The 72089-nt window shown below is 37.5% G+C and overlaps 6 protein-coding genes across 8 annotated transcripts; 5 read left to right on the top strand and 1 right to left on the bottom strand.

Moving 5' to 3' along the window:
- Nucleotides 1–3839: 3839 nt before the first annotated feature.
- On the bottom strand, nucleotides 3840–9575 carry LOC116211217 (crooked neck-like protein 1). Of its 3 annotated transcripts, none has more exons than XM_031545490.1 (8): nucleotides 9434–9575; nucleotides 7905–9093; nucleotides 7739–7804; nucleotides 5703–5847; nucleotides 5370–5588; nucleotides 4582–4777; nucleotides 4269–4464; nucleotides 3840–4189 (listed from the first exon to the last, which is right to left on the bottom strand). In XM_031545490.1, the coding sequence occupies exons 2-8, from the start codon at nucleotides 9050–9052 to the stop codon at nucleotides 4075–4077; spliced, it is 2085 nt and encodes a 694-aa protein (XP_031401350.1). In that variant the 5' UTR covers nucleotides 9053–9093; nucleotides 9434–9575; the 3' UTR covers nucleotides 3840–4074. The 3 variants fall into 3 exon arrangements, with proteins under 3 accessions (XP_031401350.1, XP_031401349.1, XP_031401348.1); XM_031545489.1 differs by having other exon boundaries at nucleotides 7905–9138; nucleotides 9434–9566; XM_031545488.1 differs by having other exon boundaries at nucleotides 7905–9501.
- A 29465-nt stretch (nucleotides 9576–39040) lies between these two features.
- On the top strand, nucleotides 39041–41487 carry LOC116210059 (probable pectinesterase/pectinesterase inhibitor 7). Its single transcript, XM_031543861.1, has 2 exons — nucleotides 39041–40139; nucleotides 40571–41487. The coding sequence occupies exons 1-2, from the start codon at nucleotides 39113–39115 to the stop codon at nucleotides 41263–41265; spliced, it is 1722 nt and encodes a 573-aa protein (XP_031399721.1). The 5' UTR covers nucleotides 39041–39112; the 3' UTR covers nucleotides 41266–41487.
- A 3806-nt stretch (nucleotides 41488–45293) lies between these two features.
- Nucleotides 45294–46325, top strand: LOC116210270 (pectinesterase inhibitor). Its single transcript, XM_031544120.1, has one exon. The coding sequence runs from the start codon at nucleotides 45522–45524 to the stop codon at nucleotides 46098–46100; it is 579 nt and encodes a 192-aa protein (XP_031399980.1). The 5' UTR covers nucleotides 45294–45521; the 3' UTR covers nucleotides 46101–46325.
- Nucleotides 46326–47417: 1092 nt separating this feature from the next.
- Nucleotides 47418–50284, top strand: LOC116210871 (exocyst complex component SEC15B). Its single transcript, XM_031544983.1, has one exon. The coding sequence runs from the start codon at nucleotides 47639–47641 to the stop codon at nucleotides 50051–50053; it is 2415 nt and encodes an 804-aa protein (XP_031400843.1). The 5' UTR covers nucleotides 47418–47638; the 3' UTR covers nucleotides 50054–50284.
- A 1214-nt stretch (nucleotides 50285–51498) lies between these two features.
- Nucleotides 51499–52231, top strand: LOC116210872 (uncharacterized protein At5g01610-like). The gene has a single exon (XM_031544984.1). The coding sequence runs from the start codon at nucleotides 51553–51555 to the stop codon at nucleotides 52066–52068; it is 516 nt and encodes a 171-aa protein (XP_031400844.1). The 5' UTR covers nucleotides 51499–51552; the 3' UTR covers nucleotides 52069–52231.
- A 13409-nt stretch (nucleotides 52232–65640) lies between these two features.
- Nucleotides 65641–66555, top strand: LOC116209831 (uncharacterized protein At5g01610-like). Its single transcript, XM_031543551.1, has 2 exons — nucleotides 65641–66071; nucleotides 66173–66555. Exons 1-2 carry the CDS (start codon nucleotides 65739–65741, stop codon nucleotides 66356–66358), a joined length of 519 nt encoding a protein of 172 aa, XP_031399411.1. The 5' UTR covers nucleotides 65641–65738; the 3' UTR covers nucleotides 66359–66555.
- Nucleotides 66556–72089: the final 5534 nt, after the last annotated feature.

Raw genomic sequence — 72089 nt, 5'->3', positions numbered from 1 at the left:
ATTGTTCGTCGTGCTCTAGGTTCTTCATTACAATTAAATAAGGGCAAATTACAAAAAAAAAACCCAAATTTTGTAAAAAGTCTCAGTTTTGTCCTAAATTTTGTTTTGTAACAAAAAAAACCATAAGTTTTCTAAAATGTCTCAAAAATGACCTCCATTATAACTTCCGTCAATTTTTGTTGCTAATGGTGGGTCCCTTTAACAGTCCACGTAGGTCACACGTAGGCAAAAATTGACGGAAGTTATAACGGATGTCATTTTTGAGACATTTTAGAAAACTTATGGTTTTTTCTGTCACAAAATAAAATTTAGGACAAAATTGGGACATTTTACAAAATTTGGGTTTTTTTTTTGTAATTTACCCATTAAATAATGATCGTGTTGGACCGATTTGTTCTGCATGTCAACAAGGCAAATTAATAAACTGTTCTTTTCCTCCTACTATGCATAAGAGCAATTTTTTATTTGAACTTGTTCACATTGATATTTGGGCAATCCATTCGCATACTAGGAATGTCTACTATATTCATTTTCTCGATGATTATAGTAAATTTTACTGGTTTTATGTCATGAAAGCTCGATTTGAAGTCTCACAAATCTTTCGTGCCTTTTGTCTTCAAGTTGAAAATCTTAATGGACATAACATCAAGTATTTTCAGTCGAATGGTGCCAAAGAATTCCTATCCACTGCCTTTTCAAGTTGTATTGCAAAGTAGTGAAATTTTTCATCGTATTTCGTGCCCTCATATTCCTCAGCACAATTACTCAATTGAACGTAAACATCGTCACATAGTAGATATGAGCATTTCTCTTCTTTCTCATTTTTCTCTTCTTTTCGAGTACTGGGACTATGCCTTTGAAACAGCTGTCTATTAGATCAACATGTTGCCCACCAAGTCCTTACAGTTCAAATCTTCTTATGAAATTATGTTTGGTCACCTGCCTAACTATGGTCATCTAGGGGTATTTGGATGTCTTTGCTTTTCATACTTGCGTCCTTACAATCGTCACAAGTTGAACCTCGCTCCCAACCATGTGTCTTTCTTGGCTATCCCTCACATTAACAGGGATATCGGTGCCTCAATCCTATCAGTGGTCACATCTTCATATCTCCTCAAGTTGTTTTTTTATAAGCGCTCTTTCCCGTTCAGAACTGGCGCACCTATCTCAGTGAAACTTGGAAGGTCATCCTTGAGCTTTGCTTCTGCTACTAGTATGTTCCCCTCCGATATCAGTAATACCTTTCCTGTACCTTCTGAGACCACACACATTTTTATTCCACCTGATGTCTTGAATAGCCTCCCATCCACATCTACTACCCTGATAGATGTTGCAACTAAGGTCATTGACCAGTCCGCAGTTGAGGATGCTTCGGCTACTACTGATCCAGATGAGACTGACCAGGCTCCTCTTGTTCCATTTACTTCTCAGAACACACACATAATTGTGACAAGGGCTAAGGATGGATTTCTTCCTCCTCCAGCCATCCTACAGCCTTTTTTGTCTCTATTACTTTACAAGAATCAGGTTCCTTTGCTCAGGCTCGCAAACATTCTAAATGGCGAGCTACCATGCATGAGGAGTATCAAGCATTGCTCCAGAATAAAACTTGGGATCTAGTTCCACCGTATTTCAGAAAGAATATTGTTGGCTGCAAGTGGGTATATCAGAGTAAACAGAAGGCAGATCGAACAATTGACCGCTACAAGGCTCGCTTGGTAGCTAAAGGCTTTAATCAGCGAGAGGGTGTCGATTACGAAGAGACTTTCAGCCCAATCATCAAACTTGTCACCATCCGAACTATCCTTTCCATTGCCATCTCCCTGCAGTGGCCCATCAGACAACTCGATGTGAAGAATGCATTTATTAATGGCCATCTTTCCGAAGAAGTTTACATGTCTCAACCTTCGGGATTCATTGATCATTCTCGACCTAATCATGTATGTCGCCTCCGACGTTCTCTATGTGGCCTCAAGCAAGCACCTCGTGCATGGTTTTAGCGTCTGAGCACTTTCCTTTTTCAACTTGGATTCCATGACTCAAAGGCCGATTCTTCCCTCTTCATACTCCGGCATTCAACCTATGTTATGTTTATCCTGGTTTATGTTGATGAAATAATCTTGACTGGGACTCATAAAATAATCATAATGCTATATCTGGATATGTATATAGCATCTTATCTTTTGATATTTTATTATCGTAATATGTATATATCTTACTAAGTGATCATATCTTACTATTCTTTTAGTTATTTCAATGAATTAACTAATTCGTGAAACTGAACATACATAAATGACTTATATAAATATATATATATGTATGTATTATTAGAGTTTGATAAGACATAACATGTAAAGTCATAATCTTTATGTAGTGATTTTCTTATTAAATTGAATAAATCAAAGATATATTATCCCAAAAAAATAAATCGAGATATTGAATCTTTAATTGTCAAATCTATTGATGTATGTTGAAGATATGTCTCGAATACCGGTATCGAAATTGGACGAAAAAGGAAAGGGTGAGATATTAGATTCTCCTGCGATTATATTTCTTATTTTGTAAGAATTTCGTTGTATTTCTTAGATTTTTAAATAAGAAAATTATCTCTTGGAATACTAGAGATAATTTTAGAAAATCTATAGAATATTTCAAAGGGAGAAATATCATAAGACTATATTAGGATATATTTGAGTTATCAGGAAGGTATTGTATCTATTTAAAATCATGGCTAATCTTTTTGGGAGCTCTCGGGTTTACTCTCTTGAAGTCTTTAGGTTCATAGAGTGGTTTACTCTCTTTGAGTCTTTAGGGTTCATAGAGTGAGAGAGTTATGAGAGTTGAGAAGATTGTGAGGCTCTTCTCATGTTTGAGTTTTGTAATGGGGGCTGAAAAACATGAATGTGATCTTCTTGAAGTTGTAATCTCTGATTTATTGATATAGTGGAATCTCTGGCTTTGTCTGTGGATATTTTCCCCAATTCGAGTTTTATCACGTATATCCCAGTGTTCATTGTTCTTACTTCTCACTCTAAATTCCTCGAATTCGACATCGGTCACAACAATGTACGCCCTCTAATTAGCTTTGAAGAACTCAAGTTTTGGGAATAAATGCACATACTCACATAAAATATATTTCTATTTAATTAATTAAGGAGAAAAGAAAAGAGAAAAAATTCAATATGGGAGCAATGGCATAATCGATCTCTTGCCTCAATGCGTGCGAGTGGGGTGTGCTGGGAAGGTCTAAAATGCAACCACTTTAAAAGTGACTGCATCATACATGTAAGTAAATTACTTAAAAGAATAGTGAAGTAATTAAACTTTGAGTAAATTACAAGTCCTTCAAGTGAATTACACTTATTTTGATAAATCAGCTAGGGTAAATTACCAACATTTAAAATAAATTTTTCGAATATCTATAAATTTTTTACTTACGATGTTTAGTAATTTATAAGGGTTTTAAATAAACTTTACTTAAACTTTTATAAAATACTTTGAGTGCACTGTTCCAGCACTTTTTAGTGATCCACCTTAGAATCTCCCCGGGGTGTGCTACCAGGGGAGCTAATCGTCTTATTGACAAAATTTAGCTGACTTATGGTATATTTTGCACAGAAAGATATATGAATCTGAGCTTGACAACTGTCCCACTTAACAATAGATTTAGTTTTACTCGCGGATGGATATGGATGCAATATCTCAGCAACTTATAACTAACTACAAGCAATTATTTCCCAACAATTTTATTCAACTCCTATTTTTATTTTCATTTTTTATGAACAGCACTCCAAAACCATGCTTTAAACGAAACTAAGCAGAACGTGAAACACTAGTTGTTTTGACTAAATATGACTTGAAATGTGGATTCTAATGGGGGTCTTTAAGACAAATCCGGAAATTCCGAAAACCGATAATAGGCTGATCATAAATTTACCCTCACTCATCTCAACTCCATTCAACCCTGTCCAGTTAGTGGCGTTCCTAAACTGAACTAAAGGAGGATGTAGAACTAAACATTCCAAATCGGTATCCACAATTTTACACTTATATATAATCAAATCTATCAACAAATTAATCCTCATCGGAACCAATCTTCTGCTTCTTCCACTTATAAGCTGCTTCCAAAATTTTCATGGTCGGGGCTTGGGTTTCCTCAGGGAACAGATAATCAAAATACTCCTCGTACCTGCAAGTTAAATCCATTGTTAGAACAAAGCCCAAAGGAAAAGCAAAACGAAAATTTTAGCTCAGGAACCGAGACATACCCTGCTGGACCATCCTCAGTCATTAGCTGCCTCTTCTTCTTGAGTTTCTTCGGAAGCTTAGATTGGACTAAACTGACGTTCCCAAGCTCCCCGAAGCTGTTCTCCAAGTTCAGCCATTCCTCTAGAAGCATCGCCCTTTCCTCCTTCAGCTCGGGAGCTGAATTTCTAAAGTAACTGACAGCTCTATCGAATACTCCTGTTGCATTCAGCATCGAAGCTTAGTCAACGTTCCAGCTCTTACGAATATAAGATTTGATGAACATGATGAATGATAAAGATGAGAGAGTAAAAGAAAAGTTTAGGATATACTCACTTCTTGCCCGCTCTATGCACTGCGGCTTCATGTCCCGTTGTTCTAACTCTGAAGAAGTGGAATCATCCATAGCAGAAGCCTCGAACTTCGCGTAACTGATCCAGACCTTCAAATGCTTTGTGCGATCTAAGAGCCTCTCGTAGAGCTCTCTTGTTCTCTGGAATTCACCCTCTGATATCTCAAAGTCAATATATGCCTGTTTTCAGATACAAGACAGAAACCCAGAGTCAATTTTGGCATCAACTTAATGCCCTTTTTTTTTTTTGTCAGAAAGGGAAAAATCATTCAATAGAAATACGTGCCAATGGGGCTACTCGTCCCCAACAGGTCATACAATGATGTATTGTCCATCCCTTCAGTAGGTCAACTAAAATACACAAAAATAAACACACGAGTCCCTAGCATAACAAGCAAGAAAATCAGCTGCTCCCTTAGCTTCACGATAAATATGACAAGCACTAAATATAGCAATTCCCTAGTATCAACTTAATGTTACCCATACTCCATAAATTCTTTTCCAACCAAGAGGGTACACAGTGCACACCCATTGTACAATGGGGAAACAATATTTACAAAAGAGCAGAATCCAAACACAAGGGACCTTCAGGAATCAGTACACTTTCCACATCATTCCAACCTGAAATTTTGACAATCGAGTGCGACCCTAAATTTCAAAATGGTATCAATCCTATTAAAGATTCTATAGGTAAGAGAATTGAATATAGCACCCAAAAATTCACAGCAACAAATCCAGCCATATTTCATTAAGTTTGGATGAAGAATCATACCTTCCACAGAACTTCTGGCATGTCTAGAGCTGACTGTGATATGGCAAGCTCGAAGATAGCTCGAGCTCGTTCAGTTTCAGAAAGTGATCTTTCTAACTCTGCATACTTACTCCAAGCGTAGCAATTCTCAGGGGACCACTCTAAATATTTCTCGTACAGCTTCCGGCATCGATCCATGTTCCCCAGTTGGAGCTCAATCTCGATGTACTTTTTGAAAATCTATATCATCAATTAAAAAAAATAAGAAAGGTTATCTTCATTATAAAAAATTTATCTTGCTTTGATCTACCATTAAATCTAACATGTATGGTACTAGCTCCAATCATAACATACCTTGTCTTTGGGAGCCCTTCCAATTGCATTCCCCAAGATTTTCCGTGCACCCTCCAGATTAAGTTGCCGTATTTCAAACTGAGCAGCCAAGAGCCATATCTTTGCAAACGAGAACTTCTCATGGGGAATAAGCTTAAGACACTCCCTGCAATAGTTAATGTCAAGTGACTCTTTAGAACCAATAACTATCAGTTTGTGATATTAAATTTAAAGGCCCATCCATCATCACATGCATGTTAGGTTCCCTTTAATGGATAAAGTAGATTCAAAAGATATATGAGACCCAAAAACACATTGAAGAAATATTGGAACATTTTGATCTATATCAGGCCCCAGGAGAAAAACTATCAAAACGAGCAAATGCTAAGGCCTGACAAGTCCACGTCACAACCCATGCCCAGACTACAGCCTCTACAAAGAGAATGTTGTCTAGTACCATAAGCAGGAGCAGTTGTGGGTATCGAATGTTGCAAGGACTCTCATTTGCATGTTAAAGGGCAGTTTCTGCTATAGCACTAGCAATCCAAGTCTGTTAACCCCAACAGTGACTTCAGCAAGCAACCTTATTCATAAAAGCAAAACAATTGATGCTGTCTCCTTTCAGCTGCCACTTTAGAGAGAGAGAACCTAATTTCAGGAGAGGCAATGCCAATTTCTGGGTTCTTAGAAAATTACTTTCTAAAATGTATAGAGAGAATATAGTAATACTAAACTCTTCATAAAGGGAAATTGTAATAATAGTACTAAGCTCGGATAACAGTTTAGTAATCCCCCTTAAAAGACTCTCTCTCTGCATATAGAGAGGCCCTTTCCCATTCGCACAGAAGATTCCTAATAACCAAAAATAAAAAGTTGCAATATTTAAACTACTTTTCTTCGCCAAAATTGACCAAGCATCAGAATGCTTCTCAAGCAAATTTCTGGGAGGCTAGGTTATCAATAGCATCAACAATCCAAAAAGTCGTGTATCGAGGACTATGGCTAGTTATTGTGCAATTACGTGCTCCTGAGTGACCAAGAAAACAAAATGGCGTGCCTCCCATTCGTACACATCAACGACGAAGGCACATGAATAGCATAGCTCATCTTTCTCAGATATGACGTACTTTTCCAAACATTTTCCAAAACAAATAGAAATTGATATACAGTTTTCCTTATGTTACCGAAAAGCAGAAGCTAAGTCCCCCTAGCATACTTTCTTTAATCAGAAAACTATCCCGCAAATGTTATCACTTCCTTCAACAGAATTACTACACTCCATCTACAATATAAAGATTAGATGTAAAATTTTATATGGACACCTTTAGTACAATTTCACATCCAAAAAGAATCCAATCTCTCAGACCAGAAATATCTGTTCAGACTTAAATGATAAAAAAAAAGGTTAGTCGAGGGGGCATGTGACCATGGAAAGCGAAAACAATTATATGTATATAAATCTACTGTATCAGGATCTGGGTATGAATCAAAGGCCTGGCTCAGGGAAAGACTTCTTTCCCTCTACTGTAGAAAGAATGATGGGTTGCTTGCAGTGGAAATGGAATATCCTATGCAGTTAGCTTTCCTCGGGTGTAATTCAATCTTTTGTTCCCATTGATCTAAGAGCTGGTTGAAAGGTCTTCCTTGGGGAAACAGGACCAGTAACAATAAGGTACCAGCTTAACTAAAACTTATTCTTATTCTCTGGTTGTTAAGGCCTTTATTTACTGCTGGTCTAGCTAGCTGCTCTATCTCTTCAAGCCGATAGCTTTTGTGTGAATAAAATGTCAAAGCTTGAAAACTGAACTTGCCGTAGTTTGCCAACACAACCAGTAAAAACATAACAATAACAGCCTATAATCATAGAATCTTCTTCCTTGCTGCATTATCAAAATCTTACTGAAAACATAGTCCCTCGCATAATGGGGCATATTTCATTGTTTTTGAGCTTTTTCCTACTTTTGACCTAAGCTAATGATTTGCAGTGAATTTCCACGAAAAAGAAACCCCCATGTATCAACTCAATGTCTAAATTCTGTCAATGAAAGGAAACATACCGATACACGTCGCGTGTACGCACCATATCCTGAGCATCAAGCTCTTCATACAACGCATAGTTAATCCTTCATCATAACAAGAACACAACACCAGTAAGCAAATTAACCAAGTAGTCAGAAATTGCACCTACTAAAAAACAAATTCTCAAACACGCGACAAGCCTACCATAAGTAAATATATCTCTGCCAGTAACGCTTCTCCTCAGCTGGTGGCACATTAGTGATTGCTCGCTCATAAACCTCCCGCGTCCTTGCCTTGTTACCCACACTCTCCTCCAAGCGGATATAATCAAACCACGAGTCGTAGTTCAAAGGGTTTTTCCTAACCTCATCCTCATACTGGAACCTCCTCTTCCCAACAATCGCATCCTCGATCCCCTCCCTATCGCCATATTGCTTTTCAAAGGCAACAAATTTTCTGTACAGGTCCTCAGCCCGCCCCTTAGGGATGTGGTCAAGGGCGAACTTGTAAATGCACCTTGCCCGCTCAGTCTCCTTGCACCGCTCCTCAAATTCAGCAAAGGCCACAAACAGGATCTCGGCCTCCTCATCATCAGCAAGCTTCTGCACTGCCTGCTCGTATACGGCCCTCGCTCTGGCCACCTCACCGTTCTTCATCTCAAACTTGGCAAACTTGATCCATGCGCTAACTCTCGGGTGGCAAAGGACAAATCTCTCATAAATTCCCCTAGCCCGATCAATTTCATTGTAACGGAGCTCAAATTTAATGTAGGAGAGCCACCCCTGCTGGTCAGGGGTCCAGCTCATCCATCGCTCGAATATCTGCCTCGCTCCGGCAATGTTCCCAAGCATCTCCTCCATGTGGATATACTTGTACCAGAGCTGGTCTATACGAGGGAGGAGAGAGACAGCACGGTCCCATACGTTCCTCGCATGGTTGATGAACTTGTTCTTCATCTCCATCTCCGCATACTTAAGCCATAGAGTGTGGTTCCGGTAATCAACCTCCAAGGCACGTTCCCACACCGAACGGGCCCTGTTAAAGTCCTTCTGCGACTCTTCCCACTGCGCGTATTTCACCCACACGCCAATGTTCCATCGGACTCGGCGGATGAGATCCTCGTATTCCTTGCGCTTCCTCAGGCGGTAGTCTGCGAGCTCGGTGGAATCGGTAATCTTCTGCTTCGGGGGCCGGATCTCGGCCTCCTGCCGCTCCCGGGCCTCACGCAGGATCTGCTCCGCGGTGATTTGGATAGGTGCAGGGGTCTTGTTCTTGACCCTCGTTGGACGCGGGAGCTTCACCTCCGTGTCCTTCCGGGTCAGGTACCCCAGGGTTGGGTCCGACTCCGCCATTATCAAACTGCGTAAGCTCTGCTAAAATCTCTTCTGCCAAGCTGAATTGAAACAGACGGCAGCAGACAATCGAAAATCAATCCACTCTGCAATTTGGGCAAGAAATCAACGAATTACAAAACCCTCATCCTCAAGCTCAACCTTGAGCTCTGGCGCTCACTCTCTCTTCCTGTCGCTCTCTGTCTCTTCCACCCCTCTCTCTCTCTGTTTTTGTTTCTGGTCGAAGGCACAAAACTCCCGAAATGCCACACAAAAATCAATTAAATAAAACCTAATCCTTCAAAGAACCGTTCACCCTCAATCCAACTCAAAACCAACGGACTCCCTCCATCTTCCTCCTCTCCAAGCCGAATCCTTAACACCCACCAACTCGATTCTTACCTTCAATTGCCGTTTGAGCTCTCTATCTCGTTCTCTGCCTCTCCCTCAGCCGAAACAGAACAGAGGAGACTTCAACCCTAGCTGCTTTAGAAGGGAAGGTTGGGCTGGCAATATTTCACGCGACACGATACACGACACGGATACGATACGAAGTTAAACGGATTTGGATTGGACATTTTTTATAATCGGTCTAAACGGATCCAACCCGTTTAAACACGATTAATAAGCGTGTCTTATCGAGTTGAACCTGTGTAACTCGATTAAACCTGTTTATTTAAATATGTTTAATCGTGTTACTATAATCATGTAACCCGTTAACTCGTTTATGTATTGGAATTTACCAAAATATCCTCATGTAATCTTAACTTCCTAAGTCCCTAACCTAATTTCTTTTCTTTCTTTCATCCAATCCAACACATGTCGTGTTAACGTATAAACATGCCGTGTTAACGTGTTCGGAAAAACGAGTTAATCGGATAAATATGTCGTGGTAATGTATCCGGGTAACTGAGTTGATCGGATAAACAAGTTGTGTTAACGTGTCCCGATAACGTTTATAATCGTGTCGTATATACGTTTACCTATTATGACACGTTTAATTAACGGGTTTAAACGTGTCTAAACGGGTTGACACGGATATAAACGTGTCGTGTATGGGTTTCCAAAACCTAACCCGTTTAATAATCGTGTCGTGTACTGGTTATGACTTTGATGACACGAACCTGTTTAGACACGACACGTATAAACACGACACGACACGAATTGCCACCCCTAGTTACAGCAACGAAGAAGACCATTAATACTGCAACCCAAAAGTGCTGGAAATAGAATATCAATGCACATGTAAGGATAAAAAAAATGGATATTTACCTAAAATGATCCATAATTTATCCGTTTTGTCAAATCTATCATATACTTTTTTTTATCAAATTTATCTCATGGTTTACTTTTTGCATCAAATCTATTACGGCGTTATCTTTTCCGTCGACATCTAACGGCCGTGCTGACGTGGCGGCCGTTAGATGTCGACGGAAAAGATAACTTTGGGATAAATTTGATACAAAAAGTAAACCATAGAATAGATTTGACAAAAAAAATATATGATAGATTTGACAAAATGAATAAACCATGTACCATTTTAGGTAAATACCCCTTAATATTGCAACCCAAAAGTGCTGGAAATAAAATATCAATGCACATGTAAGGATAAAAAGAAAAATGATCACATAAATTCATCAATAGGCCAAGTCCATTAAATACATTACATGTCTGATTTGGTCAAGTGAATCAGCTGGGCAAATCCATTACTTGATGTTGAAAATCCAATATAAGTCTAATGGCAGATATATTTTTCTCAATAATCATAATATATATTACTGCAAAACTAATAGAAAACTTCATTCAAAGCAAGAAATGGAACTTTGCAACTACAAGGCTTCTCATACCAGTACACCTAACATAATCATGAACCCATGGTTTCTTCCTTTCTTGATGACCCTGAATCTGAAAATCTCATTAAAAAATAAACCCAAACGAAACATAAACAAATCATTGATTTTTCAGTAAAAAAATAAAAAAATCAATAATAAGCAAACAAGCAGCAGAGCTCTACAACTCTTACCAAGAGATATTCCATTCCATGGACCTGTTGATGTTCCCAAGAGCTAATCTCTCTCCTGATTAACCACAAATCTATACGCTTGCAGACTACTTTTACACTACCAAACTGCTGAGGTCATAATGGTCTCACTCAAACTTCCCCAATAATAGAATCATCAAAGAAATTTTCATGCTATTGCATAATTTTCCATATGCGTAAAGCAAAGCAGTCAAATTACACGAAGGAACTGAAACTACGAACAAAAGAGAGCTATGTCTACCCAAAAAATGAGCTAGCAGTTGATTCCATAAATCGATAGAAAGGAGACAGACAGAAACTCTTGATTCCACAAATCAGTTAAACTGCAAGTATTCAACATAGCATTAGCATCCAGCTTGGCATCAAAACTGCAAAACCCACCTTTGAGATTGGAGGAAATAAAAACAAGGAGCAAAGCAGAGCAGAAAAGGGGAGCGCGGCGGGGCAGGGTCTGTAGAGCAGGGATACCCGAGGTCGAGGGCTCAACGGTCGAGGGCTCGAGGGTCGCGGTCGCGAGGCCGAGCCCAGGTCGAGGACCGAGCTGACGTCGCTTCGTCTGAGACTCTGAGGTCGGAGAGAGGGCTCGAGTCGAGGGTCGCGAGGCCGAGGTCGCAGGGTCGAGCCGGGGTCGAGGTCGAGCAGAACGGTGGAAGGATTCAGGACCGTGGACGGTGGAGTGGGGGAGGCTTCATCTGACTGAGGTGGGATGGGCTTGTATTTGGACTGGGCTGAAAGTGCAAAGAAGAAATATTTTGTAAAAGCGATTAACCGGTTAATCGAATCGTAAAAACCAGCTCCATTTGACCCGGTTCGGAGGCCTTCAAGTAGTTTGGTTCGGACCAATATTCCCATAACCGAACCGAACTAAACTAATTTTTCAGGTTAGAAACTGTTCGGTTTCTCGAAATTGAACCGCACCCATCCCAAAACCCACTGGCGCTTCCTTCCAGTTCCCGCTTCTTTCTTCCTCCTCCTTCTGCCTCAGTAGAAGCCAACAATTGCTGGATCTTCAACTTCTCCTCCTTCTCGATCTTCGACTTCTCCATCATCTCGACATCTCTTGCATCTTAAGTAATCTATGACCCGGGACCCTAAACTTGCACGCTGCTCTAAAGACAGAAAAATCGCACCTTAAAGGCTCTAACTGGAGGGGGTTTTCGAGTTACTTACGGCGAGGACCTGCTAGCCCTTGATCCCGACGAGGCTCCAGAGCGTATCTGACAGCGAGCTCAAGACCGAGACAACGATCCACCTCTCGGACATGAAATTGGCCTACGGGGATGTCGTGCCGACGATCTGGTCGACCTTCAACTTCTCCATGTCCCCCTTGAAGAAGAACAAGAATAGAAGCGGTCGTCGGAGGGGTCGGAGGGACGGTGGGACTCGGCGTCGCCGTCGACAAGGTTCAGAGCACTGAGTAGCAGCAGCTAGGGCTTGCTTTGCTCCCCTTATTCTCTATTGAGTCTGTCTCACAGGGTTCGAAACTGAAGAAACAGGCTAAGAGGGGTGAGCTAGAGCTACTAAGCCGTCATGAAAGGAAGGGGTAGGGTTGGGGTAAATTTTTTTAAAATTTTATTAAAACGGTTCGGTTTAGTTAACTGAAGTTAAACGAATTGGAGCCACCAGACTGGACAACTATTCGACCTATTTATGTCGATAAGAACCAGATCGAAAGTCCTTGTGGTTCAGTTTCGTTCGGTTCGATTTGACGGTCGGTTTGATTCGTCAGGTCGACATTATTTTGCACAGCCCTAGGGTCCTTCGACCTTCATTCTGCCGGCCGGAGTGTCATTTGAGTTGACTTTGAGAAGGAAGACCAACCAGATCAAACCGAACCGGAATCGAACCAAACTGGATTTGTCCGGTTCTGTTTCGATTTGGTTGCCCTGCTCTCTGGTTTCGTTTTTGGTTTATGAAATAGAGGTACGAGAAACTTTTAAGTAATAGTAGTAATTTTTTAAATAAGCTGCTTCACAAAATTTTAAATTTTAATTTAGTGAAGTGTTGTATTTGAATAAAAAAAATAAAAGCTCGTATCAGCCATAAACTTAGAAAATTATTGATTATTACTTTTGGATTACCGATACTAATTATAATTTTTTATTCTAATTCTACTCTAATTGTAATACCTATGTAACTTCTGAGTATAATATTCTTTATCATATATATTTTTGGAACTTTATAATTAATTATATATTATATATGTTTATCCATATATTCAAATTAATTTATAATTTAGTGTCTCTATTAGTTCGCATCATCAAATGCAACAATTCTCCTTTACTTAGACACAATATGGGTATCTGATGGTGGTTATTTTGCTCAAATTTGTGTTAAAATATTATCAAAATTAACAAATTGCAATTGAAAGATTTTATGTTATGATATAATAGTAATTTGGGAACTCAAATAATGAACCAAATGTAAAACTGAGAAAAAAATTTATGATTGATTCTTATACCAAGTGATATCTTTATAAATATTTGTATCTTCAATTTGCATCAAAAATATTTTTATTAGTAAATTGTACCTTTTATAAAACTCATATGAATGATTTTCATGTTATAAAATTTATAAAAATAGAGTTGTTTTCATATTTTAAATCATAAAAGACAAAATATTAGAACATAGAACACAATACGTCTTCATTAATATATTATTAATGTTATATAGGGCAAACGACACAAAAAAAACCTAAATTTTATAAAACGTCTCAGTTTTGTCCTAAATTTTGTTTTGTAACAAAAAAAATCACATGTTTTGAGAATCTTCTCAGATTTGACCTCCCGTTACCATTCTGTTAAGTTTACCGTCTATTTGCCCACGTGGACTTTACGGGAGCCACAAAGTTTACACATCACCTGATAAATCATATAGTTTTTTCATTACGTACCAAATTTATGATGAAATTGAGACTTTTTTGAAGATTTGAATTTTTTTATTTAACCTATATTATTTGTTTATTAATTTATGTCTGAAGTTAACAGTTCACGTATGCAAAATTAACAGAATTTATAACGGATGTCATTTTTTAGACAATTTAGAAAACTTATGGTTTGTTTTGTTACAAAATAAAATTTATGACAAAATTGATACGTTTTACAAAATTTAGGTTTTTTTTTGTGTAATTTGCCCTATATATTTATACATATACTTAATTGCTGCAATTATGATATAAGAGCTAAAAGCTTATTTACAAAATTTATTGAAAATATTTTTTAGTTATTATCATGATAGAAAAGTTATAAGATCCTTCGTTTGAAGCATTTTCTTGAAAATAAAAATAAAATTGATTGAATATTTAATATGTAATAAATGTATCGATTCTCTCTTACTGCATGTATATAGATTTGAGCCAAATCTATAGATAACATATAATTGCCAAAGCAATCAATAATGTCCGCCATGTGTGCAGAATATTGAAATTGAGGCCTCTCCTTAAACCACTTCATAAGATTTCTTATTTAATGCATTTTCATTATTATTATTTTAAAAAAGAGAATAGAAGAGCCCATTTTCACATATATATGCCATATATAGATTATTGATACATTATCATCATCATCATCATTTTTATCATTATTATCATTATTATTGTCATTATATAAAAAATGAGAAGATAAGCTCACATCTATGTATAATATATAATTGCCGAAGCAATCACCATTATTTGCCATGTGTGCAAAATATTGAAATGGAGGCATCTCCTTAAACCACTCCCTAGGATTCCTTATTTAATGCATTTCATACTTCTTTTTCTTATTATTATTATTATTATTATTATTAGGGAAAATAGCCTCATATACCACAATTTTTACCTTATTTTCACTTCCTAGCACGTTTTTAAAAGTTATCAAGATCTAGCACGAATTACCATTTTATTCTCGGATCTAGTAAACCATTAAACTCCGTTTAAAAACCGTTAAACACTGTTAGACGGAGTTTAATGGTGTGCTAGATCCGGGAATAAAATGGTGATTCGTGCTAGATCGTGACAACTTTTAAAAACGCACTGGGAAGTGAAAATAATGTAAAAATTGTGCTACATATGGTTATTTTCCCTTAAAAAATATTTACCACTTTTTTCGGTATACTGATTTTGATAGTTTTTGTAAATCGTACGATCTCAAAACGAGGTGAAACTTTTACCCCATGTTCCTGATGTTATTATAAAGCTCCACACAAATTTTCAGATTTTTCTAGACTGTGAAACTTTAGATAAAAAATATTTACCTCTTTTTTTGGTGATGTGATTTAGATAGCTTTTGTGAATCGTCCGATCTCAAAACGAGGTGAAACTTTTAATCCACGTTCCTAATATTATTATAAAGCTCCACACAAAATTTTAAATTTTTCTGGGCGGTGGATCTTCAAATAAAAAATAATTACCATTCTTTTTGTGCTCTGATTTTGATAGTTTTTGTAAACTATACGATCTCAAAATGAGATGAAATTTTTTCCCCATGTTCTTAACATTATTATAAAGCTCCTCACAAAATTTCAGATTTTTCTGGGCAGTGAATTTTCAGATAAAATATATTTACCCATCTTTTTGATGTTTCAATTTTGGTAGTTTTTGTGAATCGTCCCACCTCAAAACGAGATAAAATTTTTACCCCATGTTCTTGATGTTATTATAAAGCTCCACACAAATTTTTAGATTTTTTTGGATGGTGAATCTTCAGATAAAAAATATTTACCTCTTTTTTCGGTGTTGTGATTTAGATAGCTTTTGTGAATCGTCCGATCTCAAAATGAGGTGAAACATTTACACCATGTTCCTGATATTATTATAAAGCTCTGTACAAAATTTCAAATTTTTTTGGACGGTGCATCTTCAAATAAAAAATAATTACCATTATTTTCGATACTCTGATTTTGATAGTTTTTGTGAACCGTTCAATATCAAAACGAGATGAAACTTTTTCCCCATGTTCCTAACATTATTATAAAGCTCCACATAGATTTTTAGATTTTTCTAGGTGGTGAATCTTCAGATAAAAAATATTTACCCATTTTTTCAGTATTCTGATTTTGATAGTTTTTGTAAACCGTCCGATCTCAAAAATAGCTTAAACTTTTAACCCATGTTCCTAATATTATTATAAAGCTCCACACTAATTTTTAGATTTTTCTGGGCGATAAATCTTCAAATAAAAAAAATGAGAAAATAGCCTCATATAGCACAGTTTTTACCTTATTTTCACTTCATAGCGCGTTTTTAAAAGTTGTCATGATCTAGCACGAATCACCATTTTATTCCCGGATCTAGCACACCGTTAAACTCTGTCTAACAGCGTTTAATGGTTTTTAGACGGAGTTTAATGGTGTGCTAGATCTGGAAATAAAATTTAAAAACGTGCTAAGAAGTGAAAATAAGGTAAAACTGTGCTATATGTGACTCTTTTCCCTTATTATTATTTGAAAAAAGAGAAAAGAAGAGCCCATTTTCACATACGTATATTATATATAGATTATAGTTATATTATTATTATTATTATTATTATCATCATCATCATCATCATCATCATCATTATTGTGATTATATAAGAAATGAGAAGACGAGTTGACATCAATATATAATATATAATAGCCGAAGCAATCACCATTGTTCAACAAAATACTTCCCGTCGTTGGGTGACAAAATGACGATTTTGCCCCTCCTTTAGGTGTGCTAAGTTGTCGATTTTGAATTTTTATCGCACTGTGATCCTCACCTCGCTCCCTGGGGCATCTGGTTGACATGGCCGCCCTAACTATGAATAGTAACAGAATGATTGCTCGGCGGATTTCTGTTGGATCTCGGGTTAGGGTCAAGATAGCCGCCACTATTCCTCTCTAGAGTTGGTAGACCAAAATGAGGTGCTAACAATACTTATTATTATTATTATTATTATTATTATTAAAAAAATGAGAAAACGCCCATTTTCTCATATGTATATTATATATAGATTACTGTTACATCATCAACATCATGATTATTATTATTATCATCATCATCGTCATCATCATCATCATCATCATCTAAAAAATGAGAAGATGAGCCCACATGGGATAATTGCCGAAATAAAAAAAATATTTTTATAATTGTTATTATTATTATTATTTAGAAAATGAAAAACGAAGAGCTTATTGTAACATGGGGTAATTGCTTAAAAGAATGAGAAAATTTTTACTATTAAAAAATTTACATAAAATGCATTTATATATAATATATAATTGACGTAACAATCACCATCGTTTGCCATGTGTGCAAAATATTGAAATGCAGACCACTCCTTAAACTACTCCCTATGATTCCTTATTTAATGCATTTTATGCTTCTTTTTCTTATTATTATTGTTATTATTATTATTATTTGAAAAAACGTGAAAAGAAGAGCCCATTTTCACATATATATATTATACATAGATTATTGTTACAATAATAATAATAATAACGATAATAATAAATATTGTTTCTGCTCCTACTACTGCTCCTATTACTGTTGCTGCTACTATTACTATTACTACTACTTTTTCTTACAAAATTAACACTCAAATTTTTTTCTTTTGATGACCCAGCGCAATGCTTGGGTAGATGGCTAGTATTAAATATAGTTATAGTAATTTTTTAACTATAAATATCATTCATATATAAAAAGGGCATTGTATTTTGGTAGCATAAAAGAATGAATAGATAAAAAAAATTATAGAACTTTTTTATAAATCTATATTATAATTAAATTTACAATACTCCTTTGCTAACAATGACTAAAAATAATTAATAAATAGTTTTAAGTTTTTTACTATATAATGCAAGAAATTTACTTATTTTTTTCTTTGCTAACAAAGTAAAAAATAATTAAAAATTAATTTTTAATTAATTTATTATTTAATGCAATAATTTTACATATTTTTCCTATAATTGATATCTTAAACATAAATCTTATTTAGATATTTACATTTATAACCCTATATAAAATTGACGTTTACTTTTCTAACCCGTTTATTGTATACAATCCAACTATATTTATGTATATGTATATAGATTTGTGGCAAATATATTAACTATAAAAGAATGATTAAATAAAAAAAAATTATAGAACTTTTATGAATCCATGTTATACAATACATCTTTGCTAACAATAATTAAAAATAATTAATAAATTGTTTTAAATTGTTTTACTATTGAATGCAAGAATTTTACTTATTTTTCTTATAAAAAATATTTTAATAATGAATCTTATTTAGATATTTACATTTGTGACCCTATAAAATATTGATATTTACTTTTCTAACCCAATTTATTGCATGTGATAAAACTATATATATATAATACCCTTTTTTACCCGTGTTTATGAAATTTCGTTGGATATTTTGCATTCAAAGTAGAATTACATTTCTTAATTTTTTAATGTAATTATACCTTTTGAGTTTCAAAATAAATTGAATTTATGTAAATAATGAGCCACAGTATAAATAAATATATTATAATAAATACATTTTATGCTCTTGGAGAATAATTTGTTTCATAAAATATGAACATTATTTTTCGTACTAATTTTTTTAAAATTAGAATGAATATTTGTAACATCAAAGTTTGATTATAATTAATATTTACACACATGAAATTCTTTATGCAATTTCATTGAAAAATTTGCATTAAAAAGAAACATTGCACTCCTGAATGTTTACGAATGTAATCATTCATTTTGAATTTCAAATAAAGTAAATTTATGTAAATCATGGTCCAAAGTATAAATGAATATGTTATAACTAATTTTATGCGCTTGGATAATTATTTATTTCATATAATATGAACCTTTTTCATTAGTTTTTGTATGAACTTAGGATGGGGATTTCCAATATCAAAGTCTAATTATATATTATATTTTTATTTATGAATTTTAGTTCAATATAAACTATAAAGTCATCAATCACTTAAAAATTAATTTTTTTTTATAAATTTTTCTGATGAGGAGTCATTATCACCAAAAATATAATTCTTATTTTAATATGTAACCTTGTCTTATATCACGTAGCGTAAATGTATTGTGCAGAATTTGGCAAAAAAATATGTATGATATTAAATTACTTTTAATCTATTAAAATTATTTAAAAAATTAAATTAAAGTTTTAGATGGTTTGATATTATATATATATATATACATCTTGACATTTACATTTGTGACCCCATATAGTATTCACATTTACTTCTCTAATCCTATTTATTGCATGCAATACAACTCTATCTAGATATATATATATATATATATATATATATATATATATATAGATGTAATACAATAGAACATTTTTTGATAAGTTTTATATTAAATATATTTTACTAATCTTGAATTTTTGAATTTCTCATCATATTAATTAGTTAATCACACTAGCCAAAAAATAATTAATCACAAACTTTTTAAATTTCAATTTAAAATAAATATTTCGCTTCATCCAGATATTTTTAGACATGCGCATGCTTTTGCGAGTTCATTGACATCTGAAAGTTCATGATTTATATAGAAAGTGTTTTTCTAACCTATGCTCTATGGCATAAGATAAAAACCCGCCTATCCATCCATATATTATTATTATATATAGTAAAATTGACTCCATGTTACATTATATAGGGTCATAATTAGTATGGTTAAAATGGTCAATTTTTATTTGTATAACAAAGAAATATTTAATTAGGTATTATCATATAACTTATATAATTGGATAATATTATATAGATTATATTGAAAAAATAATTAATTGATCATATGTAGGACTAATAAAAAACTACTTGCATGTGAAAGAAATTAAAATATATGAAATTGAGTATAATAATGTATTGATCAAATTTGCAACAGAAATTTCCAAAAAAAATCTGAATAAGTTGATTCGTCTACCTTCATCAAGTATAATAATGTATAAATCAAATTCTTTTAAATGTGTAATTTTAAGTCTGAGAGGTATATTAGACTTTTAGAGGAAAATTTGTGAACTCTGTACTTTAAATTCTACTTTTTCATGAAAATTTGTGAACTATGTATTATCTCAGGGTAGAGATAAGTCAAAGAGGACATGAGATGTAAATAGCCGTTTCCCCCAGTCTTGTATCCAATAGTTATGATGCAAACTAGGAAGAATTCTTAGGCTACGTTTGGTTTGCAGGGTTAGAATAGACTGGAAATAAAATAGACATGGAATAGAATAGACAGAGAATAGAATAGAAATTCTGATGAAATTTTTTTTTTGGTTGGAGGGAATAGTAAAACTGAGAATTATAATTCTGATATTTGGTTGAGTTGAATAAGGAATAGAAAGAACATGAATAGGGTAAAAAGACAGAAATGTCCTTAATGCTAAATATAATGGGTTTTATAAGATAAATAGATAAGTTTAATGACAATTTTTATAATTAATAAAAAAACATTTTAAAAAATGTAAAAGTAAATAATTTTATAAAATTAATATTTTAATTAAATTACTAAAAATTGTGTTTATTAATAAAATTAATTATTTTAATAATTTAATAAGCATAATAAAACGATGGCACATTTTGAAATTAATGAACAATGCTGAGGGCATTTTAGTATTTTTAGTATCAATTCCGGATGCCCCTTAGCTAATCCGAACCTTCACATGAGACTTCCTCAATCCGGGTGAAAGTCGGATTATGGGCTCATCTGGAATAGGTATTTCGCATGACCTGCGAACCAAACGTCGGATTGTGTATTCTGTGCGGAATACACAATCCTTTCCTGATCAAATCCGGCGAACCAAACATGCCCTTAGGTATCAGCCTATTCCTCTTCTCATGGCTAAGATTGCTTATTATAAATAATTTGAAAAAAAAAAGTGAGGGGAGATGTCAGCCAAAAATCTCGACTATATGTAGAAACGAGGGTGGGGTCGGCCTCTGCCGACCACCCCATCCCTACCGTAGTCGTCGATGGGCTCATACACAACCACAATCACTGTCAGGGAGCAGGGTGACTGGCGAAGGCACCCCACCCTAGATTGAAGATCTGAGATCTTTTCTCACAGTTTTATTTTAATTTTTTTTCTCTAAAAGTTTTTTTGTTAGTTTTGTCTAAATTATTATAATTTTTCAAATAATTTATTTTAAAATTATTTATTCTGATTTATTTTAATTGAATTTTATAAACATTTATATTTAGATTAAAAATTATATGTTACTTTATTTTTAAATATATAATTTTTATATTTATTTTTAATTAAAAATGTCACACGTTCGCCTCGTAACAGCCAGATCGTCAAAGTATTACATGTCAACAATCACCTTAGCAAAAATTAATGCCGCTAACCCAAAATTGATGAAATTGCAGTTGAATGTAACACTTTGAAAAATATTTATACCTTATTGTTATAAATTTTTAAATTTGTACCAAAATGTTACATTTGTAATAAATTTGTACCGTTTGTGTATTTTACCCTCAAAATAGGTTAGAAACAAAAGAGGCAGGAGAAAACTTGTGTATCATCATATAAATACTTATACTTTTTTTTTATGGATATATCAATACTTATACTTGTATAAGCTAAAGAAGAGTTATAAAAGTGAATCTTCCCTGCTTGACACTTGTCCATCAATAATTGGTTAATTCAACTTTTTTTTTCTCAAGTGTTTCCCCCACATATTATTTTTCATCTTCATATAAGTTCTTCTAATTTTCCAACAAATATTTTTCCTTTCAAAAGTTCTCCAAAACTCTATTAATATGAAAAACTATTCAATATTTTACGGGTAAATTACAAAAAAAAACCCAAATTTTGTAAAATGTCTCAATTTTGTCCTAAATTTTGTTTTGTAACAAAAAAAACCATAAGTTTTCTAAAATGTCTCAAAAATGACCTCCGTTATAACTTCCGTCAATTTTTGCTGCTGATGGTGGGTCCCTTTAACAGTCCACGTAGGTCACACGTAGGCTAGTGGGTCCCTTTAACAGTCCACGTAGGTCACACGTAGGCAAAAATTAACGGAAGTTATAACGGAGGTCATTTTTGAGACATTTTAGAAAACTTATGGTTTTTTTTGTTACAAAACAAAATTTAGGACAAAACTGAGACTTTTTACAAAACTTGGGTTTTTTTTTGTAATTTGCCCATATTTTACTCAACAAGTTATTTTAATTTTACATTAATTAGAATGTTGTTTATTTCCATATTTTCTATAACTTTCTATTTATTTTTAAAAATATTTTGAACTCACTGAATGTTTTTTAATCCTCAAATACCATAATATGGTTCCCATATTTGTTAATTTGAATTATGAAGGAATATTAGTGGAGTTCATAATAAAAATAATCAAATATAGCATATTCAAGAAAGTTAAAACAATTTCAAATTTAAGATAATTTAATAAATTTTGGATATTACATGTTTTATCATGATTTTAATCCGCTGCAACATGTGGAATTTTTTTCTAGTATATTAAGAAAACAAAATATTTGAAGGAAATCCTCGTAAGAAAAGTAATCGTAGCTCAAGTAATCGAAATCACACAACTTGAATGTTAGTGTTCATGATATTAATCCTACGTAGAAAAGATATATCAAAATCCATTGATTTATATAAGATTTGGGTATCATCACTTATTAGCTTGATTTTTTAAGTGGATATAAGCCCAAGTCTGTATAAGCCCAATGAAAATTTTAATATGGTATTATAGCCTAGGTTACGCATATGTGTGCCTACGCACTTGTACGAACCTGTCAGCACCCCATTTTGGTTCATCGGTCCAGGCAATGCCACCCAACAGCGATCCAGGCTATGACTTGAGCATCGATACAGAAGAATGCTCAACAGAGCAGTAAATTGCTATTCATTCTCAAGTCAACAGAGATAGACAGATGATTCAAGCACATGACAAAGGAATATACGGAATCATCCTATGCTCACCTGTGTCTATCTTGCATTAGTATGTCTCACGTGATTTACGAGTGATGCCAGGATTACAGGTACCGTATAGCATGAACTACGACAGACTCTGATTCCCAACCACTCAGGATACGTAGGCGCTCTGTCTTAGAGTTCGAGTCTCGCAATACAAGACGCCGACTTTCGACGAACTTCTTGCAGGTCAAAGCATGACCGCCCAAGCAGCGGAGCTGGCCTCCGGCAAAGCACAATCATTCCTCAGCAGCAAAGCCAGTTTCCGGCAACCCAACAGGTAACTGCCTGCTGGCGAGCCCGGCTTTCGGCAAATCAAACACATCATTACCACAGAGGTAAGGCTTCAGTGAAACGACTTCGTTCTAGCATCAACTCCTGCCTCCAACAAATCAGCGCTCCTTGGAAGATGTCTCCCCAAGATCGATTCATCTCTACTTCATGCGACGGGTGACAATCTCAACCCAAGAGGAGAATCTTCAGAGCAGTACTCCGTGCATTCAGTTGCCTCACAATCAGTTGGCAAGCAACGAAGCATTCTGCCACAGCACCGACAAGCTCAGTGATGGAGGAATCACAATGATTCCTTCCACACCTTATACCATTCCCAAACATCTGCATCCATTTTACGCTTTGCATCTCTCAATTACGCTTTGTACCTTTCTTTTATGCATCGCAAGCTCGCCAAGCCACCTCGCTCGTGCTCTTGCAAGTCCGCTGGGTCTGCTAACTCGTGCATCTCCCCCTTTCTCCGCAAGCTCGCCGAGCCACCTCGCTCGTGCTCTTGCAAGTCCGCCGGGTCTGCTAACCTGTGCATCTCCCCCTTTCTCAGCAAGCTCGCCGAGCTACCTCGCTCATGCTCTTGCAAGTCCGCTGGGTCTACTAACCCGTGCATCTCCCTCTTTCTACGCAAGCTCGCCGAGCCACCTCGCTCGTGCTCTTGCAAGTCCGTCGGGTCTGCTAACCCGTGCATCTCCCCCTTTCTCCGCAAGCTCGCCGAGCCACCTCCCTTGTGCTCTTGCAAGTCCACCGGGTCTGCTAACCCGTGCATCTCCCCCTTTCTCCTTAAGCTCGCCGAGCCACCTAGCTCGTGCTCTTACAAGTTCGCCGGGTCTGCTAACTCGTGCATCTCCCCCTTTCTCTGCAAGCCCGCCGAGCCACCTAGCTTGTGCTCTTGCAAGCCCGCCGGGTCTGCTAACCCGTGCATCTTCCCCTTTCTCCGCAAGCTCGCCGAGCCACCTAGCTCGTGCTCTTGCAAGTCCGTCGGGTCTGCTAACCCGTGCATCTCCCCCTTTCTTCGTAAGTTAGCCGAGCCACCTAGCTCGTGTTTCTTGCAAAGCCACCGGGCCTGTTCGCTTGTGTATCTTTCCTTCGCCATTTTAAGCGCAGCTCATTATCTTTTGCACTGCACCTTTCATTAAACCCTCACATTTGTATTAAACTCGGCTCTTTCAATTAAGCTTCACATGTTTCTTTGAGCTTTGCATCTCTTACCAAATTCCACACTTTTCATAAGCTAGTTTCGTACTCCCGCATGCATTATCTTTCTATACTTTCCCCGTGTAAAGTTTACCTATGTCTCATTCCGCTTCTTCATATTGCATTTAGGTGCGGTAATCCCACATATCCAAAGAGGATGAGGAAAATAATCATGGAAGATACCATATCGATTATCATTTCGTAAAATGATAAGTGATGACCATTTTTCACGCGCGTCCGTCACGCGTCCCCATGGGAAGGTGGACACTCCCAAGCCGCGCGCTTTTAGGTCGCGCGCATGCGTGCCCCGACGAGAGTCCACATTCGGGTTCGTACAACTTGGCGACTCCACCGGGGACACACTTAGTGGGTTCAAGCTCGATCCGTTCGCTTTACTTGCATGTTTATTTATCGCTTTCCGCACATTTTATTTTTCGCACATTTACTTTTCTGCACTTGCATTGCATCGTTCTAGTGGATTTAGGTACCAAACGCCTGAAATCCCACGGGCGCCGATCTAGGAAGCTAGGTTAGTCAGAGGTTCCAAGTAAGGGAACGGATCGAGTCGACTCTGCCACCGAATTAGCCCCCAAAAATCCTCACTCGATTTCAAGGAATTGACACCCTTGACTTGGGAGACCCATCCCTAGTTAGTGGTTTTCTCAGTAGAACACTGAAACCATGCATAAACAGGGATCGTCATGCTGGACCAAAAATAACATTCACGCCGCCAACCGACCCAAAAATTGAGTCTTTGAGTCGGCTTGTAGTTTTTCTTTTAGGCGAGCCTTTTGTTATTTTCACTAAGTGAGTGTTGTACAATGTAAAGAACTCGTGTTATAGTTTATTTTTTTGCACCTGCATGCATGTTTTCAAAACAACCTAGGACATTGCATCGGTTTAATGTTTAAGCTCCTCTTTTCAAACTAACTAGCTTTTGAAAACTTATACACTACATGCATTCTATCTATTTCTATGTTTGCACAGCAGTTGCCATGTCTCGCACAACAGGCGAGTCGTGCCAACATTCGCGGGTAGACCACTTGCGGTCTTCAGCTCTCCATGGTGAGACGTGCTATGACCAGAGGCCGTCCATCCCGGCCACCCACCCCGCACGACAGGCAAGTCGTGCCAACCTTCTCGGGTAGACTACCCGCGGTCTTCACTTCTCGATAGCGAGATGCGTTGTGAACAGAAGCCGAGTCCATCCTGGCCACCAACCCTGCACGTCAGGCGAGTCGTGCCCACTTTTGCGGGCAGGCCACTCGCGGCCTTCACCCTTCCTCCACGGCAAGACGAGCCGTGGCCCAAGGGCTGATCAACCTTCCTGGATGAAGTTAACTAACACTAACTTCTTCTTAACAGAGAGTGTCACCGCGTGATCGGACGTACATCCCTCCGCGTGACCCCGCGCATCTACCAGCGATCGAGCGCGCCTCACACATGTCCAAACATGTTTACACCAACTCATGCACGCATGCTCAACGTATCGATGCACGTCTCTCGGCGGGTTCGCACAACACCTACCAGGCCAGTTCGCTTCCCTACACCCTTGCATTGGAATTGCGAATAGTTCATGCTCCTTCATTGTTTCCTTCTTCCATTGCAGGAAATCCCCAACAAGAAGGCAGCCTGAATACTGAACCACCACAATTGAGGCAACAAACGTCTCTCATCCAGCTCATTGGGATTTCAACACTGAGTTCCCACCCTTCCTCCACAAAGAATGCGAGAAAATCAGAGTCACCGCTTTGCAGCGCCCTGCACTGTTCATCAGCATTGACCTTTGTTTTTGCATTTCTTGCACTTTCTTATCGAGCACGCATTTACCGCATTGGGCTCCGGCCCTGCATTTACTGCATCGGGCTCCGGCCTCGCATTTACTGCATTGGGCTTCGACCCCGCATCGGGCTCCGGCTCTGCATTTACTGCATTGGGTTCCGGCCCCGCATTTACTGCATTGGGTTTCAGGCCTATATTGGGCTTCGGTCTTACATTTACTGCTTTCGGGCTCTGGCCCTTCATTTACTGCTTTCGGGCTCCGGCCCTGCATTTACTGCTTTCGGACTCCAGCCCTTCATTTGCTGCTTTTGTGCTCCGGCCCAACATTTGTTGTATTCAGGTTTTGACACATCGCATTTATTGCTTTCATGCTCATATGAAATCCAAAATCGACTTGGATTAAAATTCATCCAAGCGATATTCCGAGGAGCAAGTCTAATCCTTTCATTGCAAAGGCCGAAAGTGACAGCTCCGCAAACAGAGCATGACCCACCCGTCTGCAACAATAGGCACCAGCACGATCATACCTCCGATCAAAGAGTGGATCTCATCCACCCGTCCTCTGTTGTCACCGCCGACTAAACACTGGGGCAACACACACACTCTTTCTTAAACTCTCTTCCATATCGATTATTTCCAGACGTGTGCATGCGGGCCTCGACGAGAGTTCACATTTGGGTCCGTACAGTACCCACACCACACCAGGCCCAGTATGTCAAGTGCAGTCAAAGTGCGCCTTGTATTAGTCCCCCCTCGCCCGAGCACGGAAGAAGAGCACAGAAGAAGAGCCTAGTTCGAGGTCAATTGTTGAGGGCGGGTGTTTAAGGGCACGTGACAACGTGTAGGCAAAAATAGACCACACGTTGCACGTAAGAGCGAATGTTGAGAATATTAATCCCACATAGAAAAGATATATCAAAATCCATTGGTTTATATAAGACTTGGGTACCATCACTTATCAGTTTGACCTTTTAAGTGAATATAGGCTTAGGTTTGTATAAACCCAATGAAAATTTAATAGTTAGATTCACAAAACTAGAACATCAAACTTGTTCAAGGAATCATAATATTTAGAATAGTTCACGTGAACTCTAGACTTAAGAGCTACATTTAACAAAAGATTTTGAATTAACATAATGACATGTTTTCTTCAAGGAATCATAATATTTAGAATAGTTCACGTGAACTCTAGACTTAAGAGCTACATTTAACAAAAGATTTTGAATTAACATAATGACATGTTTTCGTGATAAAAATATGGCACGCAAAACTCTTTTAAACTATAAAATTTTCATTAAGCTTATATATAAGTAATGATACTCGAGCTGATTGGCGCTTATGAACTCGAGATTCTTTCTTTCATTTTTCATGTGGAATTCTATGTACAGAATGAATTCAATTTTATTTAATCAATCGAGTTTAAAAAAAAAGATTTTGCCAAAATCCTGTGGGGATCTCATGACTCAATTGAAAGGGAAAGTCGGTGATTTAGGACCGCAGTCGAAACCAGCCAAACGAGATCACCGACATCCTGGATTTATATACATATATGTATAATATATATATATATATATATATATATATATATGTCGGGCTCTCAAATTCAAAGCTCCAAAATTTCAAGCAGAATCACAGAGTTTTTCTAGCTATCAATAACGCCCTATTTAATTAGTCAATAGCAACACCAATTTTCTTTCTTTTAGACTTTCGGGTCTATTATATTACAATGTCGATCTTCCACCAACATCGGTGTATGCCGTGTATAATTGGTTCAAAGATAACGATATCATTCCTCCAATGTCGATAATCTGCATCTGCATTAATTAGTGAATCTACCTATGTTATATAGTAACATTAACTGCATTATATTATGAGAAAATCTTAAATAGTCCTATCTCACATTGATTTGACTTGACGATTGATATGAGGGACGACCACATTGAAAGTCGAGAGGGGCACTTGTCCCCCCTCAATTTTATGCCCCTTTGAAATTTTGCCTCAAAATTTATAAGTTCTCAACATTTTGCCCTATATAAGATGTTAAACTATTATGTTGCCCCGCTGGAAGAAATGTTCATGCATGACGTGTATAAAGTAATTATTTTGGCCCCCGCTAGATAAATATCCTAGCTTCGTCCTTGGTGATATGTACCGATTCTCGGGTTTTTATGTAATTTAATTGGTACTTCCACACGCTGCATATGTGGCGAGATAGGATCACACAATAAAGTCATATTAAATAGAATCCACCGGAAAAAAAGTCATATTAAATTGAGTTAAAATAGTAAGTTTACACATATATAAAGCTTCATAAATTAACTAATAAATGAATTAGAATAATAGATTTTGTTGTTAAAAAAATATTGAAAATTAACCAATAGATTTGAAAAATAATGAAATTATAGGATTACTTGAAAAAATTACTAAAAATGTATAGTAGGAGAGCCAAGAAATACGTAAATTGTCCTTAACCAAAAACAAAAAGGAAAATAAACCATGTGGAATTCCAATTCTAATATAGTAAGAAGAAAGACTTGCCATGATAAACAGGAGTTGAACATGGATAGAAGAATTCATAATATAATTACACTTACTCAAAAGAAGGTGTATCACAGTGGTGTACGCTCTCGCCTGGTAATGAAAGGTTACGTTCAACACTTGGCGGAACTATCTTTGCCCCATTTACTAGTTATTATTATTAGTTATTATGATTTTTATTTCATTACACTATATTCATGTGCATCCGTTGTAACAAAAAAATATTTTTACACTAATTTAAGCCAAAAGAATCACTTAAATTTTGTAAATTTTATAACTATGATGAAGTTAACGTCCCTAAAGGATGTTATACTTATCTTTTACAAATGACTTTTATAATTGATCTAAAACAACAATGAAACTTTTAATTGGATGTTAGTATAAATTTCAATTATATATATATATAAGATTAAAAGAAATTACCTCAAGCCACTAATTTTTTATACTCCATTGGCATGTAAAAATATGAAAGATTAAGAAATGAGAATAAAATGTATAAATCAAGTTTCTAAGAGAATTTTCCGAACTGCATATTTGTTATAAATCTCTCGAATATTTCCACGACCAGAAATGCAATGAAGGCTAATTGATCTTGTTAGTTCTAAATGATTACTAAGAAAGTGAAATCAGTCCGCCTTCGTGTAATATTATTGTTTAAAGATTATGGTGTGGAATCTGAAAGCTACTTTTAACTTTTATTGTTCTTATTGTTAAAAAAATGTTGTTTTGAAAAATCTACAATTTATTTTATAAATTATATAATTGGGCAGAAAAATAAATCCGTTACAAAGGATAGAACAAAAAGAAATATAATTTGTTTTTTTATACATAATTATTTTTAAAAAAGTTCACAAATCAATTTTTTTTTGAATTTATGATCATATAAAAAATTAATATATGAAAGTATGGATGACAAGAGATATTACTTCGAAAAGATATTTGCAAAATCATGTTTATATAACAAGTATCTAGCTGGAGTAAATCTTTTTAATGTGTCAACAATAAATAAGCTTATTAGCATATCAAATGTGATAATTAGTGGTAACTTATCTATATATATTAATTCAAACTATTTTAAGGAGAATTCTCCCTTCGTTTAAGGAGAAGCCTCCACATAAGCCTTCAAATAAATTTGATGAGTAATCCTTAGCTCATTATTATTCGTCTCTTTGAATTCCTTATGCCTATATGGACTTATTAAGTAAATAATTAATTAAAATAAAAAATTAAAGAAAATAATTAATAAATTTATTCTTCGATTTTCAAAAAACATAATTTTTAAATATAATTAATAAAACGTCAATTAAAAGTACTATAAATCATAATTTTATTTAAAAATATATTTCACAAAAAATTAGTAAAAAAATATTTGCAAAAGCCCGCACGACACTCGGGTAAGATGCCTAGTTAAGCAATGAATTATCTAAGTTAGTCTAATATTATTCTTTGCATTTAAGTTAATAACTGAAAATTCTTATTGTTCTTAAATTGAAATTTTTTCTTTTCATAAATACATATATATAAGAAGTGGCAATAAATATATGAAAATAAATCCGTGTAATTCATGGGACGGAATAATATTTACGAGTATAATGCTATCAATGCGCTTAGATATTATTGAGTCTTATGTTTGTTGGACATTAGAAGCTCTTCAATCCGAGTCTCATGTATAAATTGACGTGTGACTTTGACTAATTTGTTAGGCAAATTGAACTTTTTCTTTTCTTGGGTGATAATTGAACGACTTCTTTACATCACAGGGTTGGACAGGTTGGAAATTTATATTACTATAGTTATTATTGGCTTTTTTTTTGTAATTTTCTGAATTTTCTTTGCATGACGTACTTAATTACTTCTTTGGGTCAAAGGAGACAAAATTGACGAAGACACTAGCAACAAACTTTAAAGGTGCTGCTAATTCACCTCCAACAGCAGCAATATTATTTTTTGCTGCTAATGAGTTAGTATTATTAACAACTTAACATTTTTGCTGCTAAATTAGTTAACATTAGCAGCAACATTTTTTGCTGCTATTGACAAGTTTCTTGTAGTGAGAATTTGCCTCACTAGAAGAATAAATGAGGAACATTCCTTCAGTTCGCAGCCCCCATGCTTCCGCGTAGAACTCCAACGATTAATATATAGAAATTGACAACTTTTATTGCAATATTTCATGAGATATCGTAGGTTCCTCTGCACCGACTATTTCTAAGTAATAAACTCCAAAAAAAGAGCGGATTTAGGCCATCCGCGCTTGTCCTCAATGTACAACCTAACCCGAGTTTAAACTCTCGTCAATACTACTTCTCATATCCTTTTACTTCCCTTAATAAATTTATTATTAAGTTTACAAGTCTTCCTTTGTCAATGAAAAAAAAATACTTTTGAGTCATCACAGTGATCCCTGAAGTGATGGGAAGGACGTCTGGTACATTAATCGTCTGTATATCTACATTCTTGAGGTCGAGTGTTCGATTTGTTCGGCAATGGTAACAGAGGTTTTCCAGCTCCTTGCTTGTCGTCCTTTTGTGGGTTAGATCTATACATGTTAAAGATTGTCATCTGTTGAGAGTCCAATATACACAATTCCGGACCAACCAATATAGAGAGACTTCGGACCAGTTTAGCTTATTTGACTAGTGTAAAGCGAGATGAAACTGGATGTTAATGAGAAGGGGAAAGGATACAAAAAAAAAAAAATCCTTTCAATTATATTAATATTTTTCTATTTTTACCCGTTATATAGAAAAAAATTGTCATACAAGTCATATACATACAATGTAGTACAATCAAAAAATTGCTTGGACAGTTGCCTTAACATCTCAGGATTGAGTTTTCTCTCGTGAAATTGCAATTTTCCTAATGTAAGTGTCTTGCATGTATATTAGAAAAGTCCACATGTGGTCTACACAAGTCACAAACATTCAGGAGTTCAAGTAAGCTTCCCTCAGGCCCGCTCACTATGCTAGTGCCTTGGCCCGGGCCAGTGCCCTGTGAGGATGTTTTGCCGTCAGAACTCTAGAGTTTTGATTGTCTACTATTCTAAATCCTCTATTGTTCCAACCAAAAAATAAAATAAAGATATTGTTATTGCACCAAAATTCATGAAAAGTTGAGGTCTATATGCATCCCTACACTGGATTTATTGACAGTTAATGGGCAAGGCCTGACCCATAGGTGGGAAAAGAACAAATCCTAGTCATATGCTCTTTGGTGGTAAAGTTTGGAGCCTCATTTGTCCAGCTTTTCTAGGAATATAATATAGTTTTTATGGCTCTGACTCTTTTTATCCAGAAAACAAGCAAGTTTTAATGATACTGGCGGTGTAATATTTTATCAATTTTTTTATAATTAAATATAAAAAATAACACATATGACGTTAAATAGAAGTAAAAGACATTATGTACCAAGTAGATATATCACCTTGAACAGTGAGTGAAAGATGATAAATATGATAAATAAGTACTTACCCTGGTTTTATGGATATACAACAACATGTATATATATAAATTAAATCTACCCAGTTATCTTGTTAGAGTAAGCTGTAGAAAACACTAAAAAAAGACACGTGTAAATTGAACTTTATAGTCTACTGTATACATGAGATCTACGTAATAAAGATATCATGTAGAGTAAGGTGCATGAAAGGTACTAAAAATATAAAACTATAAACTGAGTTCTCTCAAGTATTTGAAAATTTATCATGTATCTCAATGAGTTATTTTAAATTATCAAGAAGACTATTAATTTTTCACAAAAGATATTAAGACATACAAATACCGTGGACACACAACCAAAATTTAATGTATATGATTACAAATAAAATATAGAAAATATTCATTTAATCGGAATTGAAAAGTCAAATGTATGAATCTTTGCATTAGAAATTAAATTCATTAAATATGATAACAAAATGCATGAACTTGGTAATATGAAAAGATATTTATCAACGGTTGAGCTATCCCTAGACAGATGCATGAATCTATTTCAAAGAATTACATTTTTCGAGTAATCTAAAATCCGATTAATCATAAACTGAGAGTTTTCAAAAGACGAATCATCATAAGCGCTTGCCATTTTTTATTTATTATAAATAGATTTGCAAATAGATTATAAGAATTTCAATTTATCGTAATTAATATATTTTAAAAAATTTCCTGTCTGTCATAAGTATAATTGAGGCATAAAACACTTTTGTTTCATTGTACATATATGGGGCCTAGAACTTTCTAAGTAGTAATGGATATTATAATTAAAAAGTAGTAGTACTAGATATAATTAATTGAGTTAACAAGACAACATTAATGCGCTCTGATTGGGTTAGGTATAGAAATTGCACTGCATCATCAAAATGATTGGCCGAAAGTTCCTTGGAGCGGTGGCTTCTGTTTTTGTTTAATAGTATTGATTTGGTCATGTACCTTACGATCACTTTTTTATTTTAATTCTATTTCTATTATTTTTTTTATTTTCATCTTTTACCTTTTGCTATTTTTATATTGTCATCATTTCGTTATTTACGCCATTAATATTGCTGACATGGGACTCGATTGAATGCCTACAACAAACATTTTGACACATAAACGCATCATCCTCATTGAATAAAAGAAAAAATCAGGAAAAGAATAAATATAAAAAAACATAACATGGAAGCCAAGTAGAAAATAACTCCAGCGGGATGGCCGTCCTCTTCTCATGAGGTTGGGTGCAACGAACACCATGATCGTGATATTACTTTTGGTGATACTGCTTTTGGTTGCTTGAACAACTGGGCTTTTCATTTGTTCTCGAATTGGCTTTTCTTTTGGTCCTTCATCGAATCCTTCCGAATTGAAGCTCACCACTCAAAGGACTTCCAGGTAAGTAAACAACCCAAACCCTAATTCATCATACTCGAGAAATTGAAGCTCACAATGAAAGGATTTTAGGTAATTAAATAACCGCAAACCCTAATTTCATCAAACTAGTGAAGAATACCGATTCATCAAACAAGTTTCAAGAAATTAATTAACTCTCTCTGAAGATAGACGAGATAGGTGGAAAGGGGAAAGTAGTGTTCGGTGAAGGTTGAAGTCGCGTCGGACTTGTTGGGGCCAAGACGACAATTCGAAACCTGATGTGTGGCGCCATCTTTGTACTCCTCTACGGAGGTCTATTGTCGAAATATATTTTTTTTTGTCGGGCTGCTAAAGAGGATGGGCAGATGAGACAGTGGCTTAGGTTGGCTTATTTATTTATTTTCTTTCTTTCTTTTATTTTAATTAATTTTCTTTTCATGATTTTTGCTTTAAATTGAAGATAGAAATATTACGTCCACATGTCCAGATGTCTGACATGGGCATCCAATCGGATTCCATATCAGCAATATTAATGGCGTAAATAACGGAAGGATGACAATAAAAAGGTAGTAAAAGATAAAACCTTAAAATAGAAAAAAATAGAAATAAGATTAAATTAGAAAAGTTATGAAGACCAAAACAATATTTTTTTCCGATTTCGTTTTCTTTTGTTAGTAAGATAGTCAGTGCCTTCTTTTGTTGACATTTGATTGATTATTTATTTATTTTCCCGGTTCACGATCCTTTAATGTGAGCTCCAATAAAAAAAAAAATAGAGCTGTCTCAAGGTATGAATTAGATCTTCCACGCGTTTAGGTTTAGCTCATAATTATCGTTCGTTGGTCATTTTCCTACAAGAAATTTATGATCCAGAAGGACTTGAGATACATTAATTTGTCGGACCAGACGTACATTAATTTTATCACTCTGATAAAAAATTAATAAGGACCTTTCACTTCAAGAAGTTATTAGATATGAGTATATGTGTGTGTGTGTATATAGCTGTGCAGTGTATGTATGTGTATGTGTATATATGTATATATAGTATTAATTTATATGTATTAGAGCTCGCATGCATCAACAGCACTTTCACGAGGAAATATTTTCATCCATTTCTCTAAATCTAGACTAATTCAAAATGAAAGAAATTTTGAGGAGGAGATATGAAGTAAAATACGTTAAGCAATTATCTGTTTGATTTGTAGGATAAGATTAATTAAGAGGGACACATTTCGGTTTCTTAATATATATATATATAGGTCGTTTATAGAAAAGGAAGAACGGGAAAAAAGACTATTAATTTGTGGTTAGCTTTTCCGAGAAAGAATCAACTCTTGACCTCCACAACTTGGAATTTTCAAATAATGCATTTTCACTTTCTCTAAGGAATAGCAATTAGCAATTGCACGTTTTCGTCTCCACGATACGTTAATTAGGTGCTTTAAAACCCAAAAGAAGAGAAGATACGTTAATTAGGTGCTTTAAAACCCAAAAGAAGAGAAGATAGAGAGGGCCAATAAGTAGACTGAAGAAAATCATTTTAAAGGTTAATTTTAATGCTTGGTTTTGGAGTCGTCAATTTTAATCAGTTAAAAGAAGTATTCGTTATCGGGAGGATTTCATTTTTGGTAATATACAATAAAGAATTTTTTTATGTTATAAAGAAGGTCCATGAATCTAGTACAACGAAATAAAAATATTAAATATCAAATAAGGAAGCACAAATAGTCTCGCTTGAACATGAAACCTAAGACCTATTTGTCACCAGGTAAGAGTATGTATCAGTACACTTTATCTCTTTAATAATATTGAATTATTTTTTTTCCTAGAGATATTTCCACCCCTCTTTGACTAATCCAATCAAATTGTTGTTCATCTTGCCAAAATGCTCCTATAGCATATTAATTACTCTAATTGATATGGGTATAAATTGCTCACTCATCTCATCCCTTCTTTTCTAAATCAAACAAATCATTTATTTTGATTTGTGGATTTTCCAATATGTTCTACATATCAAATACTCAGAAAAAATTATTTCTTGACTTCTTACAATAAATGAGAAAAAAAAGTATAAATTTGCTGTAGAAAATCAAATCCCATTTGTTTAATGTTTTGTTAATAATTTAAAGATCTCGATGATTTACCCAAAAAAAAAAAGATCTCGATGCCAGAATAATAATAAAAAAAACTAAATCTTCATACTCAAAGAAAATGAATTTCAATTAAAAAAACCATATGTTCTAAATTAATAAAACATTATTTAAACTTTTCAAAATCGATCTATGTTAACTGTGACTATTTTTTATTTTCATTGTTATTTATTTGTTTCAGAAAATGCATACAAGTGATGAGTTTGTATTTTTTTCAAATAATGGATTTACACATTTGTACTATTATACTCATAATTTTTATTTTTCTCATTTAGTTAGATAATCTTTCGAAATGTGAAAATACAATTTAAATAAATTTCATATTTTAATTTCTAATAATGTCTGCAATTAAATTAACTACCATGCATATTCTTATATGGAAAATTAATAATATGTAAAATGCCTTAAGCAAATGACCGAAGTAAATGGAGGCAAAAAGCATTCAATATATTGTCTTGTCCTGATAATCCATTTGAAGATTTATCTAGCTTAGAATAATGGCCCAAGGAGCGAGAAAACCATTTCATAAGAAGCACATATTTTCTTAAATATTTATCTTTTGGTTTTTCAAGTAAAGAAAATTACTTTTGTTGATATATATTTTGTGCATTTTTATTTTTAACCAAGCAATAGGATACTATGCTAAAAAATATAGAACTTCCGTAATTAAAATTATTTTCTTATCATTCGTTATACGAAAATCTAAAACTTACTTTAAGTACTTATATGGGTAAGTAGATGTAAAAGTGAGAAAGGTTTTCATAGGGGAAGTTCAATCCAATGATTAACAAAAGAAAAAGATGAGAAATTAAAGAGTGATTTAAGGAATTATCCGTATTTAATTAGAGTAATTAATATGCTACTAGGGGTAGTTTAGTGCGTGGACGATAAAGGGGTGGATTAGCCAAAATGATGTGGAAATTATCTCAGTCTTTTTTTTTTCTTTTTTTACTACACCGAGAATGTATTATTCTCATTTGTCATGACCCCAGATCGTATTTTTTTATGGTTAAACGATTTAAATTTCAAGATTTTTTTTTAAATGATATGATGCCGATATATGGAATAGGGAAAAGACACGTCCGTTCTTAAAAAAAGAGATTGATAATTGATTGAAAAAAATAAAATAGGGAAAGAAACGCAAACTTGATTGCATAGACAAAAAGGAAAGTCGTATGAAATTTTTAGAGTTAGAGTTTCTCTCAACAAAACTCCCATATAATATCCCATTCTATCCCTTCTTTACCCTCCTTTTTGCTACATTTCCCTCTATCCAAATTGACGGTAAAAATAATGGTAGATAGTTGTAAAGCCTCTCAATAATTTATAGATATGCATGTATTTACATATATTTATATAAACCTAGCGAGCTAATTATATAGACACGATACATATACAGGACGTCGAAGTATACATTCATTTTCCGATAAAGCCATATCAGCATTTTTTTTTTTTTGCTTCAAAGGTAATTCAAGTCATATCTGCACATTCTAGAGAATAGAAGTATGACAAAGTTATAACAAACTAGAAAAAATTGTTGGGATTCCACGCACAAAAAGTTCGATCAGATGAGAAAATAGTCAATTGTCAAGGTTGAAATCTTGTAGAAGATCATGAAAAAGTAATACTTTTTTCATTGATATTTGAGAAGAAATATTTATGTAAATGCAATATGCTCGAGATAAATGGTACGCTTGGACTTCTTCAAGGAAATAATAGGTTGAGAACTTCAAGCAAGAAAACCTTGTACAGTTCCAAAAAAATAAGAAAAAGAAACCATATATATAACTCATTTAAAAGGACCGTATTCATTTAAACTTCAATACTTCACTCTCTCAAAGGTTTGATGTAATGCAGGGGCGGGGCCATATTAATGGGAGGGGGGCAATTGCCCCCCCTGTATGTTCAATATCTTTACAATTGGCCCCAAAAAGTTATGAATTTTCAAAAATTTACCCTATAATATGTAAGTTAGATTATTATTTGTCCCCGCTGGAACGTATAATATATGTCAAATTAGTATTTTACCTCCGCTGGAAGAAAATTCTGACTCCGTCCTTGATGTGATGTATGTATATGATGTAGCATCAAATAGCGGTAATAAGATGGTATAATTTCATATAATCACAATATAAAATAGATTTTCCAATTATTTTTCAAAAATTAGAAAATGAAAGTAAAATTTAGTTTTCAGGTAATATGATCAATCAAAGTAGGGCTAACTTCCGTGTGCGTTTCAAATGAATGTCCTCACGGTTTTTACCAAAAAAACGAAGAAGAGAAAAAAACACAAAATAATTTTCCCAACCTCATGATGCATTCTCACCAAATGCCTCAAAAGAGATTATTTTCTTCATATTACAAGGGGAGGTGAGGCCCGTTAGGAGGTAGCTAGGAAGGGGAAATAGACGTACCCCCCAATAAAAAATTGAATTAGAACATTCTTAATTTTTGCTCGTTGAGGAATGCCACTAAAACCGCTTTTCCCACCTCAAAGATTTTTTTTTTTTGAAGAGTATGAGGGGCGTAAATGCCTCGAAGATTACTTGAACACTACTAAATCTAAGCCCATATATAAAAGTACATTTTATAGTAAGTGTTTGCAGATCACCTTTGACAATGATATATATAATTTTTGAAGTTTGGCACTTTAACCTAACCGCTGACTTCGACCTTAATGTGAGTGCAAGAACAAATACCAAGGAAAAATAGTCAGATTATGTTAATCTAAGTACTAAGCATGTAAACCTTAAATTAAAAATAACGACAAGCTTAGATTAAAAATACCAACTTGTTCCTCTCCGCTCTTCATGCCACCAGGACCCAATATATATATATATATATATATATATATATCTGTGTGTGTGTGTACTATTAACAGTTGAAGATAATGAGATGTCAAAGGACGCGCTTTTGTTAGAACTTCTCCCCCATGAATTTTGACTTTCAAACGCAATGCTCCAATAGAAATCAACGCCAGATAGATCGGTACAGTGCAATGCAAGTACAAATCAATCAACCATCATATTTATTTTCATGAAAACCGATTTTGACTTAATATCAAGAAAAAAATACATCAAATTTGACTCTCATTAAAAAAACTTTCCACGCTCTTTTATATTCCATTTCCCGATACACTTCCAATTAAGCCAAGGGCTTGAGTTATAACAAATATAAAAAATATATATTTCTTCTAATAAATATATATATATATATATATTTCCTTTCACTATCTTTTTAAATGAAAAAAATTCTATATATGGACCAGTTCCGCCAAAGAAAATTCTATCTATATAGACCAACCTCATCATCATAAACCTAATCCACCTCTATTGCAAGCAGCTCATACTCGTTTTGGACCCAGTATGGCTTCTTTTAAGCTCCTGCCTCTACTCTTGCTCTGTCTTTCTTCCCCATTCCTAGTTGTCCCAACATCCTCGGCCGATGTATCGCCCTCAACAAGCCTTGTGTCTGCCGGGAGCATGTGCCAGTCGGCCCCAGACCCAAAATACTGCAGATCCGTGCTGCCTACATACAACAGCAGCGCTGACGGATACTTCTACGGTCGATACGTGGTCCGCAAGTCCCTCTCCCAATCCCGGAGGTTCCTTAACCTCATCGACAAGTACCTTGCCAAGAGGTCATCCCTCACAACCACTGTAGTCAGGGCCCTAGAGGACTGCCGCTTCCTCGCCGCCCTCAACATGGACTTCTTGTCCACGTCCTTCCAAACCGTGAACTCCACCTCGAAGATCCTGCCGGTCCTGACCGCCGATGACATTTGGACACTCCTCAGTGCAATCCTTACGAATGAACAGACGTGTCTCGATGGCCTAGAGGACACAGCATCGGCCTGGAGCGTGACGAAAGGCATAGCGGCCCCGCTGGCCAACGACACGAAGCTATACAGCGTGTCCCTCGCGTTCTTCAACAAAGTGTGGGTTCCAAAAAAGAAGAGAGCAGCCCCCTCGTCCGTGTGGATGACATCTGCATCAATGCGGAAGCGCTTCGCCTTAAGCCATGGGCAACTGTCATTCACCATGTCGCAGAAGACCCGTGCAGTTTACGAATCAGCCAGGGCGAAGCGTCGGCTACTGCAGACAGGAAACGATGTGAACCCTGTCCTAGTGAGCGACATCGTGGTGGTGGACAAGAATGGGACCGGAAATTTCACTACTATCAATGACGCAATCTCAGCTGCCCCGAACAACAGTGACAGCAGTGCTGGGTATTTTCTGATATACGTGATGGGGGGTCGTTATGAGGAGTACATATCGATTGCGAAGAATAAGCGGTACCTGATGATGATCGGTGACGGGATCAACCAGACCATCATCACCGGGAGCCGCAGCGTTGTGGACGGGTGGACCACGTTCAACTCTGCTACATTTGGTGAGTAGTTGATGCATTTATTATTAATCACTCAAAAAAATGCATTTATAATTAAAATAAATTCCATGCTTTGAAAATTGTTCCGAAACTCAATTTCAAAAACTCAAACGGTGGTTAATTTATCATTTGTACATATTTATCCAATTCTAGAAAGTAGATCTTCTAAAACGTTTAGATTACAAACGAGAACATAGGCTCAGAAGGGAATAGATAGGAAATGTTAAATATATAGATCGGGGAGTTTCACTAGTGAAAATCAAGATAGTCATTGTATCAAACTTTCTTCCTCGATCTGTTTGACCTCTTTATTATATATATATATTTATTTATTTATTACTCTGCATTCTGTATTCATACGCATATTTTTAAGATTTCAATGTCAAGGATCCAATCTCATTACTTGCGGATTGACTCCCATATGTTATGTGCAGCTGTGGTTGCACCAAATTTTGTGGCGGTCAATATAACTTTTCAGAACACGGCTGGGGCAGTCAAGCACCAGGCAGTTGCAGTGCGTAACGGGGCCGACTTGTCCACGTTCTATAGTTGCAGCTTCGAGGGCTATCAAGACACTCTATACACCCACTCGCTTAGGCAATTCTATAGGGAATGCGACATCTATGGAACAGTAGACTTTATATTTGGCAATGCAGCAGTTGTTTTCCAAGATTGCAACTTGTACCCCAGGCTCCCGATGAGAGGGCAGTTCAATGCCATCACTGCCCAAGGGCGAACAGACCCGAACCAGAACACCGGGACATCCATCCATAATTGCAAGATCAAGCCGGCCGATGACTTAGCCTCGAGCAACACAACTGTGCAGACATACCTTGGGAGGCCATGGAAGGAGTACTCGAGGACCGTGTACATGCAGTCCTACATGGATGGTTTCATAAACCCAGTGGGATGGCGGGAATGGAATGATACCTTCGCCCTGAGCACGTTGTACTACGCAGAGTACAATAACACTGGGCCAGGGTCGAACACAACTAATCGAGTGACATGGCCCGGGTGCCACTTGATCAATAATGCCACCAATGTGGCTAATTTCACAGTATCAACCTTCTTGGTCGGGGATAGCTGGTTGCCGCAGACTGGGGTCCCGTACAACGGAGGACTGTTGTGAGAGCATTTGCAAAGGCAAACATTAGGCTCTTAAAGAGAAGATATTTAAAAATCAAGGTCGAGATATAATTTTAGCTATTCTTTCTGGTCGGAGGGATTGAAGCCGTTCTGTTCTTTAATTCTTGTTATTTCTTTTGCCTTCACATGTAGCATGCAATTTCTTTGGAAGCAATCTGATTTTATTTTATATATAACTGAAGGAAAACCATTTCCAATTGCTCCATGGAGAGAATGAATTGATGACGAAAAGGAATTTTATTTCCACTTAGAATAAAGTGGTGGCCAAAAAAGAAAGACTTAGAATAAAGTGACGTACGCACGCATCATATCTTTAAGGATCACAAAATACAATAACAATGCTTCCACATCTAATGATTTGAAGAAATGGAATCTATACAATTTGATTGGGTAACGCCTTCTCTCAAACCACTCACGGAAATCCACTAAATGATCGAGTTTGATCCTGATATGGTTCAGAAAATTGGGTTACCCGATTTCGTCTTGAAGGAATGGGCACCTACCACTGGAGGATTATATCTCCTTGAAGTCCACGCTTGGATAATCTGCAAAAGGAAATATAGGGGGAATTTTGATTTTCCTGTCCGATACTTAAATGAGTAATCGATGTAGAATGAATGAATGAATTAATTGTCCAAAAAGTTACATACCTATAAGATATTTATAAACGTTTCCTAACCATTGACAGATATCTGAAAAGATGTTCAAAATTGAAATTGAATAATTATTGCGCTTGTCATCAATAGACTTTTTGACCTCCCTTTATTGGGCTCAATTTTTTGGGGCCTCTATATCAAGACCCATCACTTGTCCCCTAGTGTCTTTTCCTACAAGGTGGGAGAAGGCGCGTTGATTATAGACATGTTAGTCATGTGTCACTTGCATTTTGGCGATTGTCTCATGTAATTGATTAATGTCGCTAATTCAAATTCCTCTTGATGCTAAGCATTCTTGTGGATGTTTTGTAGGGCATCAAAATTTCCCCCTTCAGTGTAATAAGCGTGGAAACTTGTTGACCCACTCTATCAATTTGAGTGTTTGTAGGGATCTAGGCTTGAAGGACACGGCAATGCCCCCCTTGCAATGATGGTTCCCTGGCTCTACAAAGATTTATGCGACCTTATTACCTGTAGTTGTCTTAGAAGGTAGAAGGCCTATGACTTCACTTATATCGCTCTCAACTTTACTTCACTGTTCATGTGTTATTTCATTTGAATTCTATTTGCCGTGTTATTCTTCTAAGTCTCTTCGTGCCTCAATGTATCACATTTGGTGCTGCATGCTTGTCGATATATTTATTGCCACTGATTTCGAGCTTTTCTGAAATGAAACAGTATTGAGTTTTCCTCAAAGTTGCTTTAGTACCTCAAAGCCACTTTCGCACCAGGCTTTCCCTAAAGCTGCGTTGATCTCTCGAAGCTGTTTTGGTTATATCGCTTTTTCAAAGCTGTTGCTTCAATTTCTCAAAACTGTTTTGACCACTTCGATTTCTCGAAACTGCTTTAACTACTTTAATTTCTCGAAGCTGCTTCGACCTTCAATTTCTCAAAGCTACTTTGACTAGGGGTGTGCATAAATACCGAATATATTCGAAACCGTTCGGAACATACCCGTCAGGTAGGATCCGGATATTAAAATAAGATGCCGGTGAAAATCGATTCTGATTTCGGTTGCTGCATATATGGTACCCGGAACCGGAATCGAAATTGATACCCGGACCTTAATAATAATTTCTCCCATTATATATATATAGTTCTTATATTTAAAAAACATAGTTGTTAATTTTTAAAAAAATCGAAATCTACATCGACATTCTGTTTTGCATGATTACTGATTATGAATGAAACATTTTCGGTTTTATTTAGCGAGACAAACAAAATTTATAGGTTCCCATAGAGTACCAGAAACCTATGGTATAATATAGTTTATGGGTAGGTTTTGGTTCCATGACTCATCAAGGAAGGATATGAACCCAAAATCTCGGAACATGTTCATTACAAGATAGGATCCGAGTATCATGAAAAAAAGGGTACCCAGACCCGCACACCCCGAACTTTGACCACTTCGATTTCTCAAAGCTGCTTTTAACTACTTTAATTTCTCGAAGTTGCTTTGACCACTTCGATTTCTCTAAACTGCTTTGACCACTTTGATTTCTCGAATCCACTTAAACTACTTTAATTTCGCGAAACTGCTTTGACACTTTGATTTCTCGAAACTGCTTTGACTACTTCAATTTCTCGAAGCTACTTTGACATGTATTTCGTGTACTTATATATATTTCTAGTTGATACACCTTGTCGCAAACTTAGGCCTAGGTCGTGAGTTCACCACGATGTGGGGTGCACCGCAGGACTTCCTCATCAAACTTGTTCCGATCACCCCTATGTCTGGGTTCCACTCATTTAGCCCGTAAATGCACTGTGTCCACGTTCCACTTTTTGTCCCAGCGCATATATAAGTCACCTCCTACTAATACGGGGCTTTTTCACTAACCATGTTTTTAGGTTAGAAATGTCGTTGTGGCAATATACTATTTAAGGAGGATGATTATTATGATGTTACCTAAATGGTGTACTCGCAGCGCCCGGTAAACATTATCAATTTACAGGATTTACTGTGAACTTTCGTAGGCTTCAACAGCCTCATTGCTTCGACAGCTTGTAGGCTTCAACATCCTTATGGCTTTGAGCTATAAGACTCCCTTCTTGTCAATGGCCATTGAACTACCACCACTACAGGCAACACGTACTGGCGCAAATTCATCGAGCTCAACTTTTCCTTCAAGACGACGAGACATAAGCCACACATAATATGATAGAAGCATGCAATATTCATATATGTTTAGTGGAACGATTTTTAAATCTCCACTGGAAGAACGAACGGAAGATGCAATTTTTCAATAGCATGACAAACGAGTAACCATGGGAATCTCCCCTCCCGCTGCCCGATCAGGCACTTGACATTGGGGGAGGAGGGGGTGTGTTTCAAAGCGACCTTTCATTATGCTCGTAATTTCCAGGGCTGTGGCGAGGTTCGTGCCTCAAATGCCCACAATGATTCACGCGACGTTGCTTCACCCGCCAAAGTGAAGCACTGGGAGCTCTCCACTGATGAAAGCAATTGGACGTTGATGCATGATTTTTCATGAGGGGTTCACCCCCTACATGGGTTGGGCTTATCTCGTACCTGCTGCGATCATCTTCTCCGATGCATGCTGTTCAACACCCTAGACATTGGCCAGAAAAAGTTGAAGCAGCCGAATTGATCTTAAATCCCTCGCCGGAAGTTATCAATTCAACTTAACCCAATCGATGGAAGTTATCGCGGCGGTTCCTGATAATCGGAGATGGAGTACGCTGATTTCTCGCTCCCCAAGGTTGCTCGATTAGGCACTTGGCATCGAACTTCATCGACGCCGCAGGTAGAGACAGCTTCTGTCACTGCCTCCACTTGACAAAATCTTCCTAAAAGAAGTCTCGAACATGCCGTTGGGCTCGTGGCCACGGAGTTTACTGTGCGGGAACTTTTTACCTTGCCTAAAATGTGCATATAAAAATATACTTTTGAGTCATGAAAAAACAGAAAATAGAATGTGTCTTAACTGGTTATATATAAAGGAGCCCCTAGCTAGATAAAAATTAAAGTCTAATCGATAAAACTCGAACAAGAACCTCTTAATTATATGTCGAAAGTAAGCGTCACTTCACATCATTACTAATCTCATTTCTCCTAGTTATCCTTTTCTCTTTCGGTGAGAGATCTTGATGTAATTCTCCACTTATTTAATGAATTTTCAACGAATTTCGAATCCACAAAATTTAATGCCCCATATCAAGCACAATTTTTGAAATTTTCCATGTGCATGCATGTTCTGGGTTGGGGGTGATTGGGGATGAATATTACTCTTTTAAATCCTACTATGCCTTTCATCCATAGAGACAACAAAGTACGGACTAAACCCTAATTGAGTGGCTCACCGCATCTCCCTTGAAATTAGCGGTCCTTTACCTTTCCCAAAATTATCATTCCCCAATAAAAGCAATTCCATGAAACAGACACTACATTCTTGTGATTCCAGAAGGATTCATCCTTTGTTCTTAAACAGACCAAGAACCAAACTTAGCCCCCTTCCCTATATATTTGCTTGACCAATTATCGACTTGTATACTTAACCCATATCAAAATTTTCAAATCAAGAGGGAATCCGGGAAAAAGGTCATCGTCATCAAATCGAAAATGAGGTCCGCCAGTGTCCTTACCGTAGCTCTCTGCCTTCTCCTGGGCATCCTCGCTGGCCCGGCTGTGGCACAAGCACCAGCCCCATCCACCTCCACTGGCAGTGCTGCCGGGACGGGCCTCGTGGCAGAGGTCTGTGGGCAATGCAAGAACAAAGACCTATGTCTCTCGAGCCTGAACGCGGACCCCAACTCAAAGGGTGCCGACCTGAGTGCTCTGACCCTGATTGCCATCCGTGTGGCCATCGCTAACGCCACCGACACGGTGTCCTACATCCAGAAGGAGCTGAGCGACACGAGCCTCGAGCCTGGGGTCCAGCAGGCTTTGAGCGACTGTGCCGAGAACTATGACGATGCGGTGCAGCAGCTCGACGACTCGATTGCAGCCCTCACCATTAGGAACTACGCGGACCTCCGCAAGTGGGTGCAGACTGCAGCGGCGGATGCGGACACGTGCAGTGCGGGAGCCCGCGCAGCCGGCTCAGACAATTTGGGGCTCTCCAATCGGAGCAAGACGTTCCGGCAGCTGTGTAACAACGCCATCACCATCATCGGCATCCTTGAGAAGAACAAGCAGTGATTGACGATTGATCAGTCGGATCATACGTGCCAATAATTCATTGTTCTCTTTCGTCTCCTTGCCTTGTTGACATCGATGTTTGTCGATGAATAATATCTTACCACATGTCTACACTTAATTGGGAATTGATGGTACGCTAGATCCTGAGGGGATCGATCATCGGGGACGACAATGTGTTAAATATTGACGCAATTAACAGCTTGAAAGCTCTCATTTTGCCCGGTCCATTAATTTTAAGCTGACTATTACTCGACTATATGTATCGGTTATTTCAATGACTTAATTATCTTTGATTCGATCCCATGGAAAGGGAAATGATTATATAGGATTTCTGCCGTGGGATGTCCCTACATCATAGCTTCAATTGATGCAGCGAGTGCGAACTGACCGAATCAGTGTGGCGTGTTCGGGTTGCCCTGTCAGCCCATCCGGCCCGGATGGTCGGTTTACCAGTCTGGCCTTGCTCTAGGCCGGCCTGAATCTAAGCTGGGCTGGCATGGGCGTATCACTTGTGAATCTAACTTAACATTTTTGTGCCACCAAATGGATTAATTATTTTTTCTCCTAAGGGAAATTCCTTGGTTTCCCCCCCTCGAAAAAGGAAATTCTATTAGATAGAGGAATTGAGAAAGAGATCTTTACTTGGTGACAGTGTCACAATTATCCATACATGTATGATTACAACTTACATGAGGAACTCTTCAATGGTCTTACCTCTAGGAGAAGATATCAATAAAATTACAACAAATGAGCAAATGAGTTCAAAATTTCAGTATGGAAAATGACTATTGAAGGGTTTCTCGTAACAGTTATAATAATACTGAATGCACGTAAAAACAATTTCAATTAATGTACAAAGATGGTCATACTGCTTGTCCTAAACAAGATGTGATCTTTTCCATATTAATCTTCTATTTTAGTCATATAATAACCATCATACGAGATATTTATAATGAATAAAAAAATTTGACATGAAAATTATAAATTTAGGACTACGTGGTTGAAATCAAGTTCGGAACGTTTTCAGAAAATCATATTCCATCACCTAACATGAGAAAATACCAAATAAATCTCAATAAATCGTTATGTGAGTGCCAATCATGCTATCACTTGCCATAAATATTATTAATTTTAGTGATTTTCTTGATTTTTTTTCTAACCATATATTAGGAGAGTGATTTGATTTTCCGATCCTAACATTAGTGTTTCTTGCCCGCTATGAAATCCTTCCTCTTCCCGTCAATGGAAACCGTCAACGGTAACGTCCTCGGCCGCCGCTCCGCTTCCTTTTACCCTTGCCTGAAGTCAAACCTCGGCTCCTTTACTCTTTTATTGCCGGCGAGTCCCCGCAGGCCAATTGACTGTTCTACCCCTCACCCGATCCCCCGAAACAAAACTCACCGAACCAACCGCTGTAGTCATTTTAGTCAAACCGCAACTCAAACCCCCCGGATTTCCCTTCCCTCTGTCTAAATACCCAGAAAATTGCTCCCTCCGTCTCCTTTCCATAACCGTTACCCCGAAGCCTGTCGCCGGCGATGAACTCCGCCGCCAAGATCCGCCGTAAGGTGGCGCCCGCGTCCTTGGCCGATGGCGGAGACTCCGCGGACAAGCAGGAGCAACTCCTCCTGTCCTCGGCGATATGCAACAACGAGGACCTCGGCCCTTTCATCCGCAAGGCCTTCGCCACGGGGAAGCCCGACTCGCTTCTCCACCACCTCCGCCACTTCGCCCGGTCCAAGGAGTCCGAGATCGAGGAGGTCTGCAAGGCTCACTACCAGGACTTCATCCTCGCCGTCGACGACCTCCGATCTCTGCTCTCCGACGTCGATTCACTCAAATCCTCCCTCCACCGTTCCAACTCCACCGTCCAGTCCGTCGCCGTCCCTCTCCTGAACTCCCTCGACTCTTTCCTCGAGGCTAGGAACACCTTCGTCAACATCAACCTCGCGCTCCACTCCGTCCACTCCTGCATCAAGCTGCTTGAGCTCTGCTCGAGAGCAAATCTACATCTCTCCAGCAACAACTTCTATATGGCTCTCAAGTGCATGGACGCCATTGAAGGTGAGTACGTCGATAAAATTCCGTCCGTTACTCTGAAGAAGATGCTCGAGAGGAAGATTCCCGAGATTCGATCTTACATCGAGAGGAAAGTGAGCAAGGAGTTTGGGGATTGGCTCGTGGAGATCCGCGTCGTGAGCAGAAACTTGGGTCAAGTGGCTATTGGACAGGCGTCCGCTGCGAGACAGAGAGAGGAGGAACTGAGGATTAAGCAGAGGCAAGCTGAGGAACAGAGCCGGCTCAGCTTGAGGGACTGTGTCTACGCCCTGCAAGAGGAAGACGACGAAGACGTGCTCTGCGGCGCGATTGAAGCCGGTGGAAACTCGGAGAACGGAGTCCTAGGGTTCGATTTGACTCCGCTTTACAAAGCTTATCACATCCACCAGACTTTGGGCCTGGAGGATCGGTTCAAGCAGTACTATTTCGAGAACAGGAAGCTCCAACTGACTTCCGATTTTCAGGTATCCTCCATGACGCCTTTTCTCGAATCTCACCAGACTTTCTTCGCGCAAATTGCCGGATTCTTCATTGTGGAGGATCGAATTATGCGGACTAGTGGCGGGTTGATCTCAAAACTTGAAGTCGAGAATCTCTGGGAGACTGCTGTTAGTAAAATGTGCTCTGTCTTAGAGGATCAGTTCTCTAGGATGCAGACTGCTAGTCACCTATTGCTCATTAAGGACTATGTCAGCCTGTTAGGAGTGACTCTTCGAAGGTACGGGTACCTGGTTGATGCATTGCTCGATGTCTTGAGTAAACACAGGGATAAGTACCACGAGCTGTTGTTGTCGGATTGCCGAAAACAGATAGCAGAAGCCCTAGCTGCTGATAAGTTTGAGCAGATGCTGATGAAGAAAGAGTACGAGTACTCCATGAATGTTCTTTCTTTCCAGCTCCAAACCTCAGATATTGTCCCTGCATTCCCCTATGTCGCACCATTTTCATCAACTGTACCGGACTGTTGCCGCATTGTGCGTTCTTTTATTGAGGATTCTGTGAGTTTTATGTCATATGGTGGACAGCTGGATTTCTATGATGTTGTAAAGAAGTATTTGGACCGGCTTCTGAGCGAGGTTTTGGACGGTGCCTTGTTGAAGATCATCAGTTCATCTATTCATGGAGTTTCTCAAGCTATGCAGGTTGCTGCTAACATGGCTGTTTTGGAGCGAGCATGTGATTTCTTCTTCCGTCATGCTGGCCAGCTCTCTGGGCTTCCTCCAAGAATGGTGGAGAGAAGCAGGAGGCAGTTCCCTCTGACAAAGGCTCGGGATGCAGCAGAGGATATGCTATCTGGATTGCTCAAGACGAAGGTTGACGGTTTTATGATATTGATCGAGAATGTTAACTGGATGGCTGATGAGCCTCCACAAAGTGGAAATGAATATGTGAACGAGGTTATTATTTATTTGGAGACCCTCGTTTCTACTGCTCAGCAGATATTGCCTGCTCAAGTTCTCAAGAGAGTTTTACAGGATGTTCTCTCTCACATCTCAGAGAAGATTGTCGGTGCTTTATATGGTGACACAGTGAAGAGGTTTAACGTTAATGCCATAACGGGTCTCGATGTCGATGTAAGACTGTTGGAATCTTTCGCAGATAATCAAGGTTCCCTGTTCTCAGACGAGGAAGCTAGTCAAATGAAAACAGCACTTGCTGAGGCAAGGCAGATGGTCAACTTGCTCTTGAGCAATCACCCGGAGAATTTCTTAAATCCTGTAATCAGGGAGAGGAGCTACAACACCCTTGACTACAGGAAAGTAGTAACAATCTCGGAGAAGTTGAGGGATACCTCAGATAGGTTATTTTCAACCTTTGGGACGAGGGGATCGAGGCAGAATCCCAAAAAGAAATCTCTGGACACCCTGATAAAGAGGCTCAGGGAGGCGAATTAATTCATACTGAGAGCTGTAGGTGTGATGGTTCTTTTTTACTTCTGTTGGTTGCTTGTATAATTCTTTTGCAGTTGCAGTTTTGCTGTTATCTCATAGGCAGGAAGATCTGATTGATGTTCTCTTTGCATTCCATCAACACTTGCATAAGTTCATTTTGTATGTATTACTTTTTATACCTTGCATCAGTTGTATCATTCTTTTAACCCCATATTATTGATAAGTTTTGTTGTCCATGCGTCCCAATTAAGACTTCTGATTCAATGTTTTGGTTGATAAATTATTTCGTAGAATTGACAGGCCTACAAAATCGTGCAGTGTCACTGATTCTCTTCGTGATTATGTACAGCTATCCTGTTTCGACGTGGCATGTGTGTGTAAGCTCGGCCTTGTGGTTGTTGGATTTTCTCTTGTTGTTAGTTGACCTTCTCAATCTTGATTGTATCCTATGATCTGGTTTGCTTCATGATTGTCAAGAGCAGAACCGTCTTTGGCAGTGTTTTTGTTGTCAACTATTTCTAATGTTCTGTTCATCTGGGGAGCCTTTATGATTAGCTTGTGCTTAATTCTTTTCTGGTTCCAACTTTGAATACTAAGATGGGAGCAGTTGAAGATGAGATGTCAATGGAATCATGTGACAGTGCATGACAAGAAAAAAGTTGCTTCTTTCCTATGTTTATGCAATTTTTAATAAGTGAAAACAATTTTTAATAAGTGATGATAGAAGTAGGTATGGATTTACAGAAGAATGCAGAACGAAAAAAATTCGAGCAGGTTAGACAGGAGGAGCCTTGAAGATCAAATTGCTTGTTGCACGGCAAATCAAAGCAGTTATCTTCGGTTTACTGTAAAGGTACGAACATAGTTATCCTTGATGGCAATATTTATGTGCTCATTTTGCGGGACACGAATGTCTTTGCTTTCTTTACCTCAACAAAAGAAGTGGTGTCTGTTGGGTCCGACGATATTTGTTTGCTCTTCATCGAATCTTCTTCTGCCTGTGATCCTCCTTTGATGGGTTTCTATCCCCCCCAGCGCTGTGTCTGGACTGCATCCTTTCTGGCAGGCTATCTAGCTTCCATTTTGACCTTCGATGGGTTTCTCTGTATGTGGCCCTCACAAAACCTAATGGAGTGTCTATGCCATAGCCCCGATTCTGTAATCATCAGAACAGTCTTTTTCCGCTCAAGTGAATGCTCACATCGGTCAATCGACTGATTCAGTTCTTTGATAAGCTAAATAATCAGTTAAGACTTATCCATCACATATGAAATCATACAGCAATTCCACCTGTTGTGGGGCCAAATTTTTAGAATTTGCTCTCCAATAATGACATCTTCCCATCAATTTGTCAACCTACCTTCTCCTCGCTATATATATCTCATCCTCACCGTTTTCACAAGTCCAGACCAAACAGTCAACCCTTCGTGTAATTTCTTTATATACAGACCCGAAGATGTACAACGTGTTTGGTCTCAGACCAGCAAGAAAGCACCGCAACAATGTCTCTGGATACACAATTCCTCTGCACAATCCTCATCTTCTTCCTCACCTCGTCAACCTCGTTGGCCTCCCGCAGCAATGGCAATAACCTCACTGCCTATGAAGTTCTCGAGGAGTATGACTTCCCGGTGGGTCTCCTCCCCAAGGGCGTCCTGAGCTACGAGCTGAACAAATCCACGGGCGAGTTCTCGGTGTACCTGAACGGGAGCTGCACTTACTCCATCGACTCTTATGAACTCAAGTACAAGTCGAAGATCACTGGCGTGATCTCCACGGATAAGCTTAAGAGCCTCAGTGGGATCAAAGTCAAGGTCCTCTTCCTGTGGCTCAGCATAGTTGAGGTGGTCAAAGACGATGACGAGCTCGAGTTCTCGGTCGGGATCGCTTCTGCTGATTTCCCTGTCAGCAACTTTGATGAGAGCCCGACTTGTGGGTGTGGGTTTGACTGCGAGACTCTTAGGAGGAAGAAGAACAAGATCAAGACCTCTATGCCCAAGATGTTATCTGCTTATTAGTTGTAATGTTTTCTCCAACTTATTTGTATGCGGTCTCATATAATATGTATGTGATGTAAGGAGACCACGACTTGAAATATATATTTTTGTATTATAAGCAAGGAAATCATAAATGTAAGAAAGGACATATATATTTATGAATTTTCTTTTCGGAATTACCTTATATATAGGTACATGGATATATACAAATCTAAAATTTACATAATTAAACTGATAAAAATATATTATTAATATATAACTACTTTTATATTATATGAAAGAATATAAAATTTTCTTACTGTATAAATAATGACATGGCATCGCGATAAATCTTCATTTTATATTTTTGATTATGTGGCAGCGTAAGAACTCAGTTCTGACTTTCTTTTCATATAGATATAGATTTCTTGTGATTTAAGAGTACATTTTTTTTTCGGTATTTGTTCACCTTGATATTCGAAAACTCGATAAGCCTCTACTAGTTTAGTTGGAGGTAAGTCGACATATTAAGGAATAAAACTCTCATAATGTGATTTTTTTTTCCATTCACAAAATTCGAACCTACCAAACCAAAAAAGAAAAATCCGAACCGCACCTGATATCTATCTGACTATCTATCTATGTTATATAAGTAAAATTCTAGTGCATTGTGGACACTTGTCAAACAATTAAATTTTTGCTTATTTTATTATTATTAATCATTTTTCATATTTTATGTTGTAGTAATACTCTTATATAGGTCCATGGCAAGCACATCATGACACAGGTCATCCTTTCTTTTTTCTTCAATTTGCCCTTCTCTGTTTGATTACAAAGAAGATTCTAAACCTAATACTACGTAAAATAGAAAGAAATCAAAAGTCACATTAGCGGGAATCAAATTCATAATTTTTTTTAATTCCAGACAGAAAGTGTATGCAAATTAATTTTAATATTGTTTATAAGAATTTCAATATTACATCTTTTAGGAACCTACACAATTAACTAAAACATGTCTGACTTGTTTGGTTTCAAAGTGTGATTTTCAAATCACATTTTAACTTAATTCTATCCACAAAAAAACAAAATAACTCATACAAAGTCAAAAGGTGGGCCCCATTTATACCACTCTTTTTTTCATAACAAAACAAAATAATTCATACAAAGTCAAATGGTGGGCGCCATACATAACCATTTATACAACTCTTTTTCAAAATCAAACTATGATTTTAAAATCCTACTTTGAAACCAAACGTAGCAATCATATCCTGTTGAAGTTTTTATAGTCATCTATGTATAAATTTCTAATATCATATCAGAAAACACAATATCGTTAGAAAAAGGAATTATTATAAAGATGAGTGTAAATTGATCATGAAAGAAAAGGCAACTAAAATGTCAACCTAGATCAATACAATCAACACAATTAAATTAAGTTGTATAATTCAACACAATTTTAAAATACAATGCATACATCATTTTAGTTCTTTTAAATTTATGCATTGTTTACATTTGATATTGGTTAATACTTAATACTTCAAATATATTATGTGAAAATACAAATGTTTTTGGCCACCCAATAAGGCGCGAGATTACCTTATTATAATATACGGATATCATATTATCATAAATGGAATAGATTATTAATTATTAATTCAAAAAACAAAATTATAATTACCAACATTTTTTTTTATGGCCGCAACTATAATTTTGTTATTTTTTTATAGTCATCTATTTTTATCATTCATAATAGCTTTTAACATATGATTTAAACCCGTCAACTATATCCTACTTTTATTCTTTTAATAAAAATTTTAGTTACTTCAATATTTGAATTACATCTACTAACTCATATTTATTATATATAATTAAATAATATAAACAAAAATAAGTGTATCATAAAAATTATTTTTCCATTCTCGTGGCGAAGAGCAAGCCTTGCGTTGTACTACTGAAAGGTGTAAACAATTTTGGAAGAGCATTACATCTAACATCTGCATATATAATTTCATAAGCCAATCGTTCTAATAATCTCAAGCAGCATTTAGCATATGTATGTTCCCGTGCATTCTCGATCGGTTCCTTGCTCTAGTTCTCAAACCAAAACAGATCGTCAAGACCATCAAAACTGGCCTGGTGTGCAATGTCCTGCGTGAAAAAAAAAAGGAATTAGTATCCTACCGTTGTAATTTAATTTATCTAACTAGTGGAAGTCAATCCAATAATTGAATTAACTTTGTCACTCATCAAAAAAACTGAATTAACTGATTTGTGTGTACGCGTAGGGATTATAAGTTAACATCTATTTCAGTAACTGAATGAGAAATTTGGACAACAAGCTCGGAGACGAGTGACTGACCTCATTGAGACTTCTAGCGGCTGGGACGAACTGACAATGATCAAACGCCGGAGAGAAATTATTTGACTGGTTGATCGAGTGTGGACCTGAAATCAGTGGCTGGTTTTGGTTTGCAAAGACAGAGGGAGGCCCAAAATGCAGGTTCCCGGAGCAGCTGATCCGATAACATGGTGGGGGCTCAAGTTCCGGAAATCAGGCAATTGATTAATCTGGTTAAGTGGTGAAGTGAGCTGCTGGGTCGTCATTGGTCCTATGGGAAGTGCCCCTACTTGTTTGCCGATAGAGAAGTAGTTGTTGGGTTGTCGTACTGCTTGACTAATTGCGAAATTCTGAGAATGGAGATAACGAGTATGAGCAGGATAAGGTGCAACTGGAGCTGGAGGATACGACTGGATCGGCAGCGATGAGTACTGGCACGGGCCTGAGTAATTCATTTGGCCAAGGGGTCCGTTCTGTGGCTCTGAGCATTGCCCTTGCTTCTTCTTGTTCATCCGATGTTTCTACAAGACGAAGTCCAATCGTATTAATTGGTAAGCTTTCCCAATTAGGATGACTAAATACTAAATTGACGTGCATATTTAGAATAAGATCTTAATTAGCATGATTTACGTGCAAAATACCTGAAGGTGGCTGGAGACATTCTGTCTCGGGAGACCGGTAACGCCCATCTGTCGCATCTCAGCTGGAATATCCGTCGGAACAACTTCCTCTTCTGATTCATCACTTCCGATTCGTCCACCTGGATCTGAATATTTGATCATCATGTTAAAGAACTAATTAAACAAGTATATATCTTATCCTTGAAATGCTCTCTCCGAATACGGACGGCGTGGAAGCGGCCTTGCCTTCCATCACGGCGGAGGAGGCCGATCAGCTTGATCGTAGCACCAAAAGGGCAAAAAAGGTGCTGGATCGCTGTGGGACACGAAGTAATGCCCGCGCAGGGGAGCCGAGCCAAGGACGATCGGGGGTGGCAGATGACCCAAAGGTGGGCTATGCGGCGGCGCTGTTGGGGAGCCAGACTGGAGAGGGCAGTGGCATATTTCTGGGGGGTCAGGAATCTGAGGAGAAGGCCAATTCGATGGTTGATTCTACGAACCCCTTACGATCGAGGATCCTACGCATTGATGAGGAACTCTCTTGCCTGCGATCTCGATTCGGAGGCTGTATCATCATCAAGGTGTTGGGTAGGAATATTGGATACACTATGCTAAAGAGGGGGCTTGACCAGCTGTGGAGTCCCATTGGCCATTTTGACCTTGTGGATCTACCAAATAATTTCTATGCGGCTAGGTTTTTGTCTGTGGATGCCAAGGAGTGGGTGATGTTAAGGGGACGGTGGATCATATAAGGGCATTATTTGACTTTTCGGGAGTGGAACCATGATTTTAATCCCCGGGTATCGAGAATTGCCAAGGCCGCGGTGTGGGTATGAATTCCGGACTTGCCAATGGACTATCACACTGACTTGTTGTTGCGTCGTATTGGCTATGCGTTGAGTCGTACGATGAAAATTGACAAGCATACTTAGGGCCTCATTCGAGGGAACTACGCTCGCCTCTGCGTTAAGGTAGATTTCGGGTAGCCGCTGGTGCCAGCAATCGATGTCAATGGCAGGAAATATCAGGTGGAGTACGAGGGGCTAGACCTCATTTGTTTCCATTGTGGCCGATACGAACACGAGAAGGAGACATGTTTATCGATGGAAGCCATGGACCAGGTGATTGGGGAGGGCGATGACCAGGAAGTAGAGATGACATCCCCAATGACAAAACAAAATGAGAGTGCTAAAGTAAGATCTAAGGAAGGCGAGATTGCCATTTGGTCGGCGGAGGATGGTCAGGGGGTGGTGGCTCTGGCTGATGATATGAAATTTGGGCCATGGATGCACGTCCAGGGAAAGAATCGCAAATCACGGCAACAGGCGGGAAGATCGGGACCTATTGGGGGAAAGGAGACGCATAGTCAAGCGGGAGGATCCGGATAGGGATCTCGTTTTGCTGCTTTGGTGAAGGAGAATATTCCCTCAGATTCTCCTGACGTTTCAGCAACTGCTGCATTAATGGTACTACCCGGAGAAACAATGAATATTTCAAACAATGGACCTGATAGTGTTGTGGCCCAGAAGGAAAAAGGGAAGGGGATGAGGGCTGCAGCGGGCCGACCGAAGGTGTTGCCAAGGAAGAGTGTGGATCAGGGCCTAACACTTGCTAACCCGGTTCAGAAACCAGATGTTTCAGCATTTACTGGTCCAAGCATTTTTCGAAGGAGTGGATATGGCAGAACGATCCCACTTGCCGTAGCCCAGCACCAAGACAACCCGTGGGCTCAAAGGGCAGGCCTGGCTGTTGCGGCCAATCTCCAGGTGGATAAGGCTGCAGCAAATTCCACATGCGGGGAGAGCTCTCGTCTTGTCCCGGACCCGGACAATCCAACATTAGCATGTGAGGGACTGAATGATATGGAAGATGACCTCCCCAAGGTAGACTTCTAGCCACCGGATGGTGTGATATTGGATGGAAGAGTGGGTGAGGAAGACGAGGGAGCAATGGCTATTGATGAACTCGCCCAACATACGCGGCCAGATCCTAGGGCGGGCATGTTCGCTATGGAATACTGAACTAAGTGGTTATCTTGTGGTGAGGTACTAACCCAACTTCCCATTAATATAATGCGATTATTCTTTTGGAATTGTTGTGGTGCTGGCAGTGGTAAGTATACTAGATCGGCTAAAGAGTATTTGCGATTAGAGCGGCCTGGTATCATTATGATTGTGGAGTCGGGATCAGCGGCGCTAGAGCTGACGTAGTCTGTTGGAAATTTACTTCTTTTGCCTGTGAAAGAATTGAAGCACAAGGATTTGCAGGAGGTATATGGGTTTGGTGGAAGACGGAGAAAATGCAAATTACAATGGTCAATCGACATTCCCAGGCTATGCATACACGTGTCCGTTATGATACTTCGACTTGGTTTCTTACAGTTGTGTACGCGCGACCTGTGGAAAGAGCTCGACTCGATTTATTGAGGGTTTTGCTAGAAGTCTCGAAGCAAGTGACTAGCCCGTGGTTGGTATTAGGTGATTTTAATGAGATCGCATCAGCCGAGGAAAAACGTGAAGGGGCTCCCTTTGATCCAAATCGGGCTACTCGGTTCCGTGAGGTGCTTGAATAGTCGGGCCTCCTGGATTTGGGTAGTACGGGCCCTCACTTTACTTGGAGAGGGGCTGCTCGGGGTGGATATGATCGGTGTTCGAGAGATTGGACAGGGCCGTTTGCAACGCGGAATGGCGAACCGTCTTTGATGATGCAAGTGTAAGAGTCTTACCGAGAGTGAAGTCGAATCATCACCCTTTGCGAGTGGACTTATATGGGCAACAGCGGAGCCGACATGGCACTCGCCCCTTTCGTTATATGGCTGCTTGGAAGTGTCACCTCGATTTTGACGGACTGTTGCAGGCAACTTGGGACAATAGATCAGGGCTCACACAGAACCTTGCCACTTTCAGGGAGCATGTTAAAGAATGGAATTGGGACACTTTTGGGCACATCCAAAGACGTAAAAACCGTGCTCTTGCTAGACATGGTGGTGTACAACGAGCACAACAGACCCGGTCGAACCGATATCTATGTGTGCTAGAAGTGTCTTTGGCGGTAGAGTTAGAGGAGATCTTATTACAAGAGGAGTTATTATGATTTCAAAAGTCCCAAACCAAATGGGTGGAATTCGGGGACCGCAATACGCGATATTTTCATACGAAAGCTATGATCAAACGAAAACGTATTCGAATTGAGGCATTGCAGCGGGCAAATGGAACTTTGATCATGGAAGAGGAAGCCCTTCATGCTCATGCTACTGACCATTTTCGAAGGCTGTTCTCCGGGGAGTGTGGTCCAATCCAATCGACCATACCACATTGTTTTCCTCAGTTGTCACCTACAGTACTCCAATCACTGGTCCGGCAGGTTACAGTAGAGGAAGTTCATCGCGTCCTTTTTTATATGGGGTCGTTTAAAGTACCTGGATCTGATGGATTTCAAGCCGTATTTTTTCAATCCAACTGGGAGTTTATATACCCTTGCTATTTGAATTTATAAGGCAGATCATGGAGGGAGCAACTTCGATCTCCATAGTCAATGAGACTCTTCTCGTCCTAATTCCAAAAATTGATAGGCCCGAGACTATCCATCATTTCAAACCGATCAGCTTATGCAACGTATCGTACAAGCTGGTGACGAAGACTATAGCGAATCAATTACAAGGGTATATGTTTGAGCTAGTTTCGCTGAACCAGGTGAGCTTCGTACTTGGACGCCAGATTCATGACAATATAGTTATTGCTCAAGAATTAGTCCACACGATACAGCGCATGCGGGGTGGGAAGAAATTTATAACAATTAAGGTGGACCTTGAGAAGGCATACGATCAGCTCCGCTGAGATTTTATTGATGACACATTGGTCGCCGTGGGCGTTCCTTCTCAGCTTAGGGCTATCATCACGGATTGCATATCCACTGTAAACTTGAGACTTATATGAAATGGGGATTTAACAGATGTTTTTTAGCCAAGTAGAGGAGTTCGCCAAGGGTGCCCCTTATCACCCTACCTTTTCATTTCGTGTATTGAACGCCTTGGTCATTTAATTCAAGAGGCGATCTCGGATGAGAGATCGCAGCCGATTAGAGTGGGAAGGTCGGGACCGCTTATATCGCATTTAATGTTTGCAGACGACCTGTTACTCTTCGCCAAGGCATCGGAGGACCAAATTTGAACCATGTGTGAAGTTCTGCACCGTTTCTGTGAGGTGTTCGAGGAAAAGGTGAGCGCGGAGAAGACTTCGATCTTTTTTTCACAAAATGTAACAATGCTGGAACGAGATAATATATGCATGCTGAGTTCGTTTAACGCCACCAGCTCCTTGAGGCGCTACTTAGGTGTCCCGCTGGTGCATGAGCGACTTCGAATGGATCATTTTCTACCTATAATAAATTGGGTACAGGTGAGATTAAGCGGATGGGCTGCGAAGACACAATCATTGGCTGGGCAGGTTACATTGGCAAAATCGGTCCTCCAAGCTATGCCCTCATTTACAATGCACACAATGAAGTTACCAGCGTTGATTTGTCGTGATTTGGAGAAGCTTTGCGGGAGCTTTGTGTGGGGGCATTCCTCTTATCAACGAAAAATCCACCTTGTGAACTGGCAGACAGTAACGCAACCGCTTGCTCGAGGGGACTAGGTTTGTGGGATCTGTCTTTGTTTAATGACGCCATACTTGCTAAAAAGGGATAGAGTATAATTATGAATCAAGGCTCCTTATGGGTGAGGGTATTTGCGAGCAAGTACATGGATAGACTCGATGCCTCATTGCAACTTAGAGTTTCGACGATCGATTCTTGGCAATGGAAGGGAATAGCTCGAGCCTAGAATCGTGTGGCGAGTGGGGCAACTTGGGCCATCCGTGATGGGACAAAGGTTCGATTCTGGGAGGACAGATGGATTCGAGGATGCGGGCCCTTGATAGATGATACAACCCGAGCAGTAGAACCGACTGTCCGGGGGCGTATGATATGTGAATTTGTGACAGACGTGGGGACTTGGGACTATAGTTTGATGGAGGGCTACCTCAGTCACACAAAACTGCTTTACATTGCATCGCACCGATCTCCAGCAAGGGATCAAGGTGAAGACTCCATTTATTGGACATTTGAACCCATTAGCAATTTCTCTATCAAGACAGTGTATTGCTTTCTCGCACAGGCTGGTTGGGCTAAGAAGGACCGTGTGTGGAAATCGATTTGGAGTTAGAGGGGACCGCAGCGGGTACGAACCTTCTTGTGGTTAGCTGCCCATGCGCGCCTTCTAACTAACGAGCATCGGGCACGTCGCCACCTGACTAGCTCGGCCCTCTACGACGGATGCTCCAGTGGACAAGAGACGACCTTACACGCACTCTGGGACTGCTCGAGGGCGCAGGTGATTTGGCGGAGAATTGTCCCGCAAAACTGCCAACATGATTTTTTCGTCATGCCGCTGCAACGATAGCTCGAATGCAATTTGTCAAGTAGTGATGATCACTGGGCAGCGATATTTGGAATAGCCTGTTGGTTTCTCTGGAATTGGCGGAACAAGGATTTATTCGAGGAAGGCTTTATGTGACCGTCTGACAAATGCCAAGCCATATCGAGGATGGTAGAGAGTTGGAAGGTGACGGGCGACAGTGGACGGGGATCTGCAAAGCTGCGAAAATGCTAGAAGTGTATCGGGTGGCAGCGTCCTCCTCCCGAGTGGGCCAAATTAAATACCGATGGCGCCTCGAGGGGAAATCCAGGGTTGTCTGGTGCCGTAGGGATTGTTCGTGATGCAGACGGACTTTGGTTGGGCGATTACGTGCGGAATATCGGCTATGCATCGTCCACAGTTGCGGAGCTTTGGGGTGTGCTAGAGGGCTGCAATACGTTTGGGATCTCGAGTTACGAAGGATCATCGTGGAACTTGACTCGGAGGTTGTCGTGCAACTCATTCAGAGCCCGACCATGCCAAACTTACAACTTGACCCGCTCATTGGAGGAATTCAGGAGTTTCTCTCGCGAGACTAGCAAGTAAAAGTCAGTCGCACCTACAGGGAAGGCAACATGTGCACAGACTAGATGGCCCGGTGGAGTTTACACAGTCCCTTGAACTCTCATCTTCATGCCGTCCCGCCGCCAGGAATTCATTTACTCCTATTAGGAGATCTATCTAGAGCCTCTTTACCCCGCCTTTGTGTAACTTAATTTCTTTTCATTGTACCAGGCGTTTAGCCTCCTTTGCACCGAAGAAAAAAAATTAAAATTAAACAAGTATTATTTATAGAAAGCGAATAATTTGGAAATAATCAAGTAAATAGCATGATCGAGATGATGATATATAATATAATACTAATAAAAAAGATGATGATCCTGCCAATGGCCTCAACAAACTTTTGTTAGAGTTCGGGTGTCCAATTGACTCGCGGCTTCTTTGTGACTGCTGCAGTCTGTGGTTTTTGTGTCCTTACTGTCATTTGATTTATAGTGTTGATAGTCAGCATTACCCCGGCCCCTGTTCATCCCCGAGCTTCCTTCACTCCTTCCATGCATTGCCGAGTCATCAGACGTGGACTGAATTGGGGAGTCCAATCTCTCCTGTTGATTAACTTCCGAGATGACATCATTGTTAACAATGACACCCTCGTTCCTGAGCCTAGAGCGAAACACGCTAGTCCATATCATCTTCAAGGTGTCGTCTCGAATCAGCTTGATGAGGAAATCGCAAGCCCCCTTCTCGACCCCTCGCTTCATTATATCAACATCCATGTCCTGGTCTCTCGAGAACATTGATAAACGCAAAACACATGACAAATAATTAATATATTCAGTATATGGCCGTACATATGTATGTGTGGACTTATATGCATATATATATAATTATATAGCGCAAGAAAGGAAATTTTGATGAGACTCACGGAAAATAACTGGAAGGTCATCCACCATCTTCGTCGACCGGATTAAGTCAAGGAGTTGAAGACCATCAGTGCTGCCAATGTAATAATCCGCCAAGACGATGTCGAATGATCTGTTCTTCTCTAAAAGCAAAGACCGTGCATCATTTGGTTCCATGCATGTGGTTACTGAAATTCAAACAAAAATCTAACTTTTAATAAGTGCAATTACACACAATGATCAAGAACTTATTTAATATGGAAAAGGGATGAAACAAACCCCGGGAATGTATGTAACCGAAAAAAAAAAAGGGGGAACATGTAATTTTGAAAACGATTGTAACATCATGCTTCGATCAGAAACCCTAATGGTCGATAGGGAGAGTCATCTCTTGGGTATGCACACAAAGCATCCCCAGAATTCAGTACGTAGCAAGCGATGCAATGCTGAATATTACAATGCCTTTCTACTTTCTAGTACATCTATATGTCGATCAAGCACGTACTTGCATATCTCTTGTAGGTTGTTCTTCAGGGGTTCGATGTCCATGGGATTGTCACCCACCAAGAGAACCCTCAACCCCGTTGTGGCAATGCTTAATTCCTTCGACATTGTGAATAGCAACAATGTAGCTGTCGCAGATCCAATTGCTAATTTTCTCTTCTGCAGTGACACTGACGGAACAATAACAAGTGACGCGGCTGATGATCAACACTGATCAAGAGAGTGGGGAGAAGAAGAAGTACGAAACAGGAAGCTTCTAATTTCACCGAAGAAAATAAAGAGGAAATTTGCCATTGAAAGTGTGGGAGATTCCTATTAAAATAATTTCCTGTTCTATCTCGGGTAAACTCATATGCATCTATACATACATATATACACTTTCATGGGTCTGACATATGATACAATTGGGACACATTTTGTTTGATTTCTGGCCGGATGCGTCGCCCAAAAATCAAGTTGCCTCGTGCTGGTCTCAAAGCCCACGTTATATTAATTAGATACACTAAAAAACCCTAAACTAATTTATGGAATTGTTATTAGTTAACATCTTTTTCGCATCACTGGAAAGGAAATATTTGAATTTCATGTTACCTTCACTTGTGCCCCGCGCAGGAGGAGAGAAGACGAGAATGCGGGAACATCATGCCTTTCGATCGGGCTTTTAGTTGGTTCCCCCATTTTTCCTTTTTTTTTTTTTTTGATTATGAGTTTTGTCCAAGATACCGGCCCGTCTTATAAGTGCTCCTAAAATTAAATCATAAGAAAATTTACATATTATTTATCAAGATGAAAAATCAAGATGAAAATTTCTTATATATATATATATATATATATATATATTCCCCTCTCCTCCTCCCAATTCGAAAAAAAAAAAAATTTATCTGCCCTTTTAGTGACCCCGCCCCCACTTAGTTCGGATCCTGCATCTGTTCCTTTCAACACCATAGGGGAGGTCGATCCAAGTGGAAATTCTAATGCTTGTATATTCATCAAAGGATGATATTTAAAATCGAGGTAATCCTCCTAAACTACTTAAAAAGGATGAGGTAATCGACCTACCCAATGTGAGTTAGACTAATAAATCGTACGTTGGTTCCACTTGGGCAAATTGCATTTGAACATGAGAGTATGAACATTGCGTAGCGGGGCGATAAGATTGCCATTACTATTACCCACCATTTCAAGAAAAAAATGTAATAAAAATATTAATTTGATGCACTTAGTGCCAATCACCCATTTAAGTTTTGGAAAGGGTCGGAAGATAGAGCAGGCCACAACTCCGCCCATATAAGACTTCCAAAGGACGTCAATGTCCTACGAAGCCGGCTAGAAGCACAGGTGAGATCGATCAAGAGCCAAGTTAAGCAAAAGCACCTCAATTTACTGTTCGGTCAAATTTAGTACATCAAAATGGAATGAAATAATTGAATTCGTCTCTATGAATAAAATGCAATGATATTGTAAGAAAAAGGTTGATCTTAATCCTTTTGAACTTCAAAATATAGAGAGTATCACTAATAAATTAGACTGACTTATCAAAATGCAATTTTCTATGTATTTTTGTAGATATAACAAAATTAGAAGAAAATATATATGAGAATTGAATTACGTTAAACTTTTGGAATCAGCATTATCTAACTATTTAGAAGGAATGCCTATTTCAACAAATAGAAGGAAAAAAAAAATGTTATCATAATGTCCATTCCAATTCATAAGAGTGACCCCAAATAAGAAGATGAAGCGGAAGCTCAGAATGGAATGTTCACAAGTACAGTCTCTTGGGCTTAGAACTTCTTTGAGGCCCACCCAAATTTTTTGCTAACGCCAGTTTGCCCAGCAGGCTATTTTCCTATTAGCCCATAATCGAGTCATCTTAACAAACAATTAGATTAGATTATTTTTTTTTTTGATGAATAAAGTGCGGGAGGGGGAGACCAGCGTAGCAATATTTTTTTTTTGATGAATAAAGTACGGGAGGGGGAGACCAGCGTAGCAATCCCCTCTGAAGGTCAGAGGGGTTTCACAACCGCCATGGAATGTTTCATTCGTCCGAATGGGTAAATGGCTCCATGAGACATAATCCACCTAGGTCACCATGACCCCATCAAAGCGCACAGTGGACCAAAACAGCTCCCATAGAGTAGAAGACAAGAGTTTACTAACGCAAGCACTTTCGTGTTTGAGTCGAGTTTCGACCCCTTGACCTCTCCTTTGAAAGACGAAGTCCGTTACCAACTGGGCTACCACTTTTGTGGTATTATATTAGATTAATTGATTGTATTAGCTTTTGTTGTAAAATGTTGATCTGACGCTTGAATATCAATGGCATCGACCCTAAAAAAAGAGTGTCAAAGCAATAGTGCTTATTTACTATGTTATAAAAACATTGAATGGAACGTGGGAAAATGTTAAGAATTCGCACACAATGGTTCCTTGTTTCTCTGGAGTCGTCGAATCAGCACATATCCTCTATTCTAGTGTAGATATGACATAAAACAACGTGGGGGTTGACAATTTTCCAAAAAGATGCGGACATCATAATCATATTCATAGGATGAAGGATATATGTATGTATAATATATGAAAGAATTAATTAATACAATAAAGAAAATATTTTCATGGGTTTAATGCATATCTATATATTACAATATATATAATTGAATATGGAGTAATAAATAATGACACAATAATAAATATATATACAATTAGAATTCAAAAGATTAAATTAATAAATACATATAAATTAAGAGGTTATAAGTAAAATTGATAGTAATTTTAGTATATATGTATAGATATATTTGAACATGAAATATTTTTACGTTTTAAAAATTACTAAAATTTAGTATGTAAGCATAAATATATTTGGGTATGAAATATTTTAATTTAAATATATACTCTAAATTTACAATAATTACAAAATTATCCTCAAAATTTATGACATACTAATTTTTATTATTCCTTCTCCAATATAGTAGTATTAAATGAATTAATCATAATTTCTTAAGAAGGTTGGATATAGTTTATTACATATTATATACTATAAAATAATTTTCTTTTATAAAATATATAAATTCAATTAAAAATAATTAAATTTGAATTAGGTAAGTATAATTATATTTGTAGTAGCACGTACCAAAAAATCTGGTTACATAATATATAAAAAGAATTAATATATATATAAATAACAAATAATGATTTATCACGGGGCAAGGATTTGTCATTATTATTGAAAATTGAACGACATTGATTACGTATCCAAATTTTGCAGTTCTGCTCTGTTTTCTCCACCCATCCACCGTTTTGGCTGGCACCAACCCGACAACGCTTCCTCTTCTGTTCCTTCTGTCTACTCTCTCTCTCTCTCTCTCTCTCTCTAGACCATCATAACCATGGCAGCGACCAATTCCATGGCCGGCAAGCCCCACTCTCTCCCCGCCGCCCTCATCCTCTTCGTCCTCCTCCTCGTCTTCCTCCATTCCCCGCGGGCCGTGTCATCCCTTGACGCCTACGAGGCCCTGCAGGAGTTCAACTTCCCGGAGGGCATCCTCCCCAAGGGCGTCACCGGCTACGAGCTCGACCGGGAAACCGGCAGGTTCCGCGCCTTCCTCAACGGCTCCTGCAGCTTCTCCCTCGAGGGCGGCTACCAGCTCAAGTACAAGTCCACCATCGGCGGCTACGTCTCCAACAACCGCCTCACGAACCTCAGCGGCGTCAGCGTCAAGGTCCCTCCTTCAAGCTCCTCCACGTTCCCGACGGAACAATTAACTTGATCATTGAGATATACTTCCGATTGATTGTCGGCTCTGATTGTTTTTGTTTGCAGGTTCTGTTTTTATGGTTGAACATTGTCGAGGTGACCCGGGTCGATGACGAGATGGAGTTCTCGGTGGGGATCGCCTCCGCGAGTTTCCCGATCGATAATTTCTACGAGTGCCCGCAGTGTGGGTGCGGATTGGATTGCGTGACCGAGGTCAGAACGAACCCTAGCCCCAGCGTGTCTTCGATTTAGGGGGCAATTGGATTGGTTTTCTCCATCGTATCCAGTGATGTTTGTCTATAATTTACTTTTGAATTTTGATGATAGTCAATAATATTATCTCATGGTTTACAGTGATGTATCGGATAGTGTATCATTCGGAAATTATTTTATTTCGAATGATCTTGTGAATGGTTGAGTACCTGGCCGATGCCGATGCGGCTGATCAATTGGCTGTGTGCAATGTTTTGGCATGAGAAATTAGCATCCCAGTAGTGATGCTTGCTTATTCCGTGAAAAGGAGAATTTTGTGCTGGCCGGCTGTACATTGGAGAAACATAAAAGGGAGTTTCTTGTTTAGACAATTACAAACAAGAAAAGAATGCTGTCGTGCTGAGTTGATTTTGGTTGGATTAAATGAAATTTGACTTAATATGATGTAGGTAAATAGATGGTATTTTAAAATGTCTGAACTATCTATTAAGATGGAGCTGCTCGATTCTTCCCATGTTACTCGGGTATTTTATGCTCGATGTCAGTGTTTTGAATCCTCTTCCTCTATGGGATGCTCGTTAGTGGGGGATATATGATAGGACATAGAGAAGTTTGAATGCTGTTGCATATGGCATCTCAGTTCAAGTGCTCCTTTGTGAGTTATCAATAAGCTTTTCAATTGTTGAATCGATCCAACTACAAGATCTGGATTAGGTGTTGAATTGTGCTATGACTGCTTGTTAGTTCTGTTGCCAAATCTTGATGCTTGGCATGGGATGCCCGTATTGGCAACCGGCTAAAACAAACCTAGGCTGAACGTGACAGCGAAAACAGGGATATCATAGAACCACATTTCAACTGATGACACTCAGGCACTGTGTCTCGCACTTCCTTCTCTTGGCCTATGCCTCTTGCGATAATCTTGTAATTGGAGAGAACTTACCATCATGAATATCTGAAGATTATGCATCATGGGCCTGATGAGGAATCCTGGTTTATGAAGACCCAACGCTCGGGCGTGGTGTTTCTTTCTATTGTTTGTGCCTATGACTCTGTCAGGCATTTGGCTGGATTTAGGGGCACCGGGAGATTATTTCTGCTCTTGTGATTGATAGTTGTATTTAGTATAGTTAACTGATGCATGTTCTGCTAAGAGATGCTTAACAAAAAATAAAAAGGACTATTGTCTGTATTCAATATAAGTAAAACGTCAGGGGAATCAGTAGCATGCTAAATGATCTCCATGGGGTACCTTTGGTCTAGTGTTTCTTGCGGTGTTTAATCCTGCCTCACTAACCAGTATGAGATCTTGTTGTACGGAGTAGTATATCCTATTTCAGTATCCAAGGATCCTCTTGACCGCCTTCGCAGACTCGTATATGTAGACCTGGTCTTCAAATTTAACCTTATGCTATTGCCTTTTTTCTTTGGTGTTAATCTGCATTTTGTTGCCACACAATTGGTTCCTGCAGCCTGATTTTACGTTTTGGGCCAATTATTTGTGCACAATTGCTGGAAGAACAATTGATTGTGGTGCTCAGTTTTTCTTTTTAGAAGCATGGTTTCCTTTATATTGTAAATATTTATGTTATGATATGGAGCACAAACGGGGATGAATTAGAGAATGCATGCAGATTACAATTTGCGAAGTTCAGTAAGAGAATGAATGCAGATTACACTTTGTGAAGTTCAGTTATTTGTAAGATTAAGAGAGGCAATGAGAACTTTAGCATTAGCCGTCAGATCGGGATTGATGAAATTTCAGTTGGTGCAATCTTGCATTGGTTTCATGAAGATCGTATTCCTGCTTGTTGTTCGTATGTACGGAACGGGCGATTACTGAAGATTTAATATTTTTGCCTTTGGTATCTCTCGGGTTTTTTCACGACTTCCCTGCAAATGGCACGTATCTGATGGGCTATAAATTGCCAAACGGCCTTCAAGCTTTGTGCTTGGAGCAGTATCAGTCCTAGCTAGCATTGAGCATTGCATAGGTTTGCTCTTTCGGGTTGAGATCATCTTTTTCACTGCCTGCTTTCCCTGGCTAGAGCAATCAGGTTAGTGAAGCTACGTTCTTCTCTCTTCGTGTTGATTGCTTTTCTATTTTAGTCATCAGGGCCTAAACAACCCACCCTTCCATAGGAACTCCAACCAAAATCCGAGGAACACAACTCATATTTTCTAAGCATCAACAGCGCATGCACCGAAGCGCAAGCGCAACAACCATTTCTTTCTGCTCCACGCAGATCTGGCATTTAAGGTCAAAACAAGTCGGTTGAGCTCATGCTCGCGTCGTAAAAGTTATACATGGGTTGAACTGTAAGCGAGCCTAACACGTTCAACAATATAAAGAAAAGAATACCGATTAGAAGGCTCGCGATGCGTGGGTATGAAAATTTTAAGATACTTTTGTACGTGCGTCATATTACTCAAAAATAATGAATTCAACTGTCTATGTATGAAAGAATCAGAAATAAGTTTAAGTCGCTGTAAGTGCAATTTCATATTGAAGTCGCCTAGTGTGTGCATTGGGTTGGTTCGTGAGGCGAACTCGCCAGGCCTCTACATTTAACCACATTCTTAAACTCTTGCTTGTTGGTGAAATAATTCAAAATAGTTTAATACACGTGCGTTGCATAAGTATCTTTTCGTATCTTATACAATATTCTTAGAATTTTATAAAATTATAAAAGAAAACAATCATTTTTGAAATTTTGGAATTTAGCAGTCAAATATGGCATGATTGAATAAAATTGATTTTTTTTTTGTTTACATAAGAATGAATTTTTTAATCTGTACTATTTAGGTAAGTTGTTTTGCTTCCCCAAAGAATTCTATTAAGAAAAAAAAAGTAGTCATCAATTTTTTATGATAAAATTGAGAGGATTAGTCATATACTTTACCTTTAGTCATTAGCGATTCTTTTTCTTAGTTGTATTTGTTGCATTATATTAGACAAGTACAAAATCGTAAGTTTATATAAAAAAAAAACTCATATTGTCAGTCATACATATGAAATTTTGATGATAAGAGGATTTGCTCTCACTATTTTGATAAACTTAATTACTATACCTTTTCGTTTATTTTTACAGTCACGATTTGTTATTTACGTAATTCATCTGTGATAAAAGTTATTTTGCATTACCAAATTTTGTTGTATTACTAAAGTTTGTACCTTGACTAATTACGTTTGCAGTATACGCTTTGATTAATTACTATTCAAAGGGCCCGCACTTAGTTGGGAGTTCATTATTTTATTCCTAAAACATAAAATTCTAATAAATTAATTAAGTATAAAATTAGAAATATAATCCGTATAACATTGTGAGGGATATTACATTTTTTATTGTTCATACATTATGGAAGATATGTTAAACTATCAAATTAAATGTTTAATAATGATTATTTAGCATGATTAAGATAAAATCGGTTTTGAATAGGAGTATCAATATATATATATATATGATCTATATAGGTAAAAGAAAAGTTTTTCCTCTCAGCTTATTTTCAACCAATCAAAACATGATAGATACTCACGTTCTACCACCTAATATAATTTTATATTTTATTTCATCAAATCAAATGTGATCTACACTACTGATAAATCCAAAAGCTCTCATTTCTCTAAAATAGCATTATTACATCAACTTCAGTTACCATGAGCAATTGGATCGAAGTAACTTTACTAATTAAATAGTAGACAACCAATCACACTCTAACCCCACTACCCCGTTTGAGAAAAGAAAATCGCCTACTTTTAACTATTGTTCATTTCTTTCATGTAAATCTTAGAAATTATCCGATACTATAATTTAAAGGAAAGGCTATTTTCGTAATTGCCACCTTATTTTTGGCATATGGTTGGAAAGTTGAATGTAGAGTTGACATATGATACAATTTGAAATAAAGAAAAGAGTTAAAGGACAATATTGTTCATTTAATGCTATTATTCCCTTTCTTTCCTCCCATGTGTGAACCTCCTTATTTGCTCTCTTCTTTGAACCTCTTAATCCCGCTTTCTATCACATTATTTATTTATTTTGCCAAATTCTATCTCAAATTATTACTTCTTTTTCTTTTACTTGCCATGCATTAAATTTTTTCTTCCTCTTCCAAATTAACCCATCCACGAACATATTGAAAATATCATGATAGTTGAAGCGCAGTGTAGGTTGTGCTATGCACGTGAATATCTACTGTATTTTAAGTGACATGAGACAAATATGAAAAATAATGATAGTTTGTAGGAATATACTATAAAAGAGGAAAGAAAAGGGTAGAAATGGAAAAGAACAGGAAAGAAAAGCTTAGAAATGGGAAAGAAGAAAAGGGGGGACAAGCGTCCTCCTCTGGTCTGTACGGACTATTTTTATATTCTTTACTCGCTTTTTTATGGCATGCATTGCACAAATTCATTTATATATATATATTCTTTGTTTTGTACATATTTCGTTTTCTTATTAAAAAAAATAATTTCTAATTATTAATTTTCTATTTAAAAATAATAACCTTCAATAATTTTTATGTAATAAATTAGAGCAAGTAAATTATAATAATTATAATAATAATAATTTAAAACTCATTATTTCAATAAATCTGTGTCATATCTTTAATGAAAGTGTTAATACAGATTTGTTGCATATATTAAGTTTTGTAATTAGGATAAAGGTTTGATTCATCTTTCTGTTAAATATTGTTTAAGAGATCCTTAGTTTTAAACTTTATTTTTATTTTTATAAAATTTGCATTTAGTGTATATATATATATGTATATGTATATGTTCATTTTATTATACACAAATATATATATATATATAATTTCTTATAACAATTAGTGTGAATGTTGAAATATATAATTACCTCTTAATACAATATATATTTTCAATATTGATCTTACGTTTCATATAATAATCAATTAATAAAATTATTCTAATTTTTAGTGCTTAGAGAAATATTTTTAATTAATAGTCTCAATTATTGTACATTTTATATTTAATTAATCGTTCTATATTATATTCATATACAAACTTGATTATATATTTTTGAAATATGAAATTTTCAACACCGTTGTTTCATATATTTAATTTTTAATTTTTATGTTGAAATAAATATATTGATATATTGTAATAAGAAATGATATAAAATATATGAATTATGCTAAATCATTTCGTTAATCTTTCACATTATTTTTTATTTTTATATTGCAATAAGTTGATATATTTTAAATCATCTCTTTAATCTCTTACATAATTTATTTTAAAATTTTAATTTCATTAATAAGAAAGTATTTATTATGAAGAAGTCAATAGATTTACCTTCATGGCCTATATTATTCAAAAAAATTACTATTCTAACCCTATTTATTATGTGAGTTACAACTATATATATATAAACATATACATATATATATATATGAATTAAGTGGTTTCTTTTTTTGTCTTAAATGGGCTGCCTTTATTATACCTCAAGGCAATTTTACTCTCTCTATATTTATTTATATTAGGTGATTGTACGTGTACCTTTACAAAGAAAATTTATTATGAAAGGTTGGATATATAGAAAATTATTAATATTGATTTATAGTTTATATTAATATATAGAAAAATTATTTTTATACTATATAAAATTTAGTACAATAAATTGCATACCACGCTAGAAAATTTTATTTAAGTGCTCATAAACAAATAGTTCATGTAAATTCTTTCGTAGACATTATCATAATTATCAATTAAACTTATAAGAAAATAATTAAAAAAATAATTAAAAAATTC

This window comes from Punica granatum, chromosome 6 (assembly GCF_007655135.1).
Source record: "Punica granatum isolate Tunisia-2019 chromosome 6, ASM765513v2, whole genome shotgun sequence".
Lineage (NCBI taxonomy): Eukaryota > Viridiplantae > Streptophyta > Magnoliopsida > Myrtales > Lythraceae > Punica > Punica granatum.
Note: the sequence above shows the minus strand (reverse complement) of the source record. Positions and strands in the feature narration are given on the sequence as shown.

Bases quoted from the DNA above. Each gene is read 5' to 3' on its own strand.
- LOC116211217 (XM_031545490.1), bottom strand. From the start codon at position 9,052: ATGGCGGAGTCGGACCCAACCCTGGGGTACCTGACCCGGAAGGACACG. The intron at 5,848-7,738 runs GTATGTTTCCTT...TAACTATTGCAG, and splicing joins CGTACACGCGACGTGTATCG to GGAGTGTCTTAAGCTTATTC. The intron at 5,589-5,702 runs GTATGTTATGAT...TTGATGATATAG, and splicing joins GAAGGGCTCCCAAAGACAAG to ATTTTCAAAAAGTACATCGA.
- LOC116210059 (XM_031543861.1), top strand. From the start codon at position 39,113: ATGGCTTCTTTTAAGCTCCTGCCTCTACTCTTGCTCTGTCTTTCTTCC. The intron at 40,140-40,570 runs GTGAGTAGTTGA...TGTTATGTGCAG, and splicing joins GTTCAACTCTGCTACATTTG to CTGTGGTTGCACCAAATTTT.
- LOC116210270 (XM_031544120.1), top strand. From the start codon at position 45,522: ATGAGGTCCGCCAGTGTCCTTACCGTAGCTCTCTGCCTTCTCCTGGGC.
- LOC116210871 (XM_031544983.1), top strand. From the start codon at position 47,639: ATGAACTCCGCCGCCAAGATCCGCCGTAAGGTGGCGCCCGCGTCCTTG.
- LOC116210872 (XM_031544984.1), top strand. From the start codon at position 51,553: ATGTCTCTGGATACACAATTCCTCTGCACAATCCTCATCTTCTTCCTC.
- LOC116209831 (XM_031543551.1), top strand. From the start codon at position 65,739: ATGGCAGCGACCAATTCCATGGCCGGCAAGCCCCACTCTCTCCCCGCC. The intron at 66,072-66,172 runs GTCCCTCCTTCA...TTTTGTTTGCAG, and splicing joins TCAGCGGCGTCAGCGTCAAG to GTTCTGTTTTTATGGTTGAA.